General features: G+C 43.2%; 1 protein-coding gene across 2 annotated transcripts; it reads left to right on the plus strand.

Moving 5' to 3' along the window:
- The first annotated feature begins 30038 nt into the window (after positions 1-30038).
- Positions 30039-58161, plus strand: GGA1 (golgi associated, gamma adaptin ear containing, ARF binding protein 1). Of its 2 annotated transcripts, XM_054988526.1 has the most exons (18): positions 30039-30226; positions 32504-32588; positions 34311-34386; positions 36657-36755; positions 38268-38391; positions 39394-39494; positions 43863-43943; positions 44581-44718; positions 45563-45644; positions 46276-46383; positions 46646-46801; positions 49174-49238; positions 49686-49766; positions 52194-52363; positions 52485-52771; positions 53470-53639; positions 54948-55058; positions 55245-58161. In XM_054988526.1, exons 1-18 carry the CDS (start codon positions 30184-30186, stop codon positions 55353-55355), a joined length of 2088 nt encoding a protein of 695 aa, XP_054844501.1. In that variant the 5' UTR covers positions 30039-30183; the 3' UTR covers positions 55356-58161. The 2 variants fall into 2 exon arrangements, with proteins under 2 accessions (XP_054844501.1, XP_054844502.1); XM_054988527.1 differs by lacking the exon at positions 49686-49766.
- Positions 58162-61739: the final 3578 nt, after the last annotated feature.

A 61739-nucleotide genomic window follows, 5' to 3' on the forward strand; every position in this document is an offset into this window, starting at 1 on the left:
CACACTTTGTAAACCGCTCTGAGTGGGCGTTAAGTTGTCCTAAAGGGCAGTATATAAATCAAATATGTTGTTGTTGTTATTAGAATTCAGTGTTATTCAGGCAGGAAGCTTCATTGGGTGTAGCTAGCTCAACTCTGTAGAACATGTATTCCATACCAAATTTACCCTAGTTTTAACTTCATTAAATGCCCCAATAGTTAGACTCGGACTTCTTGGTGATAAAAGCTACATAAAATTTGATGGGAAGAGTCATAGGTAGAAGAAAGGGAGGAACCTTTGCAGGAAGGGCAGGTAGTTCCTATCCACTCCATTCAAGTCAATTCCCTGGCTCAAATTTACCCATCAGATTTTCCTGTTCATGCTTTGGGTTCTGGGACCACTGGATAAGTTTCCTTAGAGAAGGCCTTCTAGCACATGATGGGCTTTACCTCTCAAGGTCAGAGAAGAAAACGTTTGGAAAGAACCTGGAGAGCTTCATCAGGAGAGCTTTAAACTGATGCCGCAAGGGGAAGGGGGTGATCAATATGGGCATTTCAATGAAGAAGTGATAACAGCAGGGGCCCACCTGGGTAGGACAGATCAAACAAAGGTACAAGGCTACAAGTGTCTATATACCAATGCCCAAAGTATGGGTAATAAGGAAGAGCTTGAGCTTCTATTGCAAACAGAGGGCTACAATATAGTAGGAATTACTGAGACTTGGTAGGATGATTCCCATGACTGGAATATGGGAGTGGATGGGTATGAGTTGTTCAAGAAGAACCAGAAGGGTAGAAGAGGAGGCAGAGTGGCATTGTATGTGAGGAGAAGGCTTGATTGTCAGGAAGGTCTGGAGAATGTGGTTGACAGCCCAGTGGAAAGTATATGAGTGGAAATAAGGGGAGGAAGGACAAAGGGTATTGTTGTTGAAGTCTGCTACAGACTGCCTGACCAGGGAGAGGAAATGGATGCTGCCCTCCTTGAACAGATTGGTAGAGTATCCAGACATCAGAACCTTATAAATTATGGGTGACTTCAACTTCCCCGATGTGTACTGGGAGACAAGCTCAGCAAAGCGACAAGACTCACGCAACTTCTTGACCTGCCTGGCCGATAACTTCCTTTTTAAAATGGTGGAGGAAGCTACAAGGGGCTCGGCCATACTAGACTTAATATTAACCAATAGGGAAGAATTGGTAGATGGGGTGAAGGTGGTGGAGACCTTAGGGGGAAGTGACCATGTCCTCCTTGAATTCCAGTTGCTGTGGGGGGCCAAGGAAGTTTGTAGCCAGGCTTGTAGGTTAGATTTTCGTAGGGTCGACTTCAATGAACTCAGAAGCTTGATGAGAGTCATTCCGTGGGGAAGTGTGCTGGAAAGGAAAGGAGCAAGTGAAGGGTAGGCTCTTCTCAAACATGAGCTTTTGCAAGCTCAAGCCCTCACTATTCCAGTAATATGGAAACATGGTAAGGGCTCCAAGAAACCAATGTGGATGAACAGAGAGCTCCAGAATAAGCTAAGGGAGAAAAAGGAAATGTTCAGGAAATGGAGAGGACACACCTCTAAAGAGGAATATATGAGGGTTACTAGGTACTGCAGATCAGCCATCAGAGAAGACAAAGCTCATTATGAGCTGGGTCTGGCCAGGGGGGCTCACTACAATAAGAAAAACTTCTACAGATATGTGAGAAGCAAATGCAAGGTAAAAGAGGCAATTGGACCACTGTTGGGAGTGGAAGGAGAAATGCTGATGGAGGACAGAGAAAAAGCAGACAGGCTTAATGACTTTTTTGCCTCTCTTTTCTCCCTGAAGAACTTGAGCCCATCTAGAGATGGTAGTAGACATGACAGGACACCTGGGGGGCTAGTTGACATTGATAGGGAGGTTGTGGAGAGGCAACTGGCTGCATTGGAAAAATACAAATCCTCTGGGCCAGATGGTGTGCACCCAAGAGTGCTCAAAGAACTTTCTAGAGAACTTGCAGAGCCTCTGTCCATCATCTTCAAGGCCTCCTGGAGGACTGGGGATGTGCCACAAGATTGGAGAAGATTGAATGTTATCCCAATCTTTAAGAAAGGGATGAAGGATGACCCAGGAAACTACAGGCTGGTCAGTCTGACTTCTGCTGCTGGGAAGGTATTAGAGTAGATTTTAAAGGGATTGATCTGTAAGATTTGAAAGACCGCTAAGTGATCCGGGGAAGTCAACATGGTTTTGTCCCCAGCAGATCTTGTCAGACCAACCTGTTTCCTTCTTTGATCGAGTGATGAGCTTACTGGATTGTGGGAACTCTGTCGACGTGATTTACCTGGATTTCAGTAAAATTTTTGATAAGGTCCCCCATGACATTTTAATGGGTAAATTGGAAGACTGCGGACTGGACTATAGGATAGTTTGGTGGATAGGGAACTGGTTAGAGGACTGCACTCAAAGAGTGGTGGTCAATGGCGTTTCATCAGATTGGAGGAAGGTGTTCAGTGGGGTGCCACAGGGCTTGGTTTTGGGCCCAGGACTTTTCAATATTTTTATCAATGATCTGGATGAAGGGGTTTACGGGCTACTCATTAAATTTACTGATGATACCACATTGGGAGGAGTGGCAAACACCCAAGAAGATTGAGTTAAAATTCAACAAGACCTGAATACTTTGGAGAAGTGGGCGGTTGTGAACATGATGCAATTCAACATAGATAAGTGCACAGTATTACATCTGGGCCATAAAAATGTGAAGCACAAATACAGGATGGGGGATACACTTCTGGGTAGTAGTGTATGCGAAAGAGATCTTAGAGTAAGAGTGGATTGTGAACTAAATATGAGCCGTCAGTGTGATGCGGTGGCAAAAAAGGCAAATTCAGTCTTGGGATGTATCAAAAAGGCCATTGCATCGAAATCACAGGAGGTCATAATCTCTGTTTATACTGCCCAGGTCAGGCTGCACCAGGAGTACTGTGTGCCGTTCTGGAGGCCTCACTTCAAAAAGGATGTGGACAAAATTGAGAGTGTGCAGAAGAGAGCAACGAGGATGATCAGGGGTCTGGAGACTGAGCCCTGTGAGGAAAGGCTGAGGGCCTTGGGAACGTTTAGTTTGGAGAAGAGGAAATTGAGGGGGGAACATGATTGCTCTCTTTAAATATTTGAAAGGCTGTCATTTGGAGAAGGGCAAGGAGCTGTTCCAGTTGGCAGCAGAGGATAGGACTAAATGCAACAGGCTTAAATTACATGCAGAAAGGTACCGGCTGGATATTAGGAAAAACTTTTTCACGGTCATAGTAGTTCAAAGGTGGAATCAGCTGCCTGGGGAGGTGGTGAGCTTCCCTTCACTGGAAGTTTTCAAGAAAAGGCTGGATGAATAGTTGTCAGGGATGCTTTAGGCTCATCCTGCATTGGGCAGGGGGTTGGACTAGAAGGTCTGTATGGCCCCTTCCAACTCTGTGATTCGGTGATTCCCCTGATTTCACAGCCAAGCTGAAAGTTTTAAACTCAACAGGAAAAGTGAAACTAATAATAAAATTACTGGATAATAAAACGTCATAGTGATATAAAAATAGCCTGCTTTATGGTCAGTTTGGGGAATAAAAAGAGTGAATCAAACTTCCATTGGGAAGGAATTTGGAAATTCCACTGGGGACAAGAAAAGAAAAATGCCTTCGAAGTGCGTTCCTGTGATTCTCCTTGACTGAAAAGGAACTGTAAAAAATTGAGCTGAAATGATTAGCTCGTCTTTGCCTTGAGTAAATTGGCATGAATGAGGAAGACACTGGTGAACAGAAGTGGAGGGAAATGTTGCTCTGAGACAAATCAACTGCGCCATTTGAGTTTAAGGTAATTAGCTTAAATAAGCTTTAACAATCCAGCTTTTGGGGCTTTACTGCATTGCCAGTTGCATTCTCTTGCAGGAAGCGCTACTGGCAGGAAAAAAGACTTTCCCCCTATGAGACTGTAATGGTTAACATCTGTTAACTAAGGAGAAAGCAAAAGATAGTTTCTAGGTTTGTACTTTCATTGGGTGGACCATGGTTGCTGGTGAGTAATTGCTCCAGCTTGAGGGTGAAGGGCTGTAAGCAAGTCCACACCTCCATGCATTCTCCCCACCCCAATGTCTATGAGAGGGAAGGGTTATCTTCCACAAGACACTGTAGATGCATGATGATGCTCAGGGGAGGTTGCAGTAATGAGCTACAAGTGGTAAGCAGTGTCATTCTGCTGGGCTGGGCTGGGACTGTAGAATGTTGCTCCTGGGTACCAGCCTATCCTCTTTACATCCACATGGGGGTTCCATAATTTCACAAATGCTTGGTGTAATCCTTCATGACTTTACTGTCCCAGTAGAGATGATTAACTCTTGAGTGACAGTAGTGGTTTATGTCTACTGTTTATGTAAACTCTTCTTCAACCTACTTTGCTCATTCTTTGACAGTTGAGTGGTCCACACACCCGCTAGTATTTGAACCTCCATAATGACAAGTCCCAAGAGAGTGAGAGTGAATCACAGAAACCTATGCCACAATAAATTCATTAGGCTTTGAGAGATGCCACAATTTTTTTTATTATTTTGGGTGCTGCAGACTAATATAACCATATTAGTCTGCAGCACCCAAAATAACAAAAATCACTCTGAGATTTGCTGTGAGGGGGTGGGGTGGATTATCATCTTGCTCATCTCTTTACATTATGCACTAGCCTAAGCAATTGTGCTGCTGTTGAAGACTGTCCTTTTCTATCATGCATTTGAAGTTTAATTGGATGCAAACTGTAGATCACTGTGCTGCTGTTTTCACAACTCTGTTTTGATGGTTTTTATAATGCAATTTTTTAATGTCTTTTTTCCCCTCAACCTATTTTTTTTTTAATTTCTGTGAACCACTTTGGAAAAATAAATAGTAAACTAGTAGCCTTTGGATACTTATTAGCATTAAGCTCATGTGTAAACTAACATTCAATAGCAGCAACAAGAATAATAATATTCTGGTAAGGCTGTAGTCATGGAGGAATTGTCCAACAGCTTCAACAAAGGGATAATGAGGAGGAGCAGGAGATGAATCCGGCTTCACTTCTCCTCTATCCACGTTAATCTGATGACAAGAGTTTTTCCAGTATAAGGTGGTCCCAGATCTTCCAGAGAAGGATGAAGCTAAATCAGGCAACACACATCCCCAGGAACAGCCTAGTTGCATCAAAATAGCCCCATGTGTTAAAATTGGATAGGCCTTAAAGCTGTGTTGTATTTAAACTGCAGTTGTCTCTGTCCTTTGCACAAGCAGCACTGCCTCTTGCTCGCTTTGCTAATAAACTAAACCCTGCTTCAGGTCACCAGTAAAGATACAAGGTGTTGGAGTTGCGCAGGTGACAAACCAGCCTCCCAACCTCCCCCCCCCCGCCCCTTTGCTTTAATCTCAACTGATAAGACGCACAAGGTCAGCATGACTGTTCCAGAAAATCCTCCTTAGCACAATTGTCTCTGACAATGGCCCCGTTCTAATTCTTACTCTGCCACAGTTGGCAAGCTGCAACTTCAACCTGGGCAACTGTCAATAGCAGGATTAGACATCAAGCTAAACTGTGCATCCCACAGAGCCAAAGGCAAGAGCTAGGAGGATGAATCTCAGGCTGGAATTGCTTGAGGGGGTTCCTAAGGATTCACATAGTTGGAATGGCAATAATATAATCAACGAACACCAAAAGGGAAAGGGCTTCCTCAAGAAGACTGTACCAAAGAAATATAAAGGAAGCACGCCAAGAATTATTATATTGCCCTATGTACATAGGGCAATATAATAATTCTTGGCGTGCTTCCTTTATATTTCTTTGGTACAGTCTTCTTGAGGAAGCCCTTTCCCTTTTGGTGTTCGTTGTTGTTTGCTGGGCAAAATGACTGATTACAGGGATACTTTTGCCTTTTCTGTTGACGAGCGAGAAAGAATTTTGTCCATTCTTCCTTCCCTTTCGGAGGGACAGGGAGGCACACCATCCCAAGATTGGGAATATTTGACCGAGCAGTTAACGAAATATACCAAATTGACTTTGCATGCTGCCTCACTTATAGAGTATAGTAAAGAGAACATTATACCAAGAGGTTTACGCATGAATAAACCTCCAGGGATGTACAAAAATGATGAACTCTTTAAAAAGAAATGGGCACAGATTTTGAACAAGTGTTCTTTCGACTTAATATTGCTTTTGATTGAACGGATAGCTCAGGAGAAGGATGAAGTCGGATTGGAGATAGAGAATGTGCAAAAAGAACTGCAATCCAAATATTCAGAGGAGGAATTTAAAACTAGATCTGGTGAAATAAATAGATTAATAAAGGAATGTGAAACTAAACTTAAGGAATTGAAATTAAAAAAATTGAGCAGAGACAGACATGATTATTCGAGTGGGAACATTTATAATTGGAAAGATCAGGTCTCTAAGAAACGAGTAACTTGGGCTCCATCCACCACGGATGGTCATGATTTTGACACCACAGATCCATCGGATACTGACCATTCGGGTGATGAAGGGGGACGAACCCTAAGGAGCCGTATTATACCTAACCAACCCCAGAAGCGCTCTTTTTTAGCAAGGGGCCGCCCCCCACGCAGGGGGAGATACCGGACCTAGTTTTCAATTTGTCCCACCGGCGGCTTTCAACTATTGAATTACAGGTTCTGAACAAAGGATTAGGCTTCGTTCCCTCCCCCAAATACAATATTCTCAACACACGTATTGACTTGTACAAGCTATTTCGTCAATTAAGATTAAAAAAATTTTTTGGAGATACTAGTGTGACTTCCGTGATTCCTGGTCTGAAAAGAAAATCCACCTTTACGCCACCAGTCTCAGACATCCAACTAGAGACCTTTGAGAAATTAGTACTTAAAGAGGTAGAACTTTTGGAAGGCCAGCCTAGAAACCAATGGCAAAATATGACCAGGCTAGAGAAAATAGCTTTACGGTCACTACAGGAAGATGACACCGTGGTTATTAAACCGGCGGATAAGGGAGGGGGGATTGTACTTCTGGATCGCGAGGATTATCGACAGGAGGTATTGAGACAATTGGGGGATCGTAGGTACTATCTTCCAATTGATCACGATCCCACCTCAGAAATTCAGCGTATCATCAAGATTATTATAGATAACGCACTCGCTGATAATCTGATTGATTCGCCTATGCATCATGCCTTGTATAATCAGGACCCTCGGACTCCTGTATTTTACTGTTTACCAAAAATTCATAAGCCTGATCGACCCCCTCAAGGTCGTCCAATCGTCTCTGCATGTAGTTCCATTTTGGAACCACTGGCTATTTATTTGGATAGTATTTTACAGCCCTTTGTGATGGAGGTTAGATCATTCATCAAAGACACCACGGACTTCATTAGACTAGTGGAAGATATGGAGATTCCTGTAGGGGCTTATTTGCTCACCCTTGACGTTCAGTCACTGTACACCTCGATTCCTCATAATGAGGCCAGAGCCGTCATTGAGCATTATTTGGAAAAGAGATCTTCAAAATTCCCCCCCACTAGCTTTCTTCTAGACCTTGTGGATCTTATTATGGAGAAAAATTATTTTAGATTTGAATCCCAATTTTACCTCCAGGTTAAGGGAGTCGCGATGGGTTGCCCCGCGGCCCCGAGTATTGCGATTCTCTTTATGGCCGCATTGGAGGAAAAATATATTTATAGTGTTGAGAATAACCCTTTTTTCGAACAACTGGTTTGTGTAAGGAGATTTATAGATGATGTCTTTTGTATAATAAAGAATGCCTCGATGGTTGAGGGGTTTGTGAGCTGGCTTAATAGCCTAGACCCTAATATACGGTTCACATCCCATGGCAGTTTGGAGAGTGTGCCCTTTTTGGATGTGGTTGTCTTTAAGCGATCTGCCACTTCCTTGGGGGTAAAACCTTTTAGGAAGCCGACTGATAGGGCGGCTTATTTACAGTATACTTCCCATCATCGCCCTGTCTTAAAGAAAAACATCCCAGTGGGACAATTCATGCGCATTAAGAGGAATGCGTCATTCCACTTTGACTTTTATAGGGAGGCAAACAGGATGGGAAGGGCTTTTAAAGCACGAGGATACCCAGATTGGGTGATCTCCCGTGCTATGAAAAAAGCTGATGGATTGACCCGACCGCAATTACTTACTTATAGGCAGAAGGATCCTGCAACCACGGGCATCTCTTGGGCCATTGACTATTCTCCTCTATCTGGCCCGATTACTAAGATCATTAGGAAGTACTGGCACATCCTCCTTGAGATTCCGGGATGTGAGTCTCCACCAAGAATAGGATTTCGCCGCACTAGGAACTTAAAGGACTTACTAGTTCATTCCGATTTTAGAATACCTTTGGAAGGAAAATCCTTGCCGCAGGGGCATTTCCCCTGCGGACATTGCAGTGTGTGCGCCCTGTCTTGTGACCTTAGAGATATAAATTATCCGTCATCTAGTCAATCAGCCCAATCCAAAGGGTTCTCCACTTGTAATACTGATAATGTAGTTTACCTACTTCAATGTGCCTGTCCCCTCCTATATGTAGGCTGCACTACCCGGCCGATCCGTCAGCGGATCCAGGAACACGTTTCACGGGTTAAAAACTGTAGTGAGATAACAACACTCCACCAGCATCTGTGGCAGACGCATGGGAGGGACAAAACCTTCAAATTTTCAGTATTGGAGGTGTTACCTAAAGTGGGAGCGAATAAACGTCGCCTCTTGCAGGCAGAGATTAGATGGATTTTTAGATTAAAAACCATGTTCCGCAGGGTCTAAATACTGAAATTGACTATTCAGTCTTCTTGTGACTTCCGTGATAACTTAAACCGGATAGGGACGGGCTCCCCTGACAGCTGTCACTATCTCTTGTTTTGACCAATTCTTTCTCCGTTTTTAATGAATGTCTTTGATTCAACACCCATTGTGGTGTATAAATAACTTGGATAATTAGGCAGACTGTGGAGTTCTCTGGTCTGTATTTGGGACGAAAAATTCTCTTAAGGATATAAAGGATAAATACTCTTTCTAACAATATAATTTTAACCTGAATAAAATATTGGTGTGCCTGGGGGGTCATTCGCAATGGAGAACATTAGTTCTTCAGGATTCCAATTTGGTCCTGTTCCCTTTTAAAAAGTAGACTCCATATATAGATGTGGGTCTTTTCAGGATCAGAGTTTAATGAAATGGTTCAGTGAATGCACTTAATTGGATTTTTTTAATGATGACAGTATTTATGGTCTTAAGAATGATCTCCCCCTTACCTTTGAATGGACTTTACATTGACTTTGTACCTGGTGGTTAACTTCACGTGTTAAGATTATGTTGGAATCAAAATAGTGAGTATTAATTAGTGCATTTGGATATTGTATTTATGATTGTTATTGTGGCATGGTCTATGATGGACTTTTAATGATAATTTATAGGTTGGTGGCCTGATGAAGGTTTTATCCTGAAACGAGCCAAATTGAATGGGACCGGTATGCTCGTTGCCACTCAGCGTTCCTGCCACTCAGCGTTACTGGATGCCTTCAATTAGCTTCCACGGACATTGGGACATTATGCATTAACAGCAACGTGATTACCACTTACTTGTTGAATGTTCAATAGGATTTGATGAAACTTTTCTTGCTCCTATGATTATTGTAAATATTGAACTTTTCTTGCTCTTATGATTATTGTAAACAATTGTCATTGCACCCATTGTTGTAATTTTGAGTGTATTATTGTACATAGGGCAATATAATAATTCTTGGCGTGCTTCCTTTATATTTCTTTGGTACAATAATATAATCAATGCAGCAGAGTGCAACCCTGGGAAGGTACTGAAAGACTATGACAATATAGCATATATTAAGCATAACTCAGTGGAGATTGCACCCAACAGAACAAATTCTGACCGTGTGAACTGTCCCTAAGTGACAAGCTACATATAGTGCTGTGTTTTTTGAATAACACACTCATTGTTCTCCCAGATCTCAATGTGTGCTTCTTCCCAGCTTGAATATGACTAAAAGCTGGTTTAGATGTTTATGTGCCAGCTATAGGAAAATTATTATTTGTGGCAATGCTACACATAGGGAAAATGTTTAAAAGATCCTTACTCTCTGTGCCAAGCCATAAACTGCTGGAAGCGAATGGACTTGAAGGGTGAATTTGAACACATTTTCCATCTATTGGATAGTATGCCTAGCTGCCACATGGCAGTTAGAGACATGGGAAGCATTCTGAAAAACAAATAGAATATGAAGAAAGTCATTCTGTTCTGGGAACTTAGGATAAAGACACAAATGTGTTTTCACTGCTTTGAAAACATATATGAATTATTGTAGGAGTAAGATCTGGAACAAAATGATATGCAAATTTCCAGTGTGTCTAATGGGAAAAGCTAATAGTGCTCAGTGTCTACTGGCTAGCAAGAATGGCATTACCAACATACTTCACTTCAATCTCTGGAGAAGTTATGTAAATTTTCTTAAAAGAGTAAGAAACAATCCTGGGGCATCTTGAAAACTAACCAATATATTGCAACATAAGTTTTAGCTGTTTCTCTAGAATGTGGGAAGTGTACTTGGGCCACTCACACTGAACCTATGGGCCAACTCCCCAGTAAAAATATCTGTGTTAAAAAAAATCTGAGGTGCAGTAATAATAATAATAACATTCAATTTATATACCACCCTTCAGGACGACTTAATGCCCACTCAGAGTGGTTTGCAAAGTATGTTATTATTATGCCCACAACAATAATCACCCTGTGAGGTGGGTGGGGCTGAGAGAGCTCTTAGAAGCTGTGACTGACCCAAAGTCACCCAGGTGGCTTCAAGTAGAGGAGTGGGGAATCAAACTCGGTTCTCAAAATAGGAGTCCCACACTCTTAACCACTACACCAAAGTGGTGTGATTAGGATATCAGACTGTGCTTAGGCTCAGGTTCAAAACCTTACATTCTATATAAGTCACCAGATGACCTTGAGTGAATTATTTTCTCTCATTCTAACCTGCCTTAGAGGGTATATTATGAGGATAAAATGTGGAGGGGAGGATCATGTATCCGCTCAGCTTCTTGCAGAAAGGGTAAGTTAAAAATCATAAATAAATTACATTTAAGCTTCTGAATCAAGGGTATCTCATGCCAGACAAATTCTATAAAGTCTTTATTTTTAAAAAATCTTGCAAATGCTGCAAGGGGCAGGGTGAAGGTTCAGTGCTACAGACATCAGATTACACATGAGATGGGCTTAGGAACAACAAGTTGGAACATGTAATTCCCAGAAATACAGCCAGGTTGTAACACACCAACAGTGTGATCCTATGCAGAGTTTGTCCACTCTAAGCCACTTGCACAGCAAGCAAGCCACTATACTACCTCTACTAAACAAAACAAAATTTAGATACAATGCCATGCAGTACACTTGGGGCAAAATGTTTGTTTTGTGTTTGTCCTTTAATGTCTATTAAGTTCATTAAATGTTTCTTTTATTATTGTGAGTGACAACAAAAATTAATGTAAAATACAACCTAAAAAATCCTTAGCTTTTTGTAAGACGAAAGATTAACATCTGTGAGGATAAATGCATGTTTACTCATGGGAATTAAAGTCTGTTCCAATACCATTGATTTCAGTGGAAGACTGAAGCACATGCTTGTATGTCTTCCACCGAAATCAGTGGGTCTGGAAAGTACTTTAAGCATGGCTGGATGATGTCCATTGTCTGAGTTTCTGTTTTAAAAGTCTATTGTGCAATGCAACAGAATAATTTAATAATTTCATTATAAATCATGCTGCCATCATAACTAAATTCTAAAGCACTACAATGGACCGATCACCTTTTCTTATAGGTATGCCATGTTTCTTCTCTTAACTGTGCTTTGGAATAATGTTTCTCCAATGCTGAATATTTGGCCCCAGAAAAAAAAATTGGAGAAATGGCAATAAATATCACCGCAGTAAACAGGAGAGCTGTAGCGTATACTGAAATGTCTTTCTGCGTCCGACTGTTATTGCCCTGTGTGCAGTGTGAAGCTATAAAATAAATTGGTTCCCTTAACAATTTATGCTAGTGACACTTCACATTGATAGCATTCACACAGAAACAGATTTTGATGTTAAAAGTAATTACAGTTTAAACTTGCCATTTAAACGTCTCCTTTATGTTTCCCAATAGCAAAGCTTTCATTATTATAGCAATTGCTATCTGTATGTTCCGTAGGGGACTCAAAGAGGGGGGAAGATCCCTGTCACTCTCCAAATGGTGGGTACATTTTGCCCCCACTGAAACATTGCCCCCTTTTAACCTTTCCCATGTGTCACCTGTTCAATCAGCCTAACATGCCTTACAGGGATGCTGTAAGAATGAAATGGAGGGGAGAATGAAGCCACTTTAGGACACCATCGGGGAGATAAGTGGAGTATAAATATCTAAATGAATAGAATAGGAGCAAAAGCAAAGAGCTACTCTTGTGGACATGGGTTGGATTAGGGATGTTCAAACACTTGCTGGTTTGACTAACATTCTGCTCTCAAATTGCAAACAGGGAGCCCATTTTTCATTGAGCAGTTTGGCTGTTAGAGAGCTAGTTCAGCCTGTTTAGCAAGTTCCTTTCCAAGCAGTACAATACAGTGCAATTGTATGCATGCATATTTTCCCCTTCCTGCATCATTTAATCACCTGACTCAACCATCCACGACCTCAGAATCTATTTCACCTACTGTGTAGACCACCACAGGTACTACACAAGATGCTTGGCAGCTGCTCAGGTTGATGAGGTAAAGAGAGCCTAGGCTCAGCTCATGATGAGTAATCTTGACTGTTGAAAATGGCATTGCAAAGTGGAGGGAGGGTGTGGGCAGAGCTCAGTGGGGTAAGGTGGTTGGACTTTGAAGTGCTTCCACTTTGGGTAGGCAAATCAGCTGCCACTGATGTGTTTTTTTTTTAAACTAAATTAACTCATTCTTTCCATGGAAACTCTGATGTCACAAATAAAAAGGCCTATTTTGCTCAAACAAAGTCTTGGGACAGGTAATCATTGATCCAAGCAGGACAAGTGCATCCAATGGTCCACTTTGGCTAGAGCCCTATTGTTAGGAATGATCAATCAGCTTAGCATTCCTAGTTCATGGAACACCCTTAGCCTGGAAGCAACTATGGAATGTTCAGGACCTTACAATCTGAGGGTTCCTTGGTACTTAAGTCAATTTCAACTCTATTTCAAAGAGCATATGTGCTCAATGATGCTTCCATTGTTAACTTAGGCCATTTATTTCAGTGGCACAACCATGCTACAAAGGCAGCACTGACAAATAAATAAATGCAGGTGAATACTGACTGCACACATCAGGATTAAAAGAAATGGTGTCATCTAAAGCATGTGCTGGAATAAAACTCAGGAGCATCTTCTTAAATGAGAATACAGAAATGTTTCCGAGTAGAAATAATACACTGAGAAAAACCACAAGAGCTAGCCATATAAAAGGGAGAAATAAAAGAAGAAAATATGTTTGTTCCCATGTTCTCACTTCCTCAACTTCAAGGACTAGATCTCAGGAGGATCCCTGGAAAGTTTCAAGTGTCCTCTGCTTTTGTAGCTTCAACAAGAACTTTTTGCACTCAGCACCTTTCACGATCAGAGCCTTATAATAATAGCTGCATCTGCAGGGTGGAACATCAAGCTGAAAACCATATGTTGTGATGAAATTAAATAGAACACATGCTCTTTGATGGTCCTCAAAATAAAATGGCAAAGCTGAAGCAGAGACTGAAATGAAAAGCTGCTAAGGAAAAAAAAACCACAAAAAAGAAAAATTGAAATTCCCAAATGAATGATTTGCTGGAGGGAAACAGACTTCTAACAAGGGAACTTCATAGAGCTGAAGGAGAACTAAGAAAAGCCTGGGAGAACAAAATGAAGTCAGCTCTGGGAGAAACACTAAAAATAAATGAATGGATTGGACTCTGGCAGCAACACGCAGAGAACAGAACTCAAATCTAGGCTATGCAGTATGTGTATGGGGGGGGGATTTTTTAAAAAAAACATTAGAGATGGAGCTGCTGCATACTCTGAAACAAAAAGAAATCCCTCCAACCATTCCAGTTCTGACTGCACATAAGAAACCTAAACTTCTCAATTAACATATATTACACCAATTAAATGTGTTCTAGAAATCAGCAATCAATCACAAACAGACTGAGATTGCTTCCACAGTGGGGGCAATCCCCCCTTTTGCTTCATTGCTGCTGCCAAAGCAAAAGCATTTGCAGCAGTAACAGAACCTCTGCACGGGGTGATCCTGTGATCTTCTTTCCCGCCAACCATTTCTCTCCTTCCACTATCCACTTCTAAAGAAGCCTACCCTGGGCCCAGGACATCTCAGTAAATATCAACTAGTCTCAAATGTTCCATTTCTGAGCAAGGTGATTGAAAATGTGGTGCCTGGACACCATGCTTTCCTGGATTAGAGGACTTCTTTAGATCCTTTCCAATCTGGTTTCAGGCCTGGTTAAGGAACTGAAATAGCCTTGGTCACCCTAGTGGATGACCTGTACCAGGAGAAGAAGGAGAGTGTGACTCTGCTGGCTCTCCTGGACCTCTCAGCAGCTTTTGATACCATCAGTCGTGGTATCTTTCTGGCCCACTTTTCCAGGCTGGGATTGGGAGGCACCATTTTGCAGTAGTTCCATTCCTAACTGGAGGGTAGATCAAGATGCCGTGTTAGCCTGTCTGTAGCAGTAGAAAAGAGAAAGAGTCCAGTAGCACCTATAAGACTAACAAAACCTGTGGTACAGTGTGAGCCACAGCTCACTTCTTCAGATTAGGGTAGGTTTCAGAAAGTGATGCTGGGATGCTCAGCCCCTTGACCTTGGCCGGTAGGACCCCACATAATTCCACCTTATCCCGTTTTTTTTTTATATAACATTTACATGAAACCACTGGATGAGGACATTTGGAGATTTGGGCTGGGTTGTCCCCAGTATGCTAGTGACACACAGCTCTATCTTGCACTTCCAGCTTATCCCAAGGAGTCTGAAACCCTGAACCAGCACCTGGAGGCAGTTTTGGACTGGATGTGGGCTAACAAACTGAAGCTTAATCCCGACAAGATGGAAGTGCTACTGTCGAATGGAAGGCCTCACCCAGGATTTAAGATGTTACCCATTCTAGATGATGTTGCACTCCCCTTGAAGGAACATGTCCATAGTCTAGGGGTGCTCTTGGACCCACACCTACTGCTGGATAAACAGGTGGCAGCTGTGGCTAGGAGCGCCTTTTACCAGCTTCAACTCGCTAGCCTGTTACTGTCTTTCCTGGACAGGAAAGGTCTGGCTATTGTAGTACATTTCCTCGTTACATCTAGATTATCTCTACATGGGGCTGTCCTTGAGACGTGTTTGGAAACTTCAACTGAATGCAGCCATGTTGACCGGAGTAGGTGGTGAGGATCATATCACTCCAGTCTTGGTCCACCTAAACTGGCTCCCAGTACTGGTCCACCTAAACTGGCTCAAAGTACTGGTGCTGACCTATAAAGCCCTATATCATTTGGGACCAACATGCCTGAAGGACTGCCTACTCCCTTATGAACCAATGTGGCCGCTAAGGTTATCTTCTGAGAAGGTGCCCTCACCTTCTGTGATTAGGCAAGTGTCCACCCAAGGGAGGGCCTTCTTTTGTGGAACCAAAACTCTAGAATTCTCTCCTCAGGGAAAGTCACCTGTCCTCTTCTGTTGCAAGGGGGCGGGGGTGAAGACTTTTTTGTTTCATTTGGCATTCCCCCCCGTGATTCCTCCTTCCTGCCCAATGTATTGTTTTTGTTTTTGTATGTATTTTAGCTCGAGCTTTTAATGTCGAGCTTTTTGTTGGATTTAATGGTTTTTAAGATGTGATTGTTTATGTTTACCAGAAGCTCCAAAAAGAGCCCCTGTAGTTTGGGAGGCAAGGCAGAGCAAGAACTCCTTGCGAAAGCAATCTCGCTCTGACCACCTAAGAGAAGCAGCCTGGCCCCCAAGTCCCTATGAGTTGCTAATGCACCTGCTACCCCCTACCTGAGCAAGCATATCATGAAGGAAGAAGGAAAAAGAAGAAATAAGAGATGAGATGGATGGTTGTTTCTTCCTACTGCCTTCTCAGAATGTTTCTGTAGCAATTCTAGACGGATAACGGTATTAGTTTGCATTATCCGCAAAATAAAACAAAGGCCACTTGGCACAGCTTTCTCCTGCCCAACACTGGTCCTCTAGGGAAGCAACCCACTAGTTGCCTGTGCAGTAATTCAAAGTAACGTGGAATACCTCTGTGTGCGTGTGTGTTTTGTTTGCTGTCAAATCGCAGCCAATTTAAGATGACCACGTAGGGTTTTCAAGGCAAGAGATGAACAGAGATGGTTTGCCATTGCCTGCCTCTGCATAGCAACCCTGGCCATCCTTGCTGATCTCCCATCCAAATACTGACCATGGCTGACCCTGCTTAATTTCCGAGAGACTGCCTGGACCATCCATAATTCGAAATGTTCCAGTCAGGCTGATTTCTGACATTTATATTCTATTCCTCAAAAGGAGCTCAGAGAAGTTACACGTGATGGGGCAAAACCGAGGACCACAGTCTGGCATAATGAGGTGCCCCCAGGCCATTCCTAAGAGAGGGATGACAGTGGTGAACTTCTCATTAAAAACTCCTTTGTCTTTGAACCAATACTATACTTGAGTAAGGGGTCAAATGCGATGGAGACATAATGATGTCCGTGATGTCACTGGACTAAGCTACTGAATGTTACTTAATTGTAATGGAGTAAACATAAATCAGCCACAGGCAAATTTATCACACTCCCAGCAGTCCCAGATGCATTATTACATGCCACATAACATACAATCTCACCCAGCCAGGAAGAGATCTGATAAAACCAAGCAGAAAAATGGCAACAGTCACGACAAAGCAGATCTCATCAGAAAATGTGTTTTTATCGCCTGCATTGTCAGAGCAGGACATGCCTTGTGATTAAACGCACACAACAGTCAATGCAGGCCTGTTCTTTGTTCCATTTTGTGCCCAGCACTTTAGAGTACTACAGAGTTTTTATAAGGAAAATGTTGGGCTCCAAAACCTTTGTTCGCCCTGTGATGCTAAGAGGGGTGAGACAGGCACTTGCTGGGGAAAATCAGAACCTCCTGTCCTTTGATATGCCTTTCAGATAAATACCAAAATTGCCTGGCCTACCAACATTTTACCAGTCAGCCTCCACATGCTTGAGTCAAGAGGGCGCTTGAACAGAGATTCTGGCAAGCTGTTGCATTACAGGTCGTGTTTGACATGCATATCAACACCTCTCCAATTTGTTTTTAGCAATCAGCTTTTCAGGTTGTTTAGTTGCCCCCAACAAAACACCCAGCACTATGGCATGGACCAGTGACTCTTTTTAAAAGGTCTTTTTAAATTCAAGTGCCCCTGCATTCAACTTGACAGGGTCTCCCTTTTCATTTCAGGTTCACAGAAACCGGAGCTATCCTCATTTGTTACTCTTAAAACAGCTGACATCTAGTTTAGGAGTGTGGGGGGGTGTACCCTCAAGTCAGAGATAACCTATGGCGACCCTGTTGGGGTTTTCATGGCAAGAGACTATCAGAGGTGGTTTGCCATTGCCTGCCTCTCTAATCCTCGTCTTCCTTGGAGGTCTCCCATCCAATTACTAACCAAGGCTGACCCAGCTTAGCTTCTGAGATCTGACGAAATTAGGGTCACCCAGGCTATCCAGGTCAGGTAGGGTTTTTTTAAAAACAGCTTGAGGAAAAAGAAAAAAACCTCTTCAACTTACTTCTGACCACCACCTTCATTAAGTCTTCTATTTTCACTGTCTACCTGGAGTCCATTTCTCTGTTGGAAAATTTAATTTTCTTCCCAATTGGCAATGCACTGCATTCCTGTAAGGAGGCTTGAGGAAGGCAAGAGATCCTTCTAATGATCCTCTGATGCAACTAGACTTCTGTTTATTTCAAAGCCCAAGTGAACCTCATGTGGCCCTGTAGGTGCATTGCTCAGAAGGAGGGAAAGGATGAGGGAGAAGCTGGTTCTTCACGTCCCAGCATCAATGGCCAAGCCCCATAAATCTAGCAGTGCTGTCCTGCTTTTTCATTCACTCACTCACTCACTCAGGGCAAAAATTCACTTACCCTCTAAGATCAAGTTCAAACTACTTAGTTTGTCATGAGATAAAGACTACTCTCAAGAGCAGTGTGGTGTGGCTGGGGGGACTTGGTGAGCACTAAGACCCTGTCAGACTCACACCTGCCATTTGTGCATCAACTCCTCTCCTTATATTGAGATTTACACTTGAAAGGCTCACAGTAAGCCTTGAGCCCCTTGCAACCTGCTCCATAAAAATTCCCCATTGTGGTTTTCCATCACATATCTATCTGACAAAGTGGGATGTGATCCACGACAGCTCATATTGAAATAACTGTTCTTCTTCTTTAAGATGTCACTAGAGTTTTGTTTTATTCAACTGCAGAAGCAATGGCAGCTGGGGAGAATAATGGCAGCAGGGAGGGATAAAGCAAAGTGCAATATTTAAAAAAAATAAATAAAACAGCTGAGAAGCCGCAACTGTGGGATGAGCAGCTGCAAAGCACCGGGTGTAGTAACACACACACACCCTTCTCAGTGATATGCTGACTGATGCCTGCCATTTTGCAACAAACAACCCCAAACCCATCTGTGTGTCCGGTATGGCTTTTGAGTTTTCTCTCTCCGAATTCTGAGGGGATTTTGAACAGGACGCAGGAAGGCAGAACAAAAAGCATTATCCACTCCATATCTGCCCCTGCAAACCAGCCCAGAGTGCTCCATTGATGCTTGTGAACTGGTGTAGCGAAGGAGAGAGGAGGGGCAGAGATGGACTGGATATTGGGGGCCTGGTCCTCGCTGTTTAGAAACTTTGCTTGACTGTTCCTAACTTGTTTCATCATACTGTAACCTTGTACTGGTATCAGGGTTGCCAGGTCCCCCTACCCCCAGGCGGGAGGTGAGAGGCCTGGCATTTACCCCTGGGATCTCTCCTTGCATGCAAAGCACAAGTGCACTCCTGGCCCACATGAAGCCATCACTTCTGGGAAGTGATGTCACCATGCAGGCCACATGCTGCCCTGGGAATGCTCCTGTGCTCCGCAGATGGTCGAATCAGGCCTCTGGGTGATGCAAGGGGCCTTGGAGTGCTCCTGCACTCTGCACCCTGAGAGGTGCCCCCCCCCGCCACTGGCCACGTAAGCGGGGGCAAGGGTGGAGGGTGGGAGCAGGGGATTCCCCTGCCCCCAGCGAGGGACTGGCAGCCCTAACAGTTAATGTTTTAAACCTCAGGATCCTTCTTCCTGATCAGTTGTGTTTATCCTACTTCATTACTTTACTTGTATCCCGAGAGAGGCTGGAGTCTCTGATTTCTCTCCATTACAGCCATTAGAAATAACGAGTACTTCCATTTCTGTTCTTTACAGAGTTACATTTGAAAGATTTATGACAGGATTCACAATAAATCTGTTTGTTTTAACTTCCCCTCCCCTTTGTTATTTTCCCCTACAAATATGCCCAAAATGTTGTCCTTTCCACATACCTGAAGTAAGCTCTGACTCATGAAAACTCATATTCAGATAAATGTTGTTAGTTTTTAAGGTGCCATTGGACTAAACTTTGGGACTTTATTCCTCTGCTTAGAGCCAGAGCAGAGAGAACAGAGACTTTGTGGAGAAGACTAAAGGGGGACTCACAATTGATTTTTAGACCAATGGCCTGTTTATTTCTGAAGGGACATCATGCAACCCAAAAGCTCACTAAGTAAGTGAGCTTTATTCCAGCTTCTAGTGCCCTGGCCAATTAGAGCAAAGATATCAAGATTAACAAACGTGGCATTTTAAAAAATACTTTCACAAATAACTTCAGCAGATTGGGTTACTTGCACACAGACAATATTTCACATTGAATGAAGGTACTCACAATCCTCATAGTGTCCACTACCAAATTTCTGACCAAAGCCCAAGAGCAGGGATTCTTAGGAACACAAAGGTTGCAATTCTTTGCACATTTATACAAAAGTAGGTCCGTGTAACACAGGGGGACTTATTCTTGCATAAACATGCATTAGATTGTGCTGTTTAACTTCAAGCCAACAGAATCTGCGTGAGAGGGCAACACATGGCTAGAGATGATGGCAGGACAGGAGGCGCTGGTCCTTTCTCCTGTAGTCTAGCTGAAAAATCATTCCAGAGAAGAAAGGCACAACAGTGGATAAGCAGTAGCCACTCTGGAGCATTATGCAGAGGGGAGAAGCATTTCCCCTCCTGGGGCAAATATGAAATTAGCAGGCATCTTGTAGTAGAAAACCAGAGAGTACCTAAAAATGGAAGGAAATGAAGCTGAATTGCATAAAAACTGTGTTTGCAATGGTGCACTGGACCACATGAAGCACAAGGAGCTCATAGGAGCACATATTTAAAACAACAGGTAGTATGTAAGGCAACATAGTGGTGAAGTCTATGGTCCTTTGCGAAACATCTGAGAGCCCCTCCCTACAATGTGCTCCTATGTGCTACCCGTGCTTCAAGTATGATCCTACTGGGTAGTTCTATGTTGTCTGCTGTCACTCCTAGAATTGCTTATGTTCTGTTTCAACATTTCTTTAACTCTGTATTGGATTCTTGCTAATGCTATGTCTTCATAAACTTGTAATTATTTACTCTATGGCATTGTTTATGGAAATGTCCTTGATATTGACTGTACTAATCTCACACTATGTAATCCGCTTCAGGTCACAGTGAGAAAGACAGACTATAAACGTCATAAATGTTATAAATAAATAAATAAAAGCAGAGGACAGTGGCAGTCTGGATCAAAGAAAGGGAATAAATGCATGCACTTTAGCTGCCAGAGACCTAAGGTTATATACAGGACATGGTTTGGTTTTCTTGCCACAATCTCAAATCCAGCATTTCTTTCTGCTACCTATTCACATGTGCTGTGATTCAGAGAGTCCATAACGTTCTATATAAATTCATCAATGAAACATTACTCCAGCAATTGCTGCCTTTCTTCCATCTCCCTCTGCTGGACAGATTTGATTATACAGACACAGAGAAATAATAGGATACTTTTCTAGACCCATTTTCTGCTGGTTAACAAATGCAAAAACTTAGGAGTTACACAGAAATCTGTCAGATTCAGATGGAATAAAAGGTTAGCTAATCCTGAGATGAGCAGAGGCAGGTTACTTATACAAACACCACATTCTTACGGGCTACTTTCATCTGCCATGTGCCCATCATGTCAGTTTAAGTGCAGGCTGTAGGTTCTGCTAATGAATTATCTTCAGTCATTGCTTTGAAATAACATTGCAGATTCTATTCATATGCAGCAAGAAGGTAAAGCAGCTTCATTTGCCAGTTGTTCAGACTATCGGCAAATATTGCACATTACCTTGAGTTTGGCAGATGGTTTGTGTTGTTTCAGGATATGGGGCAAGCTCTAAGCCATTCTAACATCCAAGGGTAACTTTTCCAGATAAAAAAGTTTGGGAGTCATTTCTCATAGAACATTTAATACCAATAAGTATAATAATTCACTTGTAGCCCTGCAGAACTACAGCTGAACCTAATATGTATGATCCAGTTAATAGGTTACTCCCATTTCAGCCACAAACTCAAAGGGCAGCTTTGAGCAAGCCAATATCCGTTAGCTTCAGTTTTCCTTTCCTTTAAATTTGGGAAAGAACTCCCCTACTGCACAGGGCTGTTGAAAAGGTGCATAATAATTGAGAAGCCCTTTCTATATTGCAGGAGTGTCCATGTCATGTAGCAAAAAAAATTCAAGTCATGAGTTCAAATCTCTCGTAAATCACAAGGTTTGCTGTCCATCAGCCTAAACTGACTCCACGGGGTTGCTTAGAGGACACAGGAAAGACATGGTCCATAGTTGACCATTGGGAAGAAAGTACATAAATATTCTATACAAAATGTTAATAAGAATTATGTCTACTGCTCAGGACTGCTAGAGAACAGTTAATTCATAAAGGTGACTGTGTAACAACTAATAATTTGGGGGTTATAGGATGGGTAGGAGAAAGAAATGACTGGTGGTGTCCCACCTGAAGAACATTATGTTAAAAAGATTTTTTGTAACTTTTTAAAGTGGTGGGAGCAGAACCAAGAAAATAATGCTACAAATTAACTTGTGGGTGTTCTCTTATGACAAACACGTTTTTAAAAAAGGAACCATGTACTGGGAAAGAACACACAATTCAGTCTCAAGAGCAGCCAACAATGTTCTACGCAGTGAGCAAATAGCTCCAGGAATCATTACCATAGGGATTATCAGCAAGGTCAAGAATTAGGTGGGATTCAAGTGGTTTGTATTTATTTGACTCGAATAATCCGAGCTATTGCAAGAGAAGCATCAAAGCACACAAACACTTCAAGAGGGCTGCAAACACTCTGGTTTTAAGCCACTACTATTTCACGTATTTAGAAATATCCTTCTCTGAAGTCAGGTAACCACCTCTCTGCTTATTTCAGGGATTCCTGTATCACCTTTTGTGACTGGCTTTTTCTTCCACGGGAATGAACTTGCACAGCCTCCTATAATTCTGATATATCCCTTTCCCTCAGGTACCAGATGTTCCTATGATAGCAAGTGTAAAGGCTTTCGATTCACTGCCATCATGTAAGCTTCGTGGTAAGAAGAACCCAGAGATCAATGAAGCAGGAGGTTTATAAAAATAACAAAGAAGAGTTATTTATCGGTAGGATAAATCTCCTGGAGATTGCCTGCCATTGGTAGGTCAGCTGGGGAACTGGACATGAATGCACCATGTCCCTGGCCAATGATATCACTTCTGTCACAAACAGGAAGCAGTGGCATCACGCCAGGGCAAATTTTTTAGGAATCAGTCCAGAATATAGTCAAAACTCTGTGTTTTGGGCCAATTCCTAAAGAATTTGTCCAGGTACAATGCTTCCAGGTTATGACATCATTGGCCAAGTAACATGGGTGCACATGTGCTGGCTGGTAACAGAAGAAGGGCAAGTGTCTGCTGCTACCCCCAGCACCCACTAATCACTAGGGTGGACTTAGCAACCCTACATCAGATTGTAATTTTAATCCCTTCTACTGCTGTCAAATACAAATGGGCTTTCACTGACTACACCAGCCAGCCCTTTCCCAAGAGTAAGACTGAATGCTATGTGGGCTGCTCATCAACAGAGACAGTCCTCACTACCTTGTCCGCTCCCAGAGGTAGAGTTAAACCACTCTGCCACAATACCAGGTAGAGCAATACATGAAATCATCTCTTGCAGAGGCTGCCCTGAACTGCTGTGTTCAACATTCCATCCCTCATCTGAAAGGTGATTGGATGCAGGGGCACCTCTCTCATAGGTTCAGGGATCAAACAGCTGAGTGGTTGTTTTACCTTTCAGGGGCAGGACAGGTCCTGTCTGTCACACCTTCTAACTGAAGTATTATTGTTTTTTGTATCCACATAAAATTGGTCAAGCATATAGACCAACTAAGCTCAGTTTTGGGCTCGATACTTTTCAATATTTTTATCAATGATCTGGATGAAGGGGTAAATAGGCTACTCATTAAATTTGCTGATGATACCAAATTGGGAGGAGTGGCAAACACCCAAGAAGATGGAGCTAAAATTCAACAAGACCTGAATACTTTGGAGAAGTGGGTGGTTGTGAACAGGATGCAATTCAACATAGATAAGTGCACAGTATTATATCTGGGCCATAAAAATGTGAAGTACAAATACAGAATGGGGGATATACTTCTGGTTAGTAGTGTATGCAAGAGATCTTGGAGTAAGAGTGGATGGTGAACTAAATATGAGCAGTCAGTGTGATGCGATGGCAAAAAAGGCAAACTTAGTCTTGGGTTGTATCAAAAGGGCCATTGCATCGAAATCGCAGGTCATAGTTCCTCTCTATACTGCCCAGGTCAGGCCGCACCTGGAGTATTGTGTGCAGTTCTGGAAGCCTCACTTCAAAAAGGATGTGGACAAAATCCAGAGGGTGCAGAAGACAGCAACGAGGATGATCCAGGGGTCTGGAGACTGAGCCCTATGAGGAAAGCCTGAGGGCCTTGGGAATGTTTAGTTTGGAGATTGAGGGGGGACATGATTACTCTCTTTAAATATTTGAAAGGCTGTCATTTGGAGGAGGGCAAGGAGCTGTTCCAGTTGGCAGCAGAAGATAGGACTCGAAGCAACAGGCTTAAATTACATGCAGAAAGGTACCGGCTGGATAGTAGGAAAAACTTTTTCACCGTCATAGTTCAAAGGTGGAATCAGCTGCCTAGGGAGGTGGTGAGCTCCCCTTCACCGGCAGTTTTCAAGAACAGGCTGGATGAATATTTGTCAGGGATGCTTTAGGCTCATCCTGCATTGGGAAGGGGGTTGGACTAGAAGGTCTGTATGGCCCCTTCCAACTCTTGTGCTTCTGTAAGCTGATCTAGCTTGCAGCCATGTTGTGATGGCGGACAGCAAGTACAGGCGTCACTGCAGTGAGGATGTAGAATAAGAATTTCTTAGTGTCTTGCTTGACAAATTAAGATTGGCTTCTCCCCATATGGGAAGTTAAAGACTGCAACAGAAAGTTAGTATGAAAGGACGCTACCAAGCAGCACTACCAATGGCTCAAACATGGTTGCCTCTAGCTCACATCTCTATCCATACCTTAGGGCGAGACTAGGTACTTTCCAGCTTCACAGCTTACATGACAGGTCTCCAATCCAGTGAATCAAACTCTGGCTCAGCTGTCAGTCTTGCCCCTCCCCTCAATATTGCAGGCAAGCTGTTCACTTTATTTTTAAAAGGGTCGTACACATACACACATTTTTGCCATCATGTGCTCATATGCTGCCTTGTTAATAATACCAATTTTTTATTATTGTTGTTATAATATTGCCCACGTGGTTCAGAAATGATAGGAATGTTTCATGGTGACATCATAGGGATCTAGCCAATCAACATTATGCACAGATTCAAATTTCAGGACACTACCCCCCCTCCCCACTCAGAATTCAATCTTGATGAGAAAATTCATGTTTTAATTTAAATCCCAGTGCTATTTGTCTGCACATTACATTTGTCTTCTCCCAGAAGTTTCTAGCCCTGGTGAGAGAAACTGGTCTTTAAGATTCCACAAGACTTTATAATTAAGACTCTTCATTGTTACAGATGACATTATCTCATATGGCTGTGAAGGGAAACTTTCCATAGAGATGCTGATGCTTAGTACTTGACTAGCACCTTCAAATCTAAACGAACAAGATACTTGGTGCACTCCTTTCCATTATTAGGAAAGCAGAAGACTGAAGAGACTGTCAAGCTGGCATCTTTTCCAAGCATTAAATTAAAAGAGTTTAAGATGCAATGTTCCTCCAAGACCACTAGAGCAGAGAAAAGGCAAGCAATGATTATTAAATGCCATAATTATCACTAGATTACTGAGGCAGCAAGGAGAAAAGGGACAAATGACATTTAAAAACTGAAATAGCTTTTTCTTCCCAGGGCCACTAACCTCCCCCTCCTACTGAAAAGGAAGGGTAAGAGTGCACCCAAATTTGTAGACAGCTTGACAAGCCACATTTTTGAACCAGGAATGGGACTACAACTCAGCCTATTAGAAAAACCAGTTCTCCTGAACATCATGAGACTCTTGGGGTGTGTAAGGTGCCACCAAGTTGCAGCTGACTCATGGTGACCCCCTCATGAGGTTTCCAAGGCAAGAGGTGATTTGCCACTGCCTGCCTCTGCATAGTGACCCTGGACTTCTTTGGTGGTCTCCCTTCTAAGTACTACCAGGACCAATCCTACTTAGCTGCCAAGATCTGATTAGATTGGGCTATTCTGGACCACCCAGGTCAGAGTGATACTCTTCGTAGCTCTAGTTAAATATAAAAGACGTAACAGGATGTTGTGAGTTCACTGTCTGATTAGCAGAATAATTTTGTCTACAGTGACCCCTGTTGGGAGCCAGGGCTTTTCACAACAGAAAGCTTATTAATGGCGATGAACGTTTTCTGAAACTCACATTCAATTGTAGTAGGGTAACCACGATAATCTGTTACAGCAAAACCAGGAGACTTGGGCAGATTAAAGGCTAGAAGATTTATTGAAGTATAACTCACTTCAGATACATGAAGTGGAACCTCTTTCAGCAGAAAAAAATATACACACACAGAGCAGGGAAGGGAAATGTGAACAGTTACGAGGCAACCAATCTTAAGAGTTTGTAACATTTGTATGTTTATCACTGTTCTTATCTTGCACATTGTTTAGTTTTAGGTATGTATCAAGCTCATGCAATTCATGACCTTTTGAGCATGTTTTCGTTTTATTAGTATTTTTTAAATGAGGACCAAATGTCACAAGTAAGCAGGTTTTTGATAGTGCAATCCTAAGAGCACCTTCCTTGGAGTAAACCTCATTTAACAGATTTGAGTAAGATTCTGAGTAGAACTGCTTAGAAGGACACTGAGAGTCACCCAGAACTTTTCATCATGTGGTACGTGAAGTTTAAAAGGGGTTGGGAAAGAGATGAAAGATTTTGAGCGTTATGGAAAAGGTCTTCTCTCTGCAGATCATAACAGTCTTCAGACGGAACACAAACTGTTATGCAGACTAAAATTAACTCATACTAGGTCTAAAGCCAATAAATCAATAAATCATTCTTGATTCTTCTCCGGAGCAAAATAGAATTTATATCTCCTTTGCAAGACAAAGAGCAGCAGGGGTTAAAAGAAGTAATTTTTATATTAGCAAAACTCAAGATTATAATTTTAGTAGTGCAGAGTTTAAATAGGTTCAGAACCAATAAAAGACAAATTGTATAGTGTTATCCAATGGTTGTAGGCTATGTAGCTCTTATAAAAACATAGTTCCATTGACGGTAGGATATCTTTGAAGCTCTATTTCCTGAATGGAACTTGGTACTTCCTAAAACAAATGATGCAGTTTTCATTTCAAAACAATATTTACACAGTTTAAAAAAGTGTTTCATGGACCCTGAAAGAGTTGTTTGGTTGTAACAGGCAACCCTTCTGGAATCTGTATGTCTGTAGTGAGCTATATATAAGCCTGAATAATTTGGAAGAATAATTTGGAATAATAATTTGGAATAATTTGGCTATATACAAACAAAAGGATTTTTTTTTACATATAGTGCATAGCTAACCTTTTGAATCTATTTCTATAATGAGCATATCCCAGCAGCAGCTTGACATGCTTAAATCTAATGGAAATAAATGGGACAGGGCACACAAGGCCACATCAACATTACACATTTAAACTAGGTCCACAGATGTCTATTTTTCTCAATACAGAGCCCCTGAAAATGAGTTCTGTGAAGATTTTGGGGGGCCTCTAAGAAATTCTCAGCACCCACATTACACTTTAAACACAACTTCATAAAAAATTAAAACAAAGGACTATTTGGGGGAGTATATATAAATATCACCCCTTCAACTTGCAGACTAGTTATTAGTCCATGTTATTTCTTTCGGTCATTTTAACCTTATGCTTTCTTCCCCCACAGCACTACAGAACACTAATTTTGAAAGATGGGCAAGCCTCCTGAAAGCAATTTACTTGGGGAGTGGAGGCGAGCTCCATGTCTGAAATTGTTATAGGCTCATTTGGCTCAGCTGATAGTCAGCATAGCTTTAAGGCTGCACCAGTATCTATGACTCAGCCCCCTGCACTTCTATTACAGGAGGAATCATTTTATAGCCTTGCAGATGGCGTGAATGTTTTAATACCTTAATACACAAGTTCACAGTAGCCAACTTGGTATTGCTGCCAAAGCACTAACTTTCTAATTTCCAGCTTCTGGTTCATTTAAGGCCTCAGCTACATTACTTTCAATCACTGCAGTAAATAACAAGAACAGCATTACCATTATACTCAAAATGAAGCAAAGTGATGCATTACATACAAGCTGCTTGAGTTCTTGGAGACAGCATGGGGAACACAAGACATTTAGTACAGAACTAGCCCTGCAACCATCTGTTCAAGTTGTCTGCCTCCAACCAGTAAGAATCCAGTACTTCAGAGAAAGGAGTTCAGTTTTTAAAAGAGAGAACAGCAGGTTTGCACTCACTCAAATTAGGCTGTAAAAAACAAATAGTAGCATAAGAAAGAGCTAACAAAAAGGGATATAAGTGAGGTTATAATTCATTGATGTTGTTGATATGACAAGGTCTATCATGGTGCCAAAGTAAATAGGAAAGCAGATCCTTAAAGGCAGGGGTAGGGGGAATAATTCCATTCAGGACACAGGAACCTATTGCTTTGTAAAGGGGTACCTTACTGCAATGCAGTGGCTCCATTACATTTAGAAGACTACATGAATTCACAGAGCGATTGTTGCCTTGTGGGGTGGGAAGAAGATGGTTCTTCTCAATCTTAGAACCCCGTGGGTGGGCTACTCTTTTTCCTCATAGAACATGGCAGATTCTCACTTAACAGCCTCTTTATTTAAAGGAAGAAAATCCAATTCCGAGGGGCACGACAAGGAGAGGGAGCGCTTAACCCCTTCCCAGCCTGTGCTTAGTCTTCAAATCACGCTCCACCCTCCTCACGGCGTTTTAAAGGTGCTGCAGAACTCAAAAGCTGAAAACCTTTTTAGTAAGTTTTTTTTAAGTTCCCTTCCTCCAAGGATCTCCGAGTAGCGCACGTCACCTTCTCTGCTACCCCTGAAAGGTGACTGAGCCGAGAGTCAGCAAATTGACAAGTTTTACGTGGCTAGGCGTGCTGGTCTGCAGTAGAACAGCAGGATTTGAGTCCAGCGGCACCCCAAGGTTTTCAGGGTACGAGCTTTGGAGAGTGCTGCCTTCTTCAGATACGAGTAGGAATGGAGGTCCCTGAGCCAAGGGCTCCTACTCGTACCTGAAGGAGGGAGCTGTGACTCTCATCCCCTGGAAACCTTGTGGGTCTCTCTCAGGTGCCACTAGACTCCAATTCCAATGGACAAGATCACCCCGCAGGGATGTGAACCCTGGTCTGGCCGGTCCCAGTCCGACAAGCGAGCCACTGGGCACCCGAACCCCCCAGGAAGCACTGACTGGTCGTCCCGTCCTAAGGACATTTACTGTACACATCCGGAGACGTGTGCTATAAAGGGCTAACAAAGGGTTCCCGCTTTTCGGCACTAGGAGCTATGAACGAGAGGGCTCTTCTGCGGCCGACCGGCGGCGCTGGCGAGCCCCACCCCCAGTCGGCCTCAAGTGCGCTTCTCCCCCGCTTTTCTCTCCGGTGAGTAGCAGCGGCGGACAACCCCGAGACGCGACCGAAGAAACTGCCGGAGTCCAGGCAGGCCAGTGGAGCAGCCCGCTGCCTAGACGAACGCAGCTCCCTCCTCAAATGTCGGCAAATGAGCCGGCCCTTCCCAGAATGCATCATCATAGCCCCGCCTCAGCAGCCACAGACCGTCGCCATGGCAACCTCTAAAAAAGGCCCACGGGGCCTAAAGCGGAAGATGCTCGTCGCCCACCGGAAACGTGCTCTTCTTCCCTCCCCGCCACCCTTCCTGACGTAAATGACACTCAGATGTTCGAGATGTTCTGGGACAGTCTCAGGTCGTTCTCGATGGCGTCTTTTCAACGGCTTTCGTTTCATTCAGCTCGGCGTCCTCAATACGCCGGACTCGTGTGTACTCTTAAAGATTAACAAGTGCAGGCATCACCTTTCACCCACTTGTCTGTAGCGGGACTTCTATACATAAACTATATGAGGACTGAGGGAGGAGTTATAAACAGCAAAGTCGAAAGACCGCATAAGATGTAATTTTATAAAAATAGTGATCATAGAGGCAAGAAAAACAGCCCCCTCCCTGCCTTTGGTTTCCGCATTTCTGAGGTTTCGTCACTTCCGTCACAGACTCGGAACTTTACTAACAACTGCCTTACCTATGTTGCCAGTTTCCTATGGCGCTTCCGTTCACCTCTTTGGACGCTCTAGGCAGACGTTGGCCTCTCGATGACGCAAAGAGGAAGTTATGAATTAGTTTTTGTCACTCTAGCCGTAACTTCCGCGTCTCTGTAGTTCCTAGAGGAACGTTCTAGGTGGTTTTCTGAGTCCACTCTCTATGTCCCCGCGCCACCGGACCGGGAGGGTGTCGCGTATCTCCTTCCCTTAACCGAGAGGCCGTGGCGGCGGCGGGGGGCGGGGCGACTGAGCCGATGGAGCCCGAGATGGAGGCGGAGACGCTGGAGTCGCGGATTAGTGAGTGAGGGAGGCGCCTCCGGGGCTTCATTCCCAACGGCTGGCTCGGAGGGGGGTTGTGTGTCCCCGCCCCAGGTGTATCTCAACAGCCCCTCATTTGGCCAGTTTGCCAGGCAGAGAGGAAAGGCGGTCGAGGACCCTCTGAGAAAGGGAGCAGGAGGGTAGAGAGGCTGGCTTCTTTTACACACTTGCATGAAGTGTTGCTTTCCCCAACACAGTCTGTTCCCATGTTAATTAGGCTGGGACACGCACCGAGCAGGCCTACTCAGATGTGGGTCCCATGTTATGCAGTGAGGCTTACTCCCAGGAAAGTTTCTTGGGGTCTGCAGCCTTCTGCCCAACCACAGTGGCTTCAAACTGAGACTCGCTAAGGTAGAGGTGTAGGCCCGTCCTTTCATGTCTGTTTGCAAGAACATCTTATTTAAATAGAATAAGGCTTACTCCAGGATTTGAGTCCAGTGGTCCTTTAGAGACCAACGAGATTTTCAGTTTGTAATTTTTTAAGAATCAGCTCCCTTCTTCAGGCACGAATAAGAATGGAGAGCCCTGAGCCTTTATATCTCAGCCAAAGGGTTGATACAAGGGAGGGCATCAGAATGGAAAGGTACAATAAATTAAACACTTTTGAATGAACAGTCAACACCCTTCCCCCACCTCCTAATCACATTTTATGCATTCTAGTTGTATGTGCGGAAGGATGCTATAGTTGTATTAAGGACTGGAGTATGTAATTTGAGCAAAATGTCCGTAAATATGTACTTGAGTGTTAAAATCCTAAGCACACATACTTACTTGAAGCTTTTATTTTGAAATCTCGTCCTTTATATGTTAATGGCTGATTAATCTAATGAAGTATGTGCCATTCTGTAAAATATCAGTTGGTATTTCAGGTGGGTAGCTGCGTTGGTCTTCAGTAGAAGAGCAAGTCCAGTAGCACCAACAAGATCTCCAGGGTGTAAGCTTTTAAGAGTCATCTGACAAAGGGAGCTCTGATTTATACCTTGGAAGTCTTGTTGGTCTTTAAGGTACTAGTGGGCTTGATTATTGTTCTACTGCTCTATATGTGTGTGGGTGAAATTTAGTTGCTACAAGACTCGGTGAAGTATGTATATTGTTGCTGTCCCTGTCGTGCTTATTCAGACTAGGGGTTACTTTATTCGTTTTCCATATTTGCCTGAATCAGATTTTAGGATTGGTCTATCCTGTAAAGCAGATTCTATTTTTGTGCTGGAAAAGATCTTGAGCTGGGCAGATCCCCTTAGAGCAGTGTTTCCCAACCTTTTTTCCATATGGAGGAACCCCTAAAATAATTTTTCAAATCCCAAGGCCAGAAAAGAAGTCATTGATGGGGAACACCATTCAATTAGTGCTAAATTCTTTTCAAGTAAATTTATTTGTAAAAGTCAGTTTATATCAGCCATATTTTGAGGAATATTTGGAATTGTTCATGGTATTTCAAAATACCATGATTTCTCACAGAACCCCTGACAGTGTCCTAAGGAACCCTGGTTGGGAAACACAACACTGCCTTAGAGAACTGTGCCCATTCCACTTTCTTATGTATGTATGTTTTAAACTAAGCTTTTTATCATTTCCTAATTTTAAAAATAAGGCACATTCTTTCTTGTTCCTCTTTTTAAAATAAGTAAAATGGGATAATACAAGCTAGTGAAAATGGGGATGTGGCCTCTTCCCAATGGCTGAGGTACCAGACACTACTGTTTACCACCATTCCATGTACCAGTCCCCCGATTACATTCATGCCCATACAATATTGTTTGCTGCTAAATCTAGATCACTGAACCTTCTAGCATAGTGCTGGTGACTGACTGGCAGTGAATGTCCAAGGCCATGGGCTGTGGTCTTCCTAGCATTCTTACCTGAGAGTTTTTGCCATGGTGCTGCTGGTGACTGAACCCGAGACCTTCTGCATGCAAAATGCATACTTACCACTAACCTGTTGTCCCTTCCCAAGCTCCTCCAAATATTGCTGTGGAGCTCACCAGCAGGTAGAAAAGGAAAGGCACCAAAAAGGTTATGCTGGACACCATAAGACCTGTAAGAAAAAAAGCCATGTTGGACGGGCTGTAGTAAGGAGGGGAACTGGGTGAGATGGAGTAAAAAAGTGTCAGGATCCGACACGTCTTCTTTTTGCCGTGTGTGGTGGCTCCTATCTTTTGCTTGCCATACTGTGAGGGACTGTTGACAAAGAGCCCTTTGCATACAAGTTAGATCTCTTTCCCTTCACAAAAGACTTTCCTTTCTCTTCTGATCCAGACAAGGCGACAAATCCTCTGAACAAGGACCTCGAATGGGACAGCATCAATGCTTTCTGTGATCAGCTCAATAAGGAGCTGGAAGGGTTAGTATGCCTATCCCCTTTCCCCACCAAAAGTCATTTGGTTGTGAGTGTTGCCCCTAGAAGCAAGCAGTGTCAGTCCAAATCATCATTGAATAAGAAGTATCTATGAGGACTGTACCTTCAAAATGGTTTCATTTCTTATTTTGTTTTCCTTCAGGTTGTATCTTAACATCCTAGGGTGGTTGTTCATATTTTTTATGCATTGTGAATTTCCTCTTTGGGATGATTGTTCTTTGCATTAGGCTTGGGGTGTGTGTGCTTGTTTTTAAATGATGTTAAATATATACCTCTTTGACAGTATGTGGGAGGTACTGGCAAAAACAAACAAATAGCAACCAGGAATGGGTGGGGAACCGATGATATTTTTGTGTAGGGTAGCCAAGGCTGTAGAATGTAGAAAACAAACAAGCAGTCAATGAAACAAATTAGAGTTTTAGGGAACCAAGGCATCTTTGAATGGATGGTGTACACAAAATCAGATTTTTAAAATGGTTTATAGTGAGGTGAGGTGGCATATATCTTTAGTGGGTAACTATTATTTAAAAATTGTGGGCTTTAACCAGCAGAAAATGATCCCCACCCCACGGTGGATAGATTATTATAAACAGGATGGTTAAGGAAGTAAGAAGCTGATTCTCTTATCTTTGTCCGTGAGATTCCCTAGTGTGGCATTTCTGGGTTAGTAAGATCTTTAAGCACAAATGATTTGTAGGATACAAAGCTGGGCTTGCGCCACTGACAAATTCCAGCCATGACAGCTAAGGTGATCTAACAAATGGGAATCTCTGCCAGTGATTGACTTGGGTCAGCTTGTTCAAGACACTGTCTCTCAGCTTCAGTTCTTCCACCTGAAAAGTAAGAATGACCTGACTCATACACTTGCAGAAAGGATGAATGAGATAAGCTCCTTAAAGCTGAAGTTTTACAGAACTTAAGGGGCAGTGAGATTTTCCAACAGTCAGCTTGGAAAGAGGGGAAATATAGAAACCAGAATGTGTCAGTGAGTGTAGGGATTTTGAATCATTGATGCATTCAGGTCTCTCTCCACAACCCGTCTGCCGTTCAGGCAGTGCTTAATTGAGAGGTGACAGAATTTCTTATAGCCTCCAATTTGGGAGCCCTTTCTCCAGGAGTTCAGTGCAGGTTGAAAAGCACTCTGTCTAAGTTTTCACTGATTCTTCTGAGTACTGCTGATAATACATACCTTCCAAAGTTGAGCCTTCTCGTTTAAAGAAGCAACATAGCCACTCTCCATCATAGCTCAGAAGTGCTACAAGCCAAACAGGCAAAAGTGCTGTGGGGCTGAGGGAGCTAATTGAGCTGGAGACAGATCAAAAGAGGGAGCATAGTAGGCTGGTCATGGGCATTTTGCCTGTTTTGAAGTTTTAAAGACTAAGATGTTAAGTAGAGCTAAAGGCTCCATAACACAGCAAGGGTCTATGTGGTTAAAGTGTCAGACTAGGGCCATGGAGAGCTAGGTTAAAATCTTTTCTTGGCTGTGTAGCCAAAATCTTGAATCATTCACTGTCTCTCAAATTAGTCTACCTTGCAGAGCCATTGTAATGATAAAATGGATGACAGGAGAAGAACCAACCATGTATGCCAACCTGATCGTCTTTGAGGAAGGGGTGGGGTTAAAATGTAATAGAAATGTGATAGATAGTAAGGTCTGCATCACAGCGAAGAGTCCTTCAATAACTATTCCTGTGTCTTGGCATTCAGGCCACCACTTGCTACTCGGCTTCTAGCCCACAAGATCCAGTCTCCACAAGAATGGGAAGCCATTCAGGCTCTCACGGTAAGAGTTCATGACTTTCTTCCTGCTGGTTTGACTAAAGAGTATAGAGTGTTCGTGTTCTGTACAGTGCCATCCTCAGCAGGTTTATTCAGTGGGGCTCGCTCCCAGGAAAGTGTTTGAGAGGTGTCCTCATTTTTCTCCTTGGGATCGATTAGAATACTGAACAAGTTATCCACTCTTCACCCCTTCTCCATCTTCATAAACAATGGAAAATATTCTCTTTTAGGGCTGTGAACCATCAGTTCAAGAGGGTTGACTATTCCCCTTCCTGTAGGAGGGTAGATACCATTCCCAGCTGCTCTGTATTTTCATAAGCTGCTGTGTATTTCAGAAGGGATCTCCCCCACCAACTATGTTATTTTCTATATCTCTGAAATTTTGTCCTGGCAACCCTTCAGGGATGATGTGGGAGTGTTAACTCAAAGCAGGGGTGGACAACTAGTTTAGTGCCAATCACAGATGTCAAAACATATTGCTAACCTGCATTATGTGCATATGAATAATACGGAGTTAGCAGAGGAAGATACCTGATAATCGTGCAGTCCATCCTCTGTTCCAGAGCAGGCTTTGCCATGCGAGGTCCAAAAGAATAAAGGGTGGAGATAATAGCTTGGTTAGAGAGGGGAACTTTCCTGTCTGGCAGCCAGTTAACCAATGTAGCTTGGAAAGATTTCTTCCTGTCCTCCAGAAGGATGACCTGTTGAGCTTGAAGTAAAAACGAATACATCATTTTATTCTCAGATTTTTCCTATCTAGCTTATCCTATCTGCCAGTAAAGCAATCTCTTGTCCAAATCATGCAGGGAGGCCCTTCATAGAAGCCTGAAACTGAGCAAATATCCTAAAGTGTTCTTGATGAAATAATCCAACTAGATTTTGCAGCCAGTAAATTCTTTGCATTCTCCATTCTAAGGAAATTGTTGCAGAATTTCCATCAGAAATCCTTAGAAACTTCCTCTTAGTCTTATGTTCTTTAGTGGTTCTTGGCCTTTTCAGATAGTGGGACAGAGAACTTCAAAGCAACAATCCAGTAAGGTCACATTATTTGGACATAAGCCAAAGCATTGAGAAATGCTGATATAAACTACTCATTGAAACAAATTGTCTGTTTAGTGTATATGCATATTAACACTACATTAAGACATGCTTCTTTACTTCTGTGGTGCCTATTGACATTTGAGACTTTGGATCAGGTGTCTAATAAGAACAGTCCCTTGCATTACTCTGTGTCTAATGAATTTTCTTCACCTGTGTACTCCTCAAAGGAGGGATAAGGCATCTTTGATTTCCTGGGAGGAGCAGATGCTGTTTTTGTGGCATGCTGGGACTTGTGCCACTTCTAATATGGGTTTTATGGAGTGGATTGTCAGCACACACAGGTCATCTTGTAGATATTTCTTTATGTATATTTCAGTAGAAAGAGCTGCATCCCAACCAAAGGGGTATGCTCCAGTGCCTCTGTGAAGCAGAGGGTAATCCAACATTGGGTGCAGATGGGCTTGCCTTTGATTATTTCCAGCCTCACAAGGAGGGGAAGATAACTCATGCAAGAGACCAGATGCTGGCCTAAAATAAGGTTGCGTGGGATCCTATTAATAGCAGCCGTGTGGGTAGATTTGCTGGCTTGATAAGAAGACCGGCAATGGCATTCCACCAGAGTAAATAATGGGGGACTTGGGGATCTAGATGACAGAGATAATCAGCATAGAGATTCCATCATATGGATTCCCAGCAGCTTGGAGGGCAGGGCTGGGGTGGAAGTGATGTTGTGCTATGTATTGATGTCATGTCCGGGGAAAAACCATATCTGACATCAGGTGATGCTGTGGAAACTAGGGTATCAGCAGTGTCTGCTCTTTCCCATGGTTATTGTCTGTGTTTTCTTGGTTGAGGGGCTCTGTGGTAGAGCAGGTCCAAGTTCAATGCCCAGCATCTCCAGTTAAAAGGATTGGTAATAGGTTATGTGAAAGACCTCTGCCTAGGTCCCTGGAGAGCCACTGCCAGTCTAAGTAGGCGGCAATACTTACCTTGATGGACCAATAGTCTGATTTAGTATAAGGCAGCATCATGTGTCTCTTGCTGAGAAGCAAGCCTCATACTGTTTGCTTGAGCAGGGAAGGAATGTATTTAATGCTGTCTGAAATGGATGCTCTGTGTGCGCTCTCCTAAATAGCACCCCCCCCTCAATTCATTGAATTGCATCTTGAAATGGGGGACTAGGAGAAAGTAGGCTCACAGTGCCTGAATTTCTTGGCCTTTGCTCTCTTGTAGGTGTTGGAGGCTTGTATGAAAAACTGTGGCAAGCGCTTCCACAATGAGGTGGGAAAGTTCCGCTTCCTTAACGAGCTCATCAAGGTGGTGTCACCTAAGGTTGGTTCCATTGCTAGGATGGCAAGATTGAAGGGAAGAGAGCAGGGCTGGTGCTGATTGCTTTGAAGCAGCAAAGAAGAGAGAATTTTATGTGTTTGGGGTCTTAACAGCCTGGAATAACAAGAAACAGTAGTAAGCAGCTTCGGGAAGAGAATTAGTTTTAATAGCTCATGACTGAGCAATCCAAAGCTTCATGGGGGCTCTGAAGTGTATAAGGGGCTCCTAGTGAGCACAGTCTTTGTATTCACTCTGCTATTAGCAAATCTCCATACATGCAGTGGGAATGCATCGGGGCAGAACTGCAACATTTTAGTAAATGGCAAGTCTCTTATGTCAGCAGGAGTTCACTTAGTGTATGCTGGGAGCTCTAGGCTCTTCCATACATTTACACATTCTCTGTCACCAGAAGGAATTTCTATCTGTTCCATTTATATCCCCTGCATGTTTTTAGAAAGCCCCAGGGCAGCATTTAAATCTACCCCCTGTTCTAGAGAAGAAAGCATGCTTCCTTCCATCAGCAGCTACTACAAGTTTCTTGAAGGGGGCTTACAAGACTGTCTTGTCTTGTATCCCCCTTTGCTCCCAGAGAAGACGAGGAGCAAGAAGGAGCTGGAGAAGCTCCTTGCTTTCTTTAGGGCTACAGTACACCACCTAAATCTGGAAACAGTGTCTTTTGCATATTAAGGGACAGTTAGGTGGTTCTGCAGTTGTAAACAAATCTAGTGACTGTTGTTATGGATAAGCATAGGACTCCTCTCTTGGAGCAGAGGATGTGCCAAAGTAAGCAAGTCCTGCAGCCCCCCTCCAACTATTTCTGTTTGTAGTAGCTGCTGATAGAACAGACTCCGCTCCCTGCTCCAGTATTTGGAAGTGAACAGAGGATGAATTCGATATATGTACATTAGATGGATAATGAGAAAACCCACCTTTTGGCTGTGGAGCATTGATATGAATTATGGAAAGGATCTGTGCTGTGTGGGATTTGCCCTGTCTCAGCTGTCAATTACTGTGTTCTCCCTGTGTTTTAACATCTTAGCCAGCAAGAGTTGCCTAAAAGGTACTATTGGGGCTACTGTTGGAAAAGAGCGCTGAGCTGGATGGACTGCTAGTCTGATTCAGCAAGGCAGTTGTAATATTCTTGGTTAGGAGGAAATGATTGTTTTTCCAGGTTTTCATGCTTATTAACATGAACTGGAAGAGCTTGTATTCTGCCCTCTCTACTTTTAGGCCCTTGTTCATGGCAGTGTGGATAAATAACAACTCTTGCCAATAGTGGAAGTGACCAGTCATGGAGGTGAATAGGTTTTAAATGTGATTTTGTATCTTGCTGTCCGAGGGTGCTTATAAAGGGTTGTTCTAAGCTCCCCACAGCCAACTCCAACCAATGAAGTTCACCTTGTACTTGAGTTCAGAACTCGCTGAGATCGCTGTTCAAACTCCCTGCCCCCCAGAGGTTTCCTGAACATGTAACCCCTTTGTATTTGACATGAGTGTGTGGTTGTCTTCTCTCAGTATCTAGGAAGCAGGACATCAGAGAAAGTGAAATCTAAGATCCTGGAGCTGATGTATAGCTGGATGTTGGGGCTGCCACATGAAGTAAAGATTACGGAAGCCTATAAGATGCTGAAGAAACAAGGTGAGAAAGCCCTGAGATCCGCAGCTTCATCACTTTGCTTTCTGTGCTAACCTGAGCTAACGTTTGGATTTTTTAACACACATTGTACAGTCATTGAATCTAGGCACAAGGGCAGGGGCTCATCACTTTCCAAAACAATATCAGAGATAAGTTCAGAATGGCAGGGGCAGTGTTGAGTTTTTGCTGTATATTGTAGGAGTTGTAACATGGACTGGAATGATTACTAAGGAGCAACAGCCAGGCAGGAGGGAAGGTGGTTTGTACACTGGTGCTGTTACCAGTGATGGGACTGTGAATGACCTGGCACAACAGGTCCAATTTTTAGTTGTTATTTTATTCATTTATCACTCCCGTCCCGTTCAGGTCTTGAAGAACATCGCAGAAATTCACTGGCCTGATCTGACAGTGAACTTGTCCAGTAATCATCTTTTGGGGAAGATTAGGCATCTCTCTGTCCATTTGCTTGTTAATGGCAAATTTCAGTCCTTACCCTATTGTACTATTTAGTATTGATTGAATTGACCTACACTGTGTAATCCGCCTTGAGTCTCACCAAGAAAGGTGGACTATAGATGATGTCATAAAATAAATAAACCCCTGTTGTTCATGAACATTTTATGTGCTGGATTTCCTGTTGTGTGGATGTTCGGGGACGCTGTGAACCTAGTCCTCTTCCCATTTGTAGTCTTCTGTAGACTGCTTTACTGTAGGCCTGTCCGTTACTCCAGCTGGTTAAGGGTTGGTGGAGGGGAAGGCAGCAAAACATTCCTTGGAAGCTCCGTTGGCCAATGTTGGGGATGTAGTATTCTAAAATCTGAGATGGAAAAAAAGGAAACAAGAAATTCACAGCTCAAGTGTTGACCGAAATGACCATGGCAGGGTCATTGGGGAAGAGGTGCTATTAAGCTATCATTTCCTGACTCTTCAGGTGGCATCTCTTCAACCCATTCTGACGGAAATGGAAGAGGCCTGTAAGTTGGTAAAGTCTTCCTTGCCTTGCAGGGATTGTGAAGTGTGATCCCAAACTGCCAGACGATGCACCCTTTCCACTGCCTCCCCCTAGGCCAAAGAATGTTATCTTTGATGATGAAGAGAAGTCCAAGGTAAGAACTCATCAGGTAGCAAAATGTCTAGAAGCCTTTCTAAGCTGCTTTTGTGTGTGACTGTCTCACTCTGGAGTCTTCAGCCCTGATGTTGAAATCTCAGGACGGCTCATCTCCTGACAGGAGAGGTGGCAAGGGGGTGTGGAGGGTCCAAATGTGACTCTTTAAGAGTCTGTCGAACTCAGTGGACTTTCCTGTACTTTGGATAAGACTGAGAGATGAAATTACCTACCGTACAACGGGGCTGAACAAGGGACTCATTAAATTCAGTACCTTTTTATTGACCCTTCCTGGATCATTCCTCCCTATGTGAAAAGATCAGGGATTGCTATGCAGTAATGTATTTTATTTATGGAAGTGGTCTGAAGGGGATGCAATAGTAAAGGGATGGGGATTACAGATTACTACTATGTACTGATTATTGTTGTTGTTACATATGATCCTACTGGGTAGTTTCTGCAGATAGGGACTAGAGACTTTGCTTCTTTGTACTGTCTATTGCTGTAAGTATGATTCTACTGGGTAGTTTATGTATTCTTTAATGTATCAGTCTTAGAAGTAGTTATGCTGTTTCAGCATTTCTTCAACTCTGAATTGGATTTCTACTGGTTTTAAATTTTTGTAAATTTGCATTTATATACCCTAATATGTTGTTTATTGAAATATCTTTGAAATTTACTGTGCTGACTCACACTGTGTAATCCACCTTGAGTCTTAGTGAGAAAGGGGGACTATAAATAAATCATTCATTTATTTACTTCATCTATACCCTGCCTTTCTCCCCAGTGGGGGGACCCCAAAGCAGCTTATATAATTCTACCCAGACTTCAGTCTTTTTCTTTTATACAACTTGACCTTTACAGATTCTCATGATGACCTTTACAGATTCTCATTCTCTTTTCTCCATTTCACTTCAAAGTTTCAGTTGGAAAGTTGGTCCTTTCAACTTATCTTCAGGGCTGTCTTAATATGCAAAGTGTGTTACAAAATAATTTGTTCTTGGAAAAAAACTCTGGCTATTATGCTACTGTTATTTCTTTTTGACATTTGGTAAACTAACACCGAGTGGTATTGACATGACTGAAAAATAGTGAGCTCATAGTTGTGAAGTGATATGAACTCAGTTTTCCCTCATCAGAATCCCCCCAACTTTTTCTGTGGTACTCTTATGTTTACCCCCTTTCTTCCCCTTGGCACCTATGAAGATTCTAGAGGTTCACACTCAGTGCTTAGTGGATGAGCTGTTGTAGCACAGTGATTGAGTGGTTGGGTTTTGAATCAACACTTTGCTGGTTTGAATCCTACTACTGCTATGAGCTCGATAGGTAGCCTTGGGTAAACCACTCCTCTCAGCCCCAGCTCCCCAGCTGTATTGTGGGGATAATAACACTGACTTTGTTCACTGCTCTGAGGGGGGCACTAATCTGTCTAGATGAGTGGTGTATAAACTCAGTTATTATTTCAAATGATACAGAAAATTATTCTGCAACAACTATAACGGATAATTCTTTTTTTGAGTATGTATTTTATCATCTATTTTGTAAATGGCTCTCAGCTTTACTAGCCCTAGTGTTATTTTTTTTATTTATTTATTTATTTGTCATTTGTAGTCCGCCTTTCTCACTGAGACTCAAGGTGGATTACACAGTATGAGATTAGCACAATCAGTATCAAGTACATTTCAATACAGTATCAAGGACATTTCCATAAACAATGCCATAGGGTAAATTAATACAAGTTTAAAAGACATAGCGTTAGCAAGAATCCAATACAGAGTAGAAAAAAATACTGAAACAGAACATAATCAATTCTAGGACTGACATTAGACAACATGGAGCACAGGTGGTACATAGAGGTACATATTTAAAGCAACAGATAATATATAAGGCAATATAGTGATGAAGTCTATGGTCCCTAACTCATTAGTGAAGCATCTGAGACATCCCTACAATACACCCTCCCATTTTAGTAAAAAGCCTTTTTGAATAGTTCGGGTTTGCATTGTTTGCAGAAAGCCAGAAGAGTGGAGGCTGTCCTGACCTCATCAGACAGGTTATTCCACAGGATAGGGGCCACCACAGAGAAAGCCCATGTACGGGCTGCTGTTGATTTCACCCATGTGTAGCCTGGCACCTGCAGGAGACCCTGTTCAGACGAGCGAAGCTGCTGTGGGGGAACATAAGGAGGGAGGTGGTCCCGTAGGTATGCCGGACCAAAGCCGTGAAAAACTTTGTATGTAATAACCAATACTTTGAACTGAGCACGGTAACTGATGGGTATCCAATGGAGTGACTGTAGGATGGAAGTGATGTTCATGCTCTTGTTTGCTCCTGATAACAGTTGAGCTGCAGCATTTTGCACTAATTGGAGCCTCCTAGTTAACTTAGATGGGAGGCCTATGTATAGTGCATTACAATAGTCAAGCCTTGATGTTACCATAGCATGGATCCAGGTGGCCAGGTCGGCCTTGTCATAGGTAGTTAAGGCAGAGTTTAACAAATCATAGGTCGCCAGGTGCCTAGGAGTTTAATTGTGGCACCTCGTACTTTCAGCAGTGATTTTGTTGTAGTTTCTCAGTGTTCCTTAGAAGTACAAAGCTTATTATTTCACATAAGAATTTTTTATGGTATGACATAAGAATGCATATGCATGAAGTTCTTGTCATTGCTGGTTTATATGTCAACTTTATACCCTTTCATGGCAGTAGATGAATTTACTTCTTAACCAGCAGCTTTCTATACTGTCTCCAATATTCAGTTATATAGAGCTTTTTAAAGTAATCGTGAAATGGTGAGAAATTAGGTAGAAGTAAGGTTAGGGTTAGAAGCTACCCTCACATTTATTTCTATAGCATAACACTTTTGTCATAACTTTCATAAAATCACAAGAAACTATAAAGCTAGGATTAGACTTTGGGGTGCCGATAATTTAAAAAATGTTGTCATTAAAGTAGGAAACCCTGTAGTCTGAAAAATGAGCCTGCCTCCTAAATTCTTGGGCTGTCTTCTCAAGCCAGGGAAAATTTGCCAAGGCCTAAGTTAAGGTACAGCTCCCAGCCTTGATCTCCCTTAGTTTGCATGACACATTAAAACTATTAGTTAAGGAGTTGGCAAGGGTATCTCCCTATTGGTTGTAATTTTCCCATTGTATTAGAATGTGAGTTTCATCACTTGATATATTTTGCACCACTGCCATCTGGAATACCAGACAGTCTCTACTGACAGTCTCATACAGTATCATCCATCTCTTTACACTAGGGAAAAAACAGGTATTTCTTGCTGTCCAGGTTGCTTGGAAAATTCTGTTTTCTGGAATGCATGCATCCTCTAATGGCAGTAAAACATTTCTCTACATGACTCTCCAGAGGACCACTACTAAATGCATATGGCATTTCTCAGACAAAAAGGTACTCCACATGCTACAAACCTCCAACATGGAAGGCACATCTGTGTAAAAATTAGCATGAATCCTACAGGTAGATCATCATGTCTGAGTTACCTTGCATTCAGATGTTTCTCTGTGGTTGAAAGCTATATATGCCTGTGACATTCTGTACGTGGGTTTGACATATTAACAGCAATACGGAAGTATAGAAAAGTGGCTCAAAGTGTTTGTGGTTTCAAACATGTAGGAAAAAATAGACTTTTCTCAGAGTTTCCCTTGTGGTTGGAACAACTCCTTGGGCGATTCAGATGCTAATATAGTTGACTTTTTTGCCTAAAGCTATTAATTATAATGGACAGTTTGAGTGTAGCTCGTTCCACTTGCGAGCTTGTCCTTTTTTGCCTGTTGACTGAGTTTGGTTTTCTTGTTGCTTCTGAGGATCTCATCCCATTTCCCAGAATCTCTTACAAGGGAGGGACCTGGGATTTTCCAGAGTACATCTATTGTCTCACACCCTTTCTCCCGCCCAATATTGAGGCACCTGAATCTAGAATTGGAGGCGGTTGGCAATGCCCTTGGCATGCTGGTTCTGTTACTCTTTTTTGAGCTGGTCTGCTTTTCTTCTGTAGTTTGCTTTCTTACATGCCAGGCTTTGTCCGAAGTGGAACTCCTGGTGGACCACAGTTTGTGGCAAATAGGAAGTGTCAGCTCTGTGGTGGGTTACAAGCTGAGCAGGCCTGTGCTGCAGGTAGAACATTTTGAAACACGTTTATTCCCATCTTAACTCCAGCTCGTATTCCCAGCTCATACTTTGATTGCTGTCAAGAAGCATAATGTTGCATGTCTGAGGAGTGGTTTTAGAAAAGGAATTTCATTGAGGATCGTGCCTATCCACTTAAACTTGTTCTCAGACTTTTTCCATTCTCTCTAAGCTAGTCCCTGCTGTGTCAGGCCTGCCTTCCTCTGACCCACATGTCTTTGCAGATGCTGGCTCGCTTGCTCAAAAGCTCCCACCCTGAGGACCTCAGAGCTGCAAACAAGCTAATCAAAGAGATGGTTCAAGAGGTAAGTTTTTCTGCATGAGAAGTGTTTCCACCTCTGTCTCTCAACTTGGATTATTCCATTTACATGCCAGTCTTCCCCTGAGGAGCTCAGATTGGTGTGATTTCCTCACAACAACCCGGTGAAATAGCTGAGGTTGAACAAAAGTAAGTCGCATTGTTGAGCAGAGATTCAAACCTGTATTTCCCAATAGCAACCCTGACCATATGGCTACTGCACCCGCATACGTTTGTGCGCTGTGAATGGCTAGAATGAGTAAAGTTAGAGACACATGTGTTTGTATTTTCTATCCATGTTACATTGGGCTGGGTATTTTTCACATTGTGCCTGTGTATGTGCGGAAGGGGTGTTCCTGATATTCAGAAGTAGTTCAGTATTGTGTTGGGTGTAAAGACAGCTAATTGAATGGCCAAGAATTCTCTAGGTTTACAGCCTAGCTAAATCTTAATGTTAAGCTAAGAGGGCTGCAGAATTCTCTCACTGTGCAATGATCTTGATTAAAGTTTAAGGTCTCTATCCAAATTAGAAATCCTTCCAAGTACCAATCAAGAAAGTGTATTTTATTTAATCCAGCCATCCAGTCTCCAGCGGGCAAGAAGGAAAAAAACCCAGGCTACTATCACTCTTACTCTCTTTCCAGGACCAAAAACGAATGGAGAAGATCTCCAAGAGGGTGAATGCCATTGAGGAGGTGAACAACAATGTGAAGCTGTTGACAGAGATGGTGACCAACTATAGCAAGGGGGAGACAACAGAGAGCAGTGAGGACCTTATGAAGGTGAGAAAGGGGTCTTGGTACAGGCATTGGATTGGTCATTGATGTAGCACTCTTGTAACACCTGTGTACTTTAATTTAACACAGCTGTTCAGTGATCTTGGAAGGTCTCTCCTCAGAATTCATTTAGTACTTAGCTGTCTAGCTAAAGGGTGCCTTACCCATCTGTGACCTCCTAGCTGGTAATACAATAGCAGCCAAAGGAGCAAGAACATATTTGCCTGCTAAGCATTGTGACATGAGACAGATGTGTTGCTTGCTGCCAGATAACAGTTGCACAGTGGCTATGATAACGTGTTATCACTCAGTGCCTATGTGCCACTGTTTTACCACTGTTTAGCGTGAAACTCACATTTCATATTGTCTCTTGAAGTTCAGCTTCATTTACTACTCATTTGAGCTACTGATACTGGAAATCCAGTTCAACACAGATTTTGGGAGAAACCATAGTGCAGAACCAAATCACATGCTTTGCATGTATAAGGTCCCAGGTTCAGTTACTGTCATCTCTAGTTAAAAGGGCCCTGGGTAGCTGGACATCCACATTAAAACTTGGGGAGGGTTTTCCAATTGGAGGAGACAATACACAGTTCAATGTACTAATGATCTGACTCAGTATAAGATAGCTTTGTATGTTTTGGTTGCTTTGTCTGAATTTATTATCATCAGCTCCTTTTAAGTACCTTTATCGCCCATCTTGTTCCCCCTTCTTTTTTCTTTTTAATTATTGCTTTAATTTGGTTCCTTACATTATACTCAATACTGTATGCGGCTAATAATTGACAGCATGTTTTTGACTTGCTGTAATGTCCAGGGTGAGCATTATAAAACTCAGTCTCTCAAACAGGAGCTGTACCAGCGTTGTGAACGCATGAGACCCATGCTTTTCCGGCTTGCCAGTGACACAGAGGACAATGATGAGGCTCTAGGTAAGTGCAGCCTGACGTCCTAGCCCGTGGCTCCTCCCCAGCATTGTGTGCATCCCCATATGTTAGGAAGTTTGTAGATTTGATCTAGAGAAACTATTAGCTCCTTCACATTGCTTTGTGGCACACTGTAATTGTGTTTGTCAAAATTAATGTAGGGATAGTCCTGCCTTAAGACATGGGATTTGATCTCACATGGCTTCAGTTTCCTCCCAGTCCCAACATACTTTCCCCTTGCTTTCCCATGCTCCCCCAAATCCTGTACTGAACGTGCATGCCTTTATGTTGTCCAGAACAGCTGACTCTACTAGATAGAACTTTTTTTTTGAGGGAGGACAACCCCCAGGGGTTTCTGTACAGGGCTTGCATGTGTACACTAGCCTAGAGCCCACATTCTTATAAAGTCTTTTTACATGCATTGGTAGTTTTTAAAAAAACCAGAATAACAGATTCATGCAAAAATTTCAGCTAAACAACTGTAGATTAAGCACACTTTATCATAATTCTTTAATCTGCACGATATGCTTTTCTGACAAATGGTTGAAGCTCAGAATTCACACATGCCTCTGTTGTCATGGGAACTTTGGTGCCCATGAACCCTCACTCTTATAATGTTGCTGTCCTCCTATTCCAGCGGAAATTTTGCAAGCCAATGACAACCTCACACAAGTGATCAACCTATACAAGCAGATTGTGAAAGGAGAGGAGATAAATGGCGAGACTGTGGGTGGTTCCCTTCGAGGTGAGATGGCTGGGGAACAGGGGCTGACGTAAGGGGCACTTGGCCCTTTCCAAAAGGAGAACCTGAAGAGTAATTGGTGGACATCCCAACCAACGTGAGGAACAATATGACTTTGCAGCCAGAAGATCTAGGGTTTGATCAGTGAAGCAGTAATATGTGACTGTGGAATGAGCTGCTGACAAGCGTACTGGATGGTTGCTCAGTGGCATTTTTTCCTCCTCCTCAATTCTTCTTGGCTAACAGGCTGTGTTTCTTCTCATAGGCAGCACTTCCGCTCTTTTGGACCTCTCAGGATTGGACATGCCAACTGCTGCTCCCTCCTATCCAGCCATACCAACTTTCTCAGGTGGCTCCATAGCTCCTGTGCCAGAGCAATCCAGCTCTGCGTCTTTGCTGGATGATGAGCTCATGTCCTTAGGTGAGTCCAGGAGACTGTTCGGTGTTGTTTTGAGGTTAGTGAAGAATGGAAAGTGGTTTATATGGAAGCTGTGTGTTAAATGGGACAGGTTGAGTAGAAAGACCATTGTTGCATTAAGTAGGTCAGGCAAAATATCTTTGTCCGCTTGATGAGCATTTGGGGCAGATTCTGGTATAACTTTTTTGCAGATGCAGGGAAAATGCACTTTGTGATTTGCAGTCTAGTCTTAAGCAGAGTTTCAGGAGCTGCTGCAGGGGCCTCAGAGCCTGGAGGGGGCGGGGCTTGCCCTCCAGGCTGGCCTGCTTGTCCAGACTGGCTGCCAGGTGTGCCTCGGAAATGGGGAGAGGGGGGTTTATAGCATCCCTGTGCCCTCTGTCCCCTCTGAGTAGCCTGTCGCCCTTCTGTCTCGCCAGTAGGCTACTTAGTCTTCTTCCTCCCTGGCCACCCTGGAAGGTCTGCTCTCTTAGGGCCGTCCTGAGGGAGTTCTCACCAACTCTATTGGTGAGTCAGATTTGTATGTTACTAGGCTGTCTTTTGTTTATGCGTGTGCAAATAACATGCATCTTAAAGTAATACCTAAATAAGCCATTACAGTTAAAAGTATAAAACGTAAGTGGCTCCTGCTTCCATCTGCTTCCAAAAAGAACAACCGTTTAAAGGGAGAGTAGCTGTTTGCAAGCCTCTGTAGATATCGTTCTAGAGTGATGGTGCACCAATGGATATTCACTCTTATTTCAGCACTTCTCATCTCCAAGCATGTGAACTCTCTTCTAAGTAGGGGCTTCTTCCCTTCATGTATTAAGATACTGAGTAGAAATCTATTTTAGCCAATGTTTCCTGTTAAAGCACTGACATGTTGTGGGTGTACACCGAGCAGAAAAGCAAATTTAGCTTTGGACTTGAGACTTGGAACACACACGCAAGATCACTCACTGTAGATAAGCATGCACTAACCAGCCTTTCGAAAGCAGTCAGAATGATCAAGTATATCATTTTCCTCACACATTTTTAGTACTTTAACAACATAAAGGATATCCTTTATAACTTATTTAGTATATAAAATTGCAATATTTGACATGTTTATGGAATTTAAAAGTTGTAAATGCCTTCGTTTTCTGCAAACAAAATTGCAAATGTATCCAGTATTTGAGAGAGACCTGCAAGCTGCACCCTTGCTACCTTAGCACATGAGTCTCAATGATTGCTATCTGAAATTTAGAAAAAAAAATAGGAGAAACAGAAAACATAAATTTTGTGATAAGTAACATAAAATGTATTATTTGGTCAGAAAAAGGGTCACATACAATAAAACAAATAGCATATTTTGATATGTAGTTAAACTACTGGGCTATTCAGCAGTTTATCATCAGCATACACATTATAGCATTTTAATTATGTACAAAATTAGTCCCATTGTAAAATAAAAGTATCAGTGCTTCAAGTCTCTAATCAGAATCAGTTTCTGAAACTTCTGATTTGGAGCCTTCATTTTTATCCTCTTGCTGCTCTTTGGAAAACTTGGGGTTTGCATGAATTGAAACAAGCTTCTCTATTCCTTCACACCTTCTAAGTGCAGAAGTGCATCGTGGATTTAAGAGCTATGTATGTCTACAGCATGCCCATGTCTTTAAAAGCTTTTCACTTATTCTAAAAGAGAAAATATTTGATAGGATTTTTTTTTTCAATACTCCCCGAAATTTTCTCAAGTTCTCCCCCCTCCCCCGCTGAATTTTTCTGGGTTTTTTTCCTAGGTATTCATACCCAGGAGTTGGGGGATGAAGGCTCTTTCTCTTCCTATGACTTAGCTCAGGGAGACCATGGTTCAAGTTGTTTTGAGTCCTGGATGTCCTTGGGCCCGTTGTTCTCTTTCATATTTATATAATTACATCTATATTTATATAGATGTAATTTTAATGATAATATGTAGTAATTTTATCATTTTTAACGATCGCTGAATATGTTTTAAATTGTGTTGTTATCCGCCCTGAGCCCGCTGATGTGTGGAGGGCGGAGTATAAATCTAATAAATTAAATTCAGCTTAACCTATCTCACAGGATTATTGTGAGGATAAAGGGTAGGTCTCTTTGGAGGAAGGGTGAGATAAAAATGAAACAATAAACTAAAAATATACACACAAGGACCTGGTGAACAAAGCCCAGGGATTTAACTTTGCCCAAACATCAGCAGATCTTGGAAAGCCATTTGCATTAGAACTAGAGCAAAGAAGCGGTAGAGAGCGTCTCTTTTTGTCATTCAGTCCTGGTGGTCTTTCCACTCCTGCAGAGTGGTGAGTGGCAGTTCACCACTTAGGCCTACTTTGGCCAGAGAATGTTTGGAGTCCTCATGTCTGCTCTTTCTATTCCCTCTCTAGGGCTTAATGATCCAGCACCTCCCTCAGCCCAGGGTATGGATAATGGTGGTTGGAACAGTTTCCAGGTAAGCAACCTGGTTGTGGGGAAATCATGCTCGTGGTTGAAAAAGAGCAGGCTAAATGCTTTTGGTTGAAGGGAAAGTGCTGAGGCATTGGACTTTGCAAAGCTTGTGTTGTATAGAGATGATGGGAAGAATTTTCAGGAGACAAGAAAGCCAACTATTAAGGCCTCAGCCCAGCTGGATTAATTTTCTGCTCCGATGAACTTGTTCTATAAAACTCGCATGTAGCTCAATGCATCTGATGATTGTATATGTGTGTATTGTTCTATGTATATAGTCTGGCTTGCTGCATTTTCCTATCACACATACATGGAACAAAAAAAATGCATGTATGATAATTCAGTGTGAAGGCCCTGCATCTTGGTTGCATGCCGTTTCCACAAAGAAGTGACTTGTATGTCAGAAATCCCTCATGTGTGAGGTTGCCCTCAACATCTTCTTAAACTCCAGGTTGGTGAATCTTCTGTTGGGGAAAAGGGGGAGGAGTGGAGCCTCAGTCAGACCAGAGCCAGAGAAGAATCTTCGTTGCAGGTAAAACAAGCCTCCCCTTTTCCTCCATGATTTTTGTGAGAGGAAAGGGAACTTCCTGCTTTCTTGTAGTACAAAACGAAGGACCTGGACAACTTGAGGCTCCCTCTTTCTCTACAAGCACCATCCTAGGTGTGCTGTGTCTCCACCAGATGTGAGAGTAATCTTTCTAAACAGTGCCATCCTAAATAGAATTTACACTCTTCCATGTGTTTAGAAGGGTGTTGACTAGTTAGTATGGAACTGAAAGCCTTATAGGTCAGCATGGATTTGTCACCTTGGGGAAGAGATATGGAGGCCCAAATAAAAAAACAGAAAAATTTGGGGTGGAGAAACGATATAAAGAGTCAGGGCTTTACTCTCCCAAAATGTGTGCAGCGTCAAAACTTGATGTAAGACAGTCTTCAGTATCTGAAAATTACTCCTGTGAATACTGTAAACATATACAAAATTATTTTCATATATATATATATATATATATATATATATATATATATATATATATATATATATATATATATATATAATTTAAATATGAATAATTTAGGCAGCAATTAATATGCTATAATGTACTTGATAATGAATTATGAGGTTATTTTACTTGATATACAAATACAATGGTATTGTATTGTAACTGTACAAAACTGTTTCTGCCCAAATAATATTGTTCCATATTTATTTGTATTTAATTCATTTATACCCCACCTTTCTTCCCAATGGGGACCAAAGAGGCTTCCCGTTTTCTTCCCTTCTCCATTTTATCCACACAGCAACCCTGTGAAGTAATCTAGGCTGAGAGCATGTGACTGGGCCAAGATCACCCAGCAAGTTTCTGTGGCAGAGCAGAAATTTGAACCCAGGTGTCAGACTCCCTGCCCCTCCTCACTTGCAGAGACAGAGGCCGGGGCTGCAGCGCCCTCCAGTGTTCCCTTGTCAGGTCCAGCTCCGGATGCGCCTCAGACTATAGAGAGGAGGAGGGGTTCAGTCATATTCTGTTCCTGCTCTCTCAAGCCATCCTCTTCTCCACTGGTCCTTCGAGAGTCTTCTGGTTTTTCTCCCATGCACCTCCTTGGGCCAGCCTAAGAAAGAATTGTATGGGGGTGGGCTGACCCTGGACTCTCCTAATGTCTTCAGGGGTGGGACCAAGGAGAGTGAAGGAAATCTAGGCCAATGGTTTCTCTGTCAGGGCACTCCCTTCTCCTGCCCTGCCCTTTTCAGAGGTTTTAAGAGGCTGCTCTGCTTGCCTGCACAGGCCCCAAGAGGCCCCAACTGGTGCAGGCTGCCTCTTCCTTTAGCCTGGGCCCCCTCTGTTCATGGCATTGCCCGTGCTTCTTTCGCCACCACCCCTGGCCGAGCTGCCCGCCTCGGTGCCTGGGCAAGGCTGCCCCTTGCCAAAGGCTCCTCTGGAGTAGGTGAGGGCAGTGGTGGAGCCTTCACTCCCTGATGCCAAGTGACTCATATCTTAGACTGACTTGTCACTATGTCATGTTTGCATTTTTTTTTTAAATTCAACTTTTATTTTTTCTACCCCTCAGATGGCATATATATACTATTGTAGCATAAGGCGCTGCAGCTTGCAACTCCTTCGCAAGTAATGGGTATATTTGCAATTTTGCTTTTAGAAAATTTAAGCACTGATATTTTAAATTACACAAATATACCAAATAGTGTAATTTTATGTTCTAAGTAGATTATAGAAGACTTACTTTACATTGTTTAGAGCAGTAAAGTAAGTTTGGGTTTGTTAATAAAGTACTGCCTAGATTCTTGCCCCCCCCCCCATCACCCAGTTTTTTCTGTTGCTTCAGAATTTCCAGACATTTCATACGTCTAGGTGAGGCCCTCACTGATCAGGAATGCATCTTGTTCACTGACTCTTGCGTTGTTGGTGAGCCTATATGGGCCACATAAACAATCCAGTTGCTGAAGAGAAGTCACCCAGAATAGGTGCTGTGTGGTTGGAGGGAACGCCACATCATTGTTTGCAGTTGTTTGCACAAGACTCTCTGTGCTAGCTCCATATTAGCTCCTTCTGCCACAAGAAATGGTTCCCCTCACTTCAGGATACTTACTCTATTTAATTAAAATATTTCTTTGTGGAATGATTGCAGCAGTTTGCAAGTGGTTTTTAGGGACTGGATGTGCGCAGTGTATGCGCCTGATCCCTCTGAGAACTGCTGTAGCCCTATGTGGTGCATCTTACATGACGGCATAATCTCAGATTGCAAGCTTGTTCAATGTACTACAGTTTGAGTACTCCTGGAAAGATTGGGCTTGTCTGTGAAAGCAGTCCTCATACATCACATTGCCATGGGTTTTCCTGTACTTTGGATTTTGGAAGGTAATAGCCGCGGCAGGAGTTTTACTTTGGCTGCCTGGCTTGGTTGCCCCTCTTTTGTGTCACTCCCTTTACTTCTGTTCTCTCTGCAGTCATCCGGCAGCCCTGAATTTGGCACTCCTTCCCTCCCCACGGGGAAAGCTGATGCTGGACCACCTGCTCCAACACCTCCCACTACCACCAGTGGCCTGGATGACCTGGACTTGCTGGGCAAGACTCTGTTGCAGCAGTCTCTACCACCAGAGTCTCAGCAAGTCAGATGGTAGGCAGCAAGGTGGGGCAGGGCAAGGAATTACTTCAGGCAGGAGCTAGCTGCCAAGCGAAGTAAAAAGAAGTCACTTGCCTCTTGTTGCAACAGCCTGTGCCTCTTGTCCACATTGCAGGGAGAAGCAGCCACCGCCTCGGTTAACATTGCGTGACCTCCAAAACAAGAGTGGCTCCTGCCCGTCTGTGGCCCCCAACAGCACCCCACCCCTCTTCCCAAGTCTCTCCTCAAACCTTCCTGGAGCCCTGCCCCTACCCTCCGAGCAGCCAGCACCCGCTGTGGTCCCTCGAGCACCCCCTACACCTTCTGAAGCTGCACTTCCCACAGCAGGCCTTCCTGCTTCAAAACTCCCCCTGGAAATCTCACTGACAAATGTCACTGTGCCTCTGGAATCCATCAAACCAAGTGAGTGTGGGGAGAGGGTGAAGAATTGGCTTCATCTGTAGCATGTGGCGTGGCTTAAGGCATGCAAGAGATTTCCTCTAAAAGCACCTCGCCTCTGCTTGGAGGGAATGGAGGGTGGGAATGGAGCAGCAGTGGCAGGTTGATGGTCCTAGCTCACAGCAGTGTGTTGGACTCAGTTGTTGTGGTGGACCAAGAAGGACTAGCACATGCCCAAGCCCACCATGTCCCATTAGTCAGAAATAGGCCAAGAGTGCGCTCTCAGTAGTATCATTCATGAGCACAAAGCTCAACTCGCAAGGCTACATAGAGAAACAGGCTTAGTGGCTGCTGTGGCTGTCAGTCTCCCTGCCCTTGAGCATTGGCCTCTGCAAACTTGACATCTTCTGCACTTGTAGCAAGACATTTTTACTGAACCTGGCTTTGAGGGGCCAAGGTTAAACTAGTAAAGGGAAAGAGTTTATTTAAATGTGTGTGGCTATTTTAATTGTAATGGTAAGGGCTTGTTTTTGTTGTTTTAATATCTTGTAACCTACCCTGAGCATTTGAGATGGAGTGGGGTATTCATTGAAATGAAATGAAATCTTGGGGAGGTCATAAAATACCTGTTCGGTCTGCAGAAAACTCAGTGTGTTGGTGTGGAGCCAATAAGTGATTTAATCTCTCTGCTCTGTGCTCATCTTGATACTGCTTTACTTCAGGCAATATCCTTCCGGTGACAGTATACGATCAACATGGGTTCCGTGTCCTCTTCCACTTTGCCAAGGACTCTTTGCCTGACCGGCCTGATGTGCTGGTGGTGGTCATCTCCATGCTCAGTACAGCCCCTTTGCCCATTAGGAACATCGTCTTTCAGTCTGCTGTCCCAAAGGTAATACCTTTATGGTGGAAAAATAGCTTAATCTTTCCCCTTCTTCCTCTATATGCTAAGGGAATTGGCTCCCTTTGGTCTGGTGAAATCCTTTCTAGCAAGATAGATCATTGGTCTGATCTGTTGCTAAGACCATTTTGAGGTGCAGGTCAGTTTCCCCTTGTAGAAATGGACTGCCAGCATTGCCTGAGCTGCCCACTAGCCTTACAGCTCCTGCTCCTTCCTACTTTCTATGAAGTTTGATAGCTTGGGTCAGAGAGGGGTGGCATTTGGGGAGCGTCCCTGTGCTTGGTATTGGAGAATGTGATTAGCTTGCTGAAGATCCCAGGAGCATCTTCACTGCAATGATATTAGTAGAGGTCAGAGAAAATCCTTTGTATGTGACCTTGGAGCTGTGCTGAAGTAGACAATATAGGTTTGCTATGTTTACATCATCTTGCTTCTCTTCTATCATGGACCCCAAGCACCACACATCAGGTTTCCAGGAGGTCTCCCATCCATACACTGACCAGATCCAGACTAGCTTAGCTTTAATAAGCTTGCCATTGTGGTGCAGTGATTAGAGACATGGATTCAAATCCTCACTTAGTTATGAAGCTGACTGGTTAACCTCGGGTCAGTCACTCGGTCTGACCTTATTTCACTGAGGGTTAAAATGTGGCAGATAGATATTGGGTGCTTTCCTGCTATTCCCTGGAAACAACTGCTCTGACTCAGAAAAAAGCAGATGGCTTAATGGACCCATGAGTCGCTGGCTGTGGATCTTTAGGTAGCTGCATTAATCAAGGAAAAGCGTTACGTAATTTCACACTTCCCGTGATCCATTCTTTGAAGGAGATCAGTGTTGCAGCTTGTATCGGCTGTACAAGAGAGAGTGAGTTGCTGCAGTCATGAACCAAAATATCCCACGGATTGATTTACATGATATCCAATTCTGGCTGTAGGAGGAACTGTTTTAGAGTAGCACAGAGGTAGTTGGAGCTGGTCTGTTGGTGGTTTGATTTTGTTGGTTTGGTTATTTATTTGTTTAAAACATTGATATCTGGCGCACTCTCAGCTGTTACTCTCAAGGTAGTTCATATCAGAAAATTCTCAATTAGACCAGTTTTTAAACTTGTGGCCAGCACAAAACCAAGTAAGTTTAAAGATTTTTGAGTAGCAGTGGCAGATGACGGAAAGGGGGAGGGTGTGTATTGAAAAGGCACCTAAGAGGGTCTTCAGCCAAGTGATCCCATTGGCTTGATTGCCCACTAGTGAGATTCTCTCATCTGTGCTCGTAACTCATACTGTAGCCTCTCTTTTTTGCAGGTGATGAAGGTGAAACTGCAGCCTCCCTCTGGAACGGAGCTCCCAGCTTTCAACCCCATTGTGCCCCCCACGGCAATCACCCAGGTCCTCCTGCTCGCAAACCCACAGAAGGTAACAATGTGTTCTAAAGAGCAGGGTGGGCAGCTTCTCTCGTACCCATACCTTTTTGCCAAGGCCCCCATGAGCCCTTTCACCGTTGCCCCTCTGTTTGCAATCTTCTTTCAGATGGATGGTGGTCACTCCACCCTTAAACTCTTCATTCCCTCTTAACTGTTGCACATCTTTCCTTCTCTCCAGGAGAAAGTGAGACTACGATACAAGCTGACCTTCACCATGGCAGATCAGACCTACAATGCAATGGGAGATGTGGACCAGTTCCCCCCTCCAGAGTCATGGGGAAATTTCTAAGGCTGCAGCTGGTGCGCTACATCTGACCTCTAAGGATTATGCTCCCCCCACCACCAGACAAGAGCCTTCCCAGGGCTGGCTAGCCCTCAGACTCTGCTCTCAGACTAGAACGCTGGCCGTCAACAGTGTGCTTGTGTAGAGGATGGCAGGCGAGGGGGGGTACCTGTTTGGGGGGTTGGTAGAGCTGGGATGACTTACGTGAGTTGCTCTCTGTTCCTTCTGTCTTACTTTCTGAGCCCTCACCCTCCTCTGGCTCTTCCCAGTTGTGCTTTTCCTTTCATGGAAAGATGCTGATGATTAGCTGAGGCGGGCTCTGAGAAACCTGGCCACAGGGATAGACTCTTTGGACCTCTTCTCTCTCTTGCTAAGGTTATATTGGGCCTTTACCCTTCAGTTCTTTTAGCACTCCATGAGCAAACCTAAAGTGCGGGCGTCAGTGGGTCAGTGCCGGGGACCGATGCCTCTTGGTATGTTTCTCAGTGCCAGGGTACAAGGCTGGATTGGTGGTTTGGGTGGGGCAAAAGGCCCTGCTGTTTTATTATAGGAATTCCCACTGGCTTATTTCTGTCTCCAAACCTTGGGACAACAGGGCAGGTGGATCTTTCTCGCTCACTAGGTGCTTATTCCTCCAGGGCTGGGCAAACAGGCATGGGCTGATTTCCCTCAACATGCACGTTAAGCCATTAGTGAGCGGCATCTGAGTAAGATGACAGGGAAGAAGGAAGTGCCATGAGTCTCCTCTAACAGGCCTTACACTAGAAGGACAAGTGCTATGGCCTTACAGCACAGTTAAGAGGCAGGGGCTGTGCTTTTGTGGCTGCTGCAGACTGCTAGGATGACTGAGTATGGTTGTTTCACACCATAGATTCCTTGATCTGGGTAGGAAGCCTACATCCCAAGTGACTGTCAGGAAAGAAATGGGGGATTGACTCCCTCTGGGCCATGGCAACCCTACCACCTCTCCATACTATGAATTCCAGCAGTTCAGACTGTGTGGCACAGAACTAGGACTGGCTGGAGCGGGTGTGGAAGAGAAAAGGTTGGCACAACAAGCTCTGTTTCCCAACACATCATCGCCAGCTTGTAACCACCACTCTTCCCCCTGTCACAAGCTGGTGTGCTCATAGGCTGCAAGTGAAGAAGGATGCAGTCTGTATGACTAACTTTATTCTTGTGTCATGAGCAAGCTGCTTATGGAAATGCCTGGGAGCGAGGGCTTGGCTTGTGTGCTGAGTCGCTCTACAGCAGGTGGAATTGAGTTTCATTGACAGGAACTGCATGCAGGCCTGGAGGGCTGGGCTGACATGTTTACCCACATGGACTGTGCACCTGTTTTTGAACAGTGACTGGCTGCTTTTGGTGGGAAGGCCTTTCTGCAGTGGGGTTTCTGCTATGACTGAATGCTTTTACTTTCTGGTCTCTCTTTCAGGGTTATTTTCCATCCCCATCCCCCTTTTCTCTCGTTAGATTAAGTTCAGTTCTTAAACAGACTTCTGTATATTTTTGGTGCAAAATCTGCACATGGAAAAGGACTTCAAAATAGACTCTGTGTGAAATCTGCTGTATTAATGGGAAATAAAAAGATTTCTTCCCTAAAGTGTATCTTTTAAGAATCAGAACCAGTTTGAAATGGCATGAGAGCCTTGTGCCATACCATACCCTAGCACCTCATATAAGCTTAACTTCCCTCTGCTGGGAACTTCAGCCTTTATCATTTGGTTTTCAGCCTAAAGGAGCTGTGTTCAGATGTTGACCAGCTCAGCCACCTGATTTGGAGAGAAGCCGAATTCTGTAATCCACATTTCTTTTTCAAATTTGTACAGATGTGCTCATTTTGTATCATTTGTTCTTCTTCAGCTATTTGTGGCGAGGACATTGAATCCTTGCTCTTTGCTTCTTGGACATACTTACTTGCACAGTTTTAAGCCTGTCACCTCAGTCTTAAAGGCTCACTCTGGACTTGTAAAGTTTGATCATGGAATGCCCACAGTTTGGGTCAGAGAAGTGACCTGCTTCACGAACTATACAGGGGGTAACCAAAGTGGGATTTGTGGAAGCTTTTGCTCCTGCTAAAACGCTTAACCCTCTTCATCTCCCATATAAGAAAACAGCTTGATACTTTTGTCTGTTGCTTTATGCAGCTCACCCTCCGGGCTTGGTGCAGGAAGAAGAGCAGCAATAACAATTTCCAGTCATCCTGGCTTCTGTTCTTCTGTCTCAATTCCTGTTTCAGTGCCAGGAACTTCCAGGGAGATCTTAAGATATGACTCTGCCTACCCACACTGGGCCCTCTCTCTCTCTGCTTGTTGTGGAGCAGTGATGGATCAGAACTGATCGCTGCAGCAGCTAGAACAAAATATTCCTTAGGAGGGGAGGGTTTAGAGTTGCGGCAAACACTAACCAGCCCTGGAGACTATCACCTCTCCCTGCTGCTTGGCAGGGTCGGCATGAACTCAAACTGTGAACTGCTAAGTTTTGTGGCCAGGTCTGGTGTTTATAGTCCCCACTTCCTCTTCCTTCAACCTGCTCTTTTTTCACAGGGGCCTCTATAACGGCAGTCACATGATCACAGAGCTGGATTCCGCTGCTGCCTAGAGAAAAAAAATAGTAGCATGGCATGCAGCAAAGCAGCAGCTGCAGGGCAGGTGAATGCCCAGTTTGAGGACTGGGTAATGCTCTTGTCACTAACTCGGAATCTGTCTTGGGTGGGGATGGGCTGTGCCCCTCTCTTCTCCCAACAATCCAGACTCTGCTCCTACTACGTGGAATTAGGGTACTTGTTCCATTCCAGTAGAAAAGAGCAAGAGTCCAGTAGCACCTATAAGATTAACAAAATTTTTGGTAGGGCATGAGCTTTCATGAGTCACACCTCACTTCTTCAGACAGAAGTGGGTTGTGGCTCATGAAAGCTCATACCCTACTACGAATTTTGTTAGTCTTATAGGTGCTACTGGACTCTTGCTCTTTTCTACTGCTACAGACAGACAAACACGGCTACCCATCCTGATCTTGTTCCAGGTGACTTCCCTTGTGATCATACAGTAAAATTATAATCAGAATTGGAATCCACTGCCATGAAATAGACTTCCCCATCTTTCAATAGACAAGGGTTGGCTTACAAAAAAAGAAGCTAGCTATTGCCTCCTGTGGTGTGGCTTCTTCATAACATATTACGAAACTCTGCACAATGGGGAATAGCGTGATCGGCAACCTTGTAAAAGTGACGTTCCTAAGCCACAACCTAGAAGCTCTTTCCAACTTTCCCAGGTTGTAGAAGGGACTCTATAATTTGTCAGTTCTAAACTGGCACATCCAGGATAATGCAAGCTCCTTTGACGGGAGTGGGAAATATGGAGGAAGACAAATATTTGCTACCTTGGGACCCTGTTTGGGTGGAAAGGCCGCATAAAAATGTTTTAAATTAAGTGAATAAATCTGTTTGTTCCAGTGAGGCTTCGGCTTGTGTCCTGTGTAAATAAAGTTTGTTCCTCTCCAGACAAGATAAAAGGTACTTCCAGACAGCAGTTTCCCACTGTGCTTCTTGGGTCCTGTAAGAGGAATATACTGAGAATGAGGGATGGCTCTATATTGAGGCAAAGTTAGGCAATGGGCTCAGGTTGTGGGTATGGGAGAGCAGTAGCTGCCTTCTCCTGTATCCCAACTACCCTCCCCTCTTCTACCACGTGTGCCCTCAAATCAGGGCAGGTAATGCTCGTTCCTTTCTGGCTCTCCCAGCGGTCTTTAAACAGTGGGGTTCATAGTGAGCAGGTCTAGCTTGTCATGCTATGATGGGAATGAGGAAGGAAGGATTGTTAGTTGCTGGGGGGGGGGGCAGCCTCAAGTGACATCCTCCGGAAGCCCCAGCATTGGTGTTTCCTTGTGGCCACCATCACATAGACAGCTGCAACTGCTGTTACTGTTCACTTTACTAGGAGTGCTTATTCCTCAGGGAATCCTGCCTGAAAGATGAGGGATGAGAGTTGAGAGCAGGAAGCTCTCATCTTAGTAAAATCAGCCATGATTCCTTTGCGGAAGCTGTACCCCGTAACAAATATGGTGTAACCACACAAGTCAGGAGCGAAGGTCAGTCTTCTCCAAGGTCCTTTGTCTTGCAGTCACCATCTAGTTTGAAATGTACAAAATCAAAGTTGTTGGCTTCATGTTAAGTGTTTGCAACAGGTCTTTAAAACCTGAGGTTCCCGCTGCTGTGTAGGTGTTTCAGCAACCTTCTGGGTATTGTGCAAAAAAAAGTTTTTTTAAAAAAAACCTTACTGAAGAATCACTTCAGAAAGTATCTTCTTATTCACACATTCCTGAGAAAGTAACTGTGTTAGTCTTCTGGAGCCAAAATTACAAAGAATCTTATGACACTGTAAAGAATTTATTATGGCATGAGCTTTCTGTCCACAATAAATGTGTTAGACTTTAGTACCACAGGACTTTGCTCTTTTTGCTTATGTAGTATATCTAGAAATAAACTACAAGGTCCCAGAAGCTGCTTTGGCTCAGCCTGTCTCAGTGGCTGAGAGGAGCTCTAGCTTTCTACTTATCCAGTTCCTCACAAAGTGCCCCCCCCCTCCAGTACTTCCATTGCTCCCACCAAACTTTCTGGTCACTGCACCAAAGCTAAGCCCTGTCAAGCCCCATAAGGTAAACACAGTACTTGCAGTTAGAATTAATTCATATTGAGAAATTTTAATAATTTGTTCCTTGAATTTGTATAATCTGGTTTTGAGAATCGGGGGGTACAAAATTCCCTTAGCCAACCTTATATAGGAGTACAGTGAGACTTCTGAATAAACATGGGTCAGATTGAGTTCTGCACTGTTAAATAAGCTGACGCAAGTGGCTGGAAATCCTAAGATATCTGGACAATGCTGGTTGAGAAAGACCGCAACTGGAGGCCGAATGTGTAGAAGATGTGACACTGGAATGGAAATAGGAGTCTGTGAGCTATTTCCCATCTTTTAGCAATCTGAGGACTGAAATAAATCTGAACTGCCCTTTCTATAAAATCTCTTAAGACTAACCAGTTTTATTGTAGCATAAGCTTTCGAGAATCAAGTTCTCTTCGTCAGATGCATGGTACAGAAACTGGTCAAATATAGAAGAGGGGGGGGAGGAGGGGAGGAGAGAGAAGATGCAGTTAGGGGGGGAGAGAGGGGGATGTAACCAAAACATTCCTTTGCTAGTAAATGTAAAGGCTTCAAAGGAGTTTGTCGTGTTGGTTTGTGGCAGCAAAACAACCAGACCATCCAATTCCAATGACGGGGAGAGCTGTGGTTATCGAAGGCTTATACTACATTGGAATTGGGTGGTCTGGTTGTTTTGCTGCCACAAACCAACAAGGCAAACTCCTTTGAAGCCTCACACAAGCCAATTAATCTCCATACCAAGAGGAGATGTTTACATTTACTAGCAAAGGAATGTTTTGGTTACATCCCTCTCTCTTCCCCCCTAACTGCGTCTTCTCTCTCCTCCCCTTCTCCCCCCTCCTCTTCGATATTTGACCAGTTTCTGTACCATGCATCTGACGAAGAGAACTTGATTCTCGAAAGCTTATGCTACAATAAAACTGGTTAGTCTTAAAGGTGCTACTGGACTCTTTTTGATTTTGCTACCACAGACTAACACGGCTAACTCCTCTGCATCTATAAAATCTCTGTAACTCGTGTATGCTCTGAATATTGCATCTGATAAATATCCAGTGCTGCATGGGTTTCTTTAAAAAGTTACATGGAGTTCTTTAGCAGACTTATTAGAAAACTAGTGAACTATTGGCACTGCAATAACAGCTCCCTACTCACAATTTTAAAATAGAACTGGACACCTGCAATCAGCCTTGCTCTCTCTAGTCTCATTATGCATATTGAGTGGTGGTGGTGGTGATCAAAGTGCCTTCCCACACAAGAGGCTTGAATCCACTGTCAGTCAGGACTGTAATGTATATATGTAAAGCCTGCTTTGACCAATATGCAAATTTGCATGACAAAGGCATGCCCTCTGTTTTCTGTGGATCTTTACAAAGGTAAATAATACGAAGGTCAGTCATGATGTGATTTTGTACTTTGTTTTGTGAAGGTACCAAGTATACCCCGAAAGCTTATATAGCATTATGTTAAAAGCTGCTATTTATTAAAATAATCTTTTCTTCTTGGACATCAATATGGTAGTAAATTAGACTAGTTACCAGTGCAAGTCTTATGCAGTATTAACAGGCAGGTGGATTGCAGGATCTCACTTCTACCAGTTTAGGCAGAAACAAGTTGTTCAAAGTTATTTTGCTCATGTGCAATTATAAAGTTTATTTTATACTCTGACCACTTCCTCACCATGTTTTGCATTCATTGATCCTTCGTGGCCCCTCAGTCTCTGTGGTTTCAC

This window comes from Eublepharis macularius, chromosome 9, assembly GCF_028583425.1.
Source record: "Eublepharis macularius isolate TG4126 chromosome 9, MPM_Emac_v1.0, whole genome shotgun sequence".
In the NCBI taxonomy this organism is placed as follows: Eukaryota; Metazoa; Chordata; class Lepidosauria; order Squamata; family Eublepharidae; genus Eublepharis; species Eublepharis macularius.

Excerpts from the sequence above, each read along its gene's own strand:
- GGA1 (XM_054988526.1), top strand. The coding sequence starts at position 30,184 with ATGGAGCCCGAGATGGAGGCGGAGACGCTGGAGTCGCGGATTA. Across the intron at positions 36,756-38,267 it reads TCAAGGTGGTGTCACCTAAG|TATCTAGGAAGCAGGACATC; the intron begins GTTGGTTCCATT and ends GTCTTCTCTCAG. Across the intron at positions 38,392-39,393 it reads TAAGATGCTGAAGAAACAAG|GGATTGTGAAGTGTGATCCC; the intron begins GTGAGAAAGCCC and ends CTTGCCTTGCAG.